The 72089-nt window shown below is 35.3% G+C and overlaps 4 protein-coding genes across 12 annotated transcripts; 2 read left to right on the forward strand and 2 right to left on the reverse strand.

Annotated features, from left to right (window-relative positions):
• The first annotated feature begins 687 nt into the window (after positions 1-687).
• Positions 688-28009, forward strand: LOC106073636 (delta-like protein C). 4 transcript variants are annotated; one of them, XM_056025477.1, is made up of 16 exons: positions 688-832; positions 1390-1546; positions 5638-5771; positions 6626-6761; positions 8461-8612; positions 9198-9334; positions 9638-9757; positions 11718-11910; positions 12398-12528; positions 13328-13459; positions 15775-15821; positions 16503-16600; positions 16702-16828; positions 18337-18443; positions 25621-25757; positions 26365-28009. In XM_056025477.1, the coding sequence occupies exons 2-16, from the start codon at positions 1484-1486 to the stop codon at positions 26619-26621; spliced, it is 1971 nt and encodes a 656-aa protein (XP_055881452.1). In that variant the 5' UTR covers positions 688-832; positions 1390-1483; the 3' UTR covers positions 26622-28009. The 4 variants fall into 4 exon arrangements, with proteins under 4 accessions (XP_055881452.1, XP_055881455.1, XP_055881454.1 ...); XM_056025479.1 differs by lacking the exon at positions 688-832 and adding an exon at positions 915-934; XM_056025478.1 differs by lacking the exon at positions 688-832 and adding an exon at positions 1037-1178.
• A 4427-nt stretch (positions 28010-32436) lies between these two features.
• Positions 32437-37910, reverse strand: LOC129925905 (uncharacterized). The gene is made up of 2 exons (XM_056027421.1): positions 37830-37910; positions 32437-34040 (listed from the first exon to the last, which is right to left on the reverse strand). The coding sequence occupies exon 2, from the start codon at positions 34025-34027 to the stop codon at positions 32921-32923; it is 1107 nt and encodes a 368-aa protein (XP_055883396.1). The 5' UTR covers positions 34028-34040; positions 37830-37910; the 3' UTR covers positions 32437-32920.
• Positions 37911-43991: 6081 nt separating this feature from the next.
• Positions 43992-48838, reverse strand: LOC129926002 (uncharacterized). Its single transcript, XM_056027653.1, has 2 exons — positions 48750-48838; positions 43992-45757 (listed from the first exon to the last, which is right to left on the reverse strand). The coding sequence occupies exons 1-2, from the start codon at positions 48775-48777 to the stop codon at positions 44586-44588; spliced, it is 1200 nt and encodes a 399-aa protein (XP_055883628.1). The 5' UTR covers positions 48778-48838; the 3' UTR covers positions 43992-44585.
• Positions 48839-52921: 4083 nt separating this feature from the next.
• LOC106053175 (uncharacterized) lies at positions 52922-66219 on the forward strand. 6 transcript variants are annotated; one of them, XR_008777673.1, is made up of 6 exons: positions 52922-53062; positions 54638-54802; positions 56810-56981; positions 57887-58257; positions 61444-61571; positions 62539-66219. XR_008777673.1 is itself a non-coding variant. In XM_056027386.1 (5 exons), exons 2-5 carry the CDS (start codon positions 54739-54741, stop codon positions 62907-62909), a joined length of 735 nt encoding a protein of 244 aa, XP_055883361.1. In that variant the 5' UTR covers positions 52922-53076; positions 54641-54738; the 3' UTR covers positions 62910-66219. The 6 variants fall into 6 exon arrangements, 5 of the variants coding, with proteins under 5 accessions (XP_055883361.1, XP_055883358.1, XP_055883359.1 ...); XM_056027386.1 differs by lacking the exon at positions 57887-58257 and having other exon boundaries at positions 52922-53076; positions 54641-54802; XM_056027383.1 differs by lacking the exon at positions 57887-58257.
• Positions 66220-72089: the final 5870 nt, after the last annotated feature.

Raw genomic sequence — 72089 nt, forward strand, 5'->3', positions numbered from 1 at the left:
AGGCTACCTTTTCTGTATATATTGGGGCTTCTTGCCTCTTTTCTGTTATTCCGGACTCATACCGTTTTGGTATAACTCTTTCCACTATTATTTCTATTAATATCTGGCTATAAACGTTTAGTGTACTATGGCTAGAGCTACAATTAGCTCAGACTGTTTAAATTATGTAGGCCCTATTGTGTTTTTTAAAATGGGTAGCAAACAATTTGAATATAATGAAGAAGAGGCGGATAGTTGTGCTAACATTGTAACACATGGCACCATCCATAACTGTCGGCGAAGAAACAGGTGACCTTTATATTGTCTGACCTATTGATCGCAAGGTCTGAAAGGACTTTACTTTTACTTCTATAGTGTGGTAAAGACCAATAAATGCACTTTCGGACGATTTGGTCATTATTTTTCAATTAGCATCATTGCAGCGTTGTCGAGAGATGAGATTAAAAACAATTTTTGCTTTGATTATAAGAATAGTTGTCAACTCAACATTTACTGATGACGTCATTCACGTGACAAGCACGAAGTTAAGACTACTCCAAGTACTCTTGACTACACCTTTTTTTTTTTTTTTTTTTACAATTCCTCATTTCAGCTCGTAAATTCTTCATGGGATCATGAGTCATCAAAAAACCTCGACCCGGATGTGAGAATGGCTCTAGCGATTGGCCACACAGGGAAAACTCTGACTGTAATAAGTTTTTCAAGATGTCTTTTCAAGATTTGGTCTGGAGATCTCCATCTTGGACACGTCAGTGGAAATTCCCAGTCATATTCACTTAAAGAGTCAAACAATACTCCTTCTGGAACATTTCGCGCATCGTCTTTTGTACAAGTCAGTCTAGACTTCTGTCTTTTTATGTTTGTTAGTCAGGATGTATATTACCAAACTAAAATCTTTTATACTCTGAGCATGTTTAAACAAGGGCGTAACCAGGTTGTTTTTCGAAAAGGAAGGGGGGTGTTGATAAATGTTCCTATTTTTATTTATCAGTACCAGGTGACCAAGCCTCGCTTGGTTGAATAATGTCTTAAGGAAGGATATATACACGAAGTCAGTAGTGCTTTAGGACGCCTCCAGGAATGAGATGACGGAATAAATCGCTCTGCCTGTCTCCAATTCGGCAGCACACCGGCTCATTTGGGCATTTGTCCATATCTCCAGTCCACCCCTGCCTATAGTTAATAGTTTTTTTATTTTTTTAAATTTTTGTATGTAGTGGTTCAAAATCATATCATAATATGTGACAATATTATTGGACATGTCTGCCATAAATAACGAAATTTTATTTCTGTCTTCCATCTAGTCAAGCAAGGACTCTGTCTTTTACTGCTTTTGTAAACTTTAAGTTCTTTAATATTAAGTCTAAGTATGCCTTTTGCATTTCACAGGCCAACACATTAACATATAAAAGGACTTGAGATTCAGTTCAATACATTGACCTGCATAGAAAGAAATAGATACGAGAATACCAAGTCTGTGAAGATGAATGTTCTGGGGCGACAAAAGATAATATTCGCCTGCTTTTTATTCGTTGGCTGCCTTCAAGTAAGTCTCTCTTGTTTTATATCTTTTTTAGATATTGTATCAGGTTATAGGGGTAATTATATAAATGCTCAATGGCGACCGAAAGCTGGAAGACAAGAATGCAGCATATCGGAGATTTTCATACTTATCTTATCTTATATAATACAGACGTTACTTCAAAAAAGAAGATGATTACGTCCTACGCGTCATCCGGTATACAAAACAACAAGTAGTGTTGATTGGCTATGATTTTCAAAAGCTATATGAATTAGTTTTTCACTCTATGACGTAAAACTTATTTTAAAAGAAATGAAATAGGCCTAGTGTTAAAATGATAACTAAATTATTTTTAACAAAGTTGGTTATAGTGAAGTTTGGCGTCCTTGACATTGTTTAGTAAATCATGAAAATCTCCATTAAAGACCTAAATAAAAGGAAGAGGCAGACGACAAAGAAGAACAGACACGTGCTTTATCTGCATGATGTCGACAGGGCCGGGTTTAGGGGAGAGCAGGTGTGGCTACAGCCCAAGGGATCGGCGCCTTCGGAGGTCACGAAGGGACTCCACAAGAAAGAAATATAGGAATTTCGACGGGTCAGAAACTTTCAAGTATTTTTTTTTTCTCTTTTTTAACGTTAGCAATGTCGTGATTAAGAAGTGTCCGCTTGTAGTGGCGGCATGCTCAGAATATGTAAATAGAGCTCCGGTTTTACGGCAGTGCATCTACCAAAGGCCTTACCCTACACAATCTAAAAACTATACATTTAAAAAAACTAAAATATGGATATTACTTTTTCTTTTTAAAGGAATGAGAGATTAAGTTTCCAAGTACTTTGTTACCTGCTTCTTAAATATAGCATGCTTTTAGATATAAGTATTTTTTTTTATTCATAAGTGGATCTTTATTAAAGATTTCGAAAAAGTGTAGGGACCAAAGATCTTGCCATGGCGACTCTACAAACTAAAATCCGGCTCTGGATGTGGCTAAATGTGCAGGTCATCTATGAAGCGAAACAAAAAATATTTTTTTTTAAATTACGTAAAAAATATGCCTAACGAAAAAGAATTCACAACTGGGAGAAAGAAAGAGATGAAGATGAGAGAGAGAGAGAGAAGAGAGAGAGAGGAGAGAGAGAAAGAAAGAGATAATAGACAACTAACAAGAAGAGAATGAAATAAAAAAAAAAAGGATGTGTAAAGGAAAGAATAAGAAGAAAAAGGAGAAATAAAGAAAACTAAAACAAAAGAGAGAGGGGAAAAAAAGAGTTGGAAAAATAAAGAAAAAGAACGTGGAAACTTGAGAAAAAGAATGAAAGAGAAAGAGAGGGACACAGATACCGAAATGGTGAAAAAGTTCGAGTGAGAGAAAGAAAGGAATATTAAAACAACGAGAGTGAGAAAGAAAGGTTAAAAAAAAAAAAAAAAAGAGGAGTCAGAGCTATGAATATGATGCGAAATACCTCAAAAAGTAACGTAACTTAGCAGTAGTAATGTTTGTTGGTTATCCACCCCCCGTCCCCTAATAATAATCAGTCGTGTAACAGAGAGTTATTTCCCATTAATTTCTGTAAACATTGTCAAAGGTAGGATTTTCAGACTTAGAGAAAAGACAGGGATGTAATGTACTGTATCTCAAACTAGTGAATGGAAATACCTACAATTGTCCTTCACTTTGCAACAAAGGTTTGTCAGTTGGAAAGGGGGGGGGGGAATAGCTCAGGTGAAGTAGTACTTTTTAAAAGACTACTGATATTTCTTCGATACATTTCTTTGTTGTAGATGGTGAAAGGATTTATAAAAAAAAAAAAAAAAAAAAATTAAGATACAAAAATTATCATTGGCTTGTTTTTGTAGGTCTACTTATCCCTAAATTTTGTTTGATGTAATGCACAAATTGTAAGACAAATTTCCACATGGATAATAAAGATTATTATCATTTTAATATTCTTCTCCAATTCCCCTTCCGGATTCGAATTATATTTGAGGCTAACAGTGAAACCTGTTATTTAGAGGTTCAATGAGGGATATGAAAGATATAAGACATGCCATACTTTATATATATATATATATAATTTAGCACCAACGCTCCTGTTTGGGACTGTTACCGAAGAAATAGATATTCTTCTTGACACCAGCAGCCTTATGTATATCTGAAACGGCATTCAGGCCATTGAAAAATAGGTTAAATCTGTTAGAAACGCAATGGACAAATAGATATTCTTCTTGACACCAGCAGCCTTATGTATATCTGAAACGGCATTCAGGCCATTGAAAAATAGGTTAAATCTGTTAGAAACGCAATGGACAAAAGCTGCTTTTCCAAATTTTTCACGAATCCTTGCCTCAGGGCCGGCCATAGGCAACTGCAACCTATGCAGCCGCAATGGGCCCCGCACTTTCATAGGCCCCGCGCTAATTTGAGGTGTAAATTATTAAATTAAACCATTATAACTTTTAACATGGTTCTAGCGGCGGCCTTCCTATTTTCGAGGAGTTCCTGTAAATCTCTTGAAATTGCAAAATATACCAAAAAAAAAACAACAACAACAACAAAACAAAAAGGCATTAGAAATCTCTTGAAATTATTAAAACCTCCTGGAAACTCATAAAAATCTCCAAAAAATAGACAAAACTTGTCATTTTGGGATGGTCAATGCCAATACTATGCATGATTAAAACATAAACGGCAGTGCCAGTTTTCATTTAATAAAATGTAATGCAAAAAAATAATTTATTTTCTAACACAAAATCTTTTACTTTTAATTTTTACTTATTATCCTCATCCCTACCCAGACTGGGCCCCGCGTAATTCATTGGGCATAGGGCCCCGCAATTGTTAGGGCCGGCCCTGCCTTGCATAAACACAGTTCTGAATGCTAGCCATAACGGGGCATCCATCGTAGCCTTGGCCACGTAGTTTGTCCATGACTAGACTGTACAGACTGTAGGCCTACATATTGTATTCGCTGACAATGCTAAGATAAAAAAGAAAATTTAACTATAGTGTTTGCAGCTGAACATTTTCATCACTATATTTTTGGACGGACCGTGACTGTAGGCCTACTATCAGATCACAAACCTTTGCAAACTATTGTGACGAAGCCTTTACACAAGATTTCACCAAGACTTCAGTTGATGATGTTAAGACTGTTGAGATATCAAATAACAGTAACTTACTCTCCAGTTTCAAAAATGCAAATCGCTGATACGTTATTGCGTGCGTACATCAGTGGCCAAGAATAATCAAATTCAAATGATGACATGGTTATGAGAATTCATAGCGTAACAGCCCAGTTTCCGGCTAGTGACCAGAAGATTGTTGAAATTAGAAGGAAAACTAAATCTGATGCTATATTGAAGTTATTACTCAATTGCGGTTAGAGAAGGGTGGCCAAAGTTAAAAACTCAAGTTCATGAAACGGTAAAAGTGTACTGGCCATTAAAAAGAGAGTATTCGTGAAGAGCATGTAATATAGTTCTATGAAAACAGAACTATATTCCTATCAGTATGAGAAATGAAATTCTCGGCAAGTTGCACATAGGTCATATTGGTCTTGAAAAAACCAGATCGAAGGCAAGACAAAATGTGTTTAGGCCAAGATTGTTCAAATATATTTTTCGACAATAATGAAATGCTGAACTTGTGAAACGTTCTAAAGACATATTGTGATAAGAATTTTGACAAGAACTTTAAAAGGAAGGATGTGATAAGAACTTTGACAAGAACTTTAAAAGGAAGGATGTGATAAGAACTTTGACAAGAACTTTAAAAGGAAGGATGTGATAAGAACTTTGACAAGAACTTTAAAAGGAAGGATGTGCTAATATGTTCATTATTTGTTGTGAATGTTTTTTGTGAGAGAGTACTTAAAAGGATGTGACGTAATAAAATGATAGGTCAAGTCTTCCTTGTATACTTATGACTTATATCAACACAAAATCTCTGTTAATTAATTTAATCTAGATCTTGTATTGTTTAATAAATATAGATCCAGACAACAACGAAATAATCCAATAATATTGATCTATGCTACTAGATTCTAGATCAAGTAAGCCTCGATACACATTCTAATAATTCTAACCACTTTTGTAATTCCATTTTTTTTTAAAGGATCTATCTCAGGATGTTTTAGGATCAGGTCAGATTGAGGTTAAGTTTATAAGTTACTTTGACACATGTCGGGAAATCTGGAACACAAGATGCGACCCCAGGTTTACTTTCTGCTACGGACGACCACAATATACGTAAGTCGATACCATATAGTCACTTAATTGTCTTTAATTAAGCCTTGATGTTTTAGATCCCGGGCTCGAATCCTGGTGAAGACTGGGATTTTTAATTTTGGAATCTTTGGGCGCCTCTGATTCCACCCAGCTTTAATGGGTACCTGACCTTAGTTGGGGAAAAGTAAAGGCGGGTGGTCGTTGTGCTGGCTACATGACACCATCGTCAACCGAAACAGATGACCTTTACAGCATCTGCCCTAAAGACCACAGGTCTGAAAGGGGAACTTTACTTTTTACTATCTAAATTAACTGATTAACATGCATGATTGAGATTGAGACATGCACATAGCTTAAGCTGCAAATCTCGAGAATGGAAATAGCTATAATACATATTTATTTCTATATTATCTCATTGGCTATTGTTGAAAATAATTTACTTCCTAGTTCAAATCTTTTTCAGGATGATGGGGGTGGGAGATGGCAGAGTATGAACCCACTACCACCAAGAAGTCCAAATACTGCATAATTTAACCACACAGGCTTCTGGTTAGAGTTGTTAATTGCACCCAGCCAAATTTATTTAATTTTCAATTTTAAGTAAAGCTTCCTTTTCCTTAAAACTAAATTGGGGGTTAATTGCTAGAATCTACATAGATCTAGATTATATATGTAAAGCAAAAAAAAAATGAATTTACAAGCAAGCTCCCACCATTGAGTCCTTTTTCTTGATGCCTGGCTGAGAAGCTTAATTTTCTACATCTAAATGAAGAACAACAATATGTAGGCCTAGATCTTTAGATCTAGTTTATGATATACTGATATAGTTTATCATATGTAGAAATAGCTATTTATACTGACATGTTCTTTTTCAGTCCATTTGCTAAAGGAGCTTGTCAATATCTTTTGAAAGGAGAAACTGGTTATTGGAAAGATACACATTATATAGAGTTCAACTCAGACATGAAAGGTGTTCCTAATCCATTGATTGCATCAGTTAACAAATTTGAGGTATTTGATCTATAACTGTATGACCTCTATGTAACTAACCCTCAAAATCAGTGAATCATTAGATCTGGATTTAATGAAACCCTTTGTCAGGCTTGGTCTATAGATTCTAGTTTTATTAGATTCTTAAATATCTCAGTCATGACAACTATCAAAATTAGAACTGCAAACCTTTGCTTCATATAAATGAAAGATTATATATGGTGCCAGACAATCTTAAGTCACATAAGAAAAATGCAAAGATACTGTGCCTAATACTGAAATGTACAAATAATTAATTCTAATTCCTCTAACGTAGCTCATCTTTTGATATCATCAAGTCTGACACATGAATAAGTAATACTAATTATAGTAAAATCACTAAACCTAGGACAGAAGACTAAAAAGTAAAGTAGCTATAGTATATAAAACACTAATTAGTGTTTCCAAAACCTTTTTTCTTCAACAGAACACTTTCTACATTCTAAGAATTGAGCGTGATTTTCGGTTGGATTATTTCCTATATGTTTAAATTAAAAATAATAATAGTTAAATCATATTCTAAATTTAGCATTATTATTTATTTTTAAATCTAAAGTCTTAGGTTTAATCACTGTGCTGGTATTGAGTCTTTGAAGAGCTTATTTACTTAATTAGTTTTAGGCATGATAATGATAAAATTGTTATATTCAATTAATTTTGAATTTCTGGATTTTAAGGACTCCCCTGAGTCCTCCCAACTCTAATGGGTACCTGACTTTAGTTGGGGAAAGTAAAGGTGATTGGTCGTTGTGCTGGCCACATGATACCCTGCTTGTTAACTGTGGTCCACAGAAACAGATGACCTTAACATTATCTGCCCTATAGATGGCAAGGTCTGAAAGAGGAACTTTACTTTTTTTTTTACTTAAAAAAAAAGAGGACATTTTTTTTTCTTTTTAACTTTTAATACATGCATTTTTAGCTTATTATGACACCTGTTTTTATTAGGGTTCATGTTAATAGCCTTTAATTTTAGGATATATAGGGAAACTATTTTCCATTAAAATAAAATATTTAGAAGTGAAATTACTGAATTAAATCAATGGGTTATTGAAAAAAAAATTCTTGGTTCATTTTTATCTATTAGATATTGTGCACAGATTTGTTGGTCATAGAGTTAATAAATAAAATTAAATTATAGCTTATATAAAGCGCTACTTTCATGCATATAGCATGCTCAGAGCGCTTTGGTCCAATGTCATTTGTGGACCAGTGGGGGTTGTATCTAGAAGGTTCTCCTAGCTGCCTTCGGACGCTAAGTAAACACAGCTCTGATCGTGTTGGGTGTCGAACTTCGAGCCCCCTTCATAGTTAGCCAAGCCAAGTTCAAGCTTACTTAGCCTCTCGACCATGCTTCCCAAACATATATTAATTAAAACACATTGTACTTGTTTAATTGGCCTAATTGTATGTTTTTGTTTCTAAGCAGACTTGCACTGAATGCTAATAATATAATGTATAAACTACATGTGCAGCCCACCTAGAAAATTTTAAATGACATTAAGGATTTAATTGTTTATTCAGTCTAAATTTTAATAAGGTAGAAATGTAAGTCTTGCTAGATATAATTATCTTAGAAGGTTAAATCCTAAATATCTTTGGCATGTTACACCCAGGATTAGGCGTCTATTGTTTCTTAAAACCTATTCAAATAATGAATCTGCACATCATTTGTCCCCAGGATTCCAGTGTCACCCTTGCGGTAAAGGTCAGAGATGAAGACGTCTTTGTAAATGATCATCTGATTACCTTAACTGCTAGCTTGAGTCCAGTGTACAGGTCAAAGGAAGAGTCACAGTGGAGCAGTTCCACCATGATTCGGGATGATTTCAGGTAGGACACAGCACAGGATTTCTACATTCAATTTGCTGATTCTAGAACATTACTTAGTAGTCAGAGATGCTTAGCCCTAATATGACTAAAAACCAAATTATCTTAAATTTATAATGTGTGTTTTTAAAGTTTGTTTTTGATAAAAGAGAACATATATACGCAGTTATAAACCCTCAATTACAAAGTGATCACATTTTTTGATACACATAGTCTTACAAATAATTATCGGTCAATGAAGTATTCATTGGAAATTCTAAAATGGCTGTCAAGATTTTTATTATTCTACACTGGCTCAACACATCATCAGTTCCAGTTTGTGCTGTTCTTCATCGCTTAACAAAAAATCATTTCACAGTTTGAATCCCAACCACTCCAACCCATTGGCTGTCTCGACCTTTAATTCCCATTATCCCTTTCTCTTGCACTATTTCACTCTCTCTTTCTCCTCCACTCTGCTTATCTTTTTATGTCTTTTCACTGTTAGACTAGGAACTGGACTGGTCTTGCAAATTAGAGCATATAATACAGTTTCCAAGCTAATTAACAATGTAAAATATATCCCATCATCCATTGTGCCAAACCCAGGATGACCTACCAGTTCCGCATGTTCTGTGATGCCTACTACTACACAACAGCCTGTACCATCTATTGTAAGCAGCAGGACTCCAGTTCTGGCCATTACACGTGTGACCCTACAACAGGGGCCAAGTTGTGCATGAAAGGTATGCCATCAAGGCAATTCATTAAAATGTTTCGATTATTAGTTTAATTGATGATTGGCCCAGAAACTTTGCTTTAACCATTTTTTAATTTTTAATTATTAATAAGGTTATAAGAATAACTAGAGCAATGTGGGCTATTAGACCTACATTTCCTTTTATCATTCTTATTTTAAGATCTTTATAATACATGTTTATTTTAAGACCTGGGTCATCTAGGCTGTTAATCATTTTGAGTTTAGAGACTTTCCATTCTTAGGCTTATATCTAGTTCTAGAATTCTTTTATTTTGATTTGTATCTTTAGGCTGGAAGGGCCCTAACTGCACTGATGATATCAACGAATGTGAACAAGGGTTTTGTGTACGAGGAGAGTGCAGGAACTTGCCTGGTGATGTCCAGTGTATTTGTCCAGCAAACTACACAGGTGAGACTATCTGTTCAAAAAGATGTGCATGTGAGACTTGCTCTATGTCCAGTGTGTCTATCCAAAAAGCTGTACATGTGAGACTTCCTATATATCCTGTTTGTCTGTCTAGAAAGCTGTACATGTGAGCCTTGCTGTATACATTTTATATGAGTACACTTGTATGTGTGCTCAGTAAAAGTATCTGGCAAAACTACACAATTAAGACTCACTAAAAAGTTTACAATCTTTTAAAAAGAATTTTACCCATAACATTCAATGTTTCATGCAATTTATATATTTATTTTCTAATTTACCAATCAACAAGTAATTTTTTAGGGCTAATTTTACTTTCTGTTGTAATAGCAATCTATTCTATGTCTACTAAAATATAAAATAGACTACTGGTAATGAAACAAATTGCTATCTATAACATATAGTCTCTAAACATTTGAATCAAATTGACATTGTTATACTGTTACATCAAAAAAGTACTTTAATTGTATTCTTGTCAGTAATATTTTCATTTTAGAATGACACTTATTTTTAACTTCTGGCTGTTTGTAAAATTATTTAATTGTTTGAGTTTGAAAAAATTGAAAGAAAATTTTAATTTGGTGTTTAATATGTTCTGTCTAGCTGTTTGTTGGACAAATGATAGACTGTCCTATACTCTCCAGCTATCTTCAGATATGTCATCTCGTGTCAGGGTTATTGATTCTATGATGATGTCTTCCCACAATACCTTAGCCTTCTTTTCTTCCTTTTTCTTCGCTCTGAACTTTGCAGGAAGGCCTCTGCAAATCTTGAGGGTTCTATGATTCACAATAGTGAAGATATCTTTACGACACCCAAATAACCAAATATGCATGCTGTTGTCTTTGTCAGCCTAATAACATCCTAAAAATACATATCCATGACTTAGACAATTCTTTCCACTTCCAGATGAGCAGGCATAAAATAATTTGGCCATTACTAGATCTAGGCCTATCTACATTATGGTATATGTTATATATTTTATTTATAAAGTATAGGCCAAACATTCCAAAAGAAAAAAAAAAGATTTATGTGTTAACCTAGTCATTCAAAGATTTAAACACTAACTATTCATTCATGCTAAGTAAAGATTTAAACACTAACAAATCTTAATCTTATATAATACAGACGTTACTTCAAAAAAGAAGAAGATTATGTCCTACGCGTCATGCATTTAGTCATACATATTAACCAATGACTTAAATTCTGCCAAGTCACTGGTTTTCCTGGCTAGCTCAGGCAACCCATTCCATGCTCTAATAGCACTAGGGAAGAAGGAGTATTTGTACAAATTTGTCCTAGCATATGGGACGAGGAATGTACCTTTATCTTTGTGTCTTTAAGAGTATTTTATTAAATTTTGTTTTTGTATTTCCTCACTCCTGAATCCAGGAAACACCTTAAATGACACTTGGGATGCTAGACTTGTATGAAATTTACCTAGCATGTAGAATATAAAATGTGCCTTCATCTTTGTATGTTTTATTTGATTTCAAATGGGAAGGGGGCTCATTGTGAGTAACAGTTTGTTAAATCAGGTTTCTTCACAGCTAATCTTGTGTGAACAATATTTGACATAAGTTAATTAACCTTATTTATAAATATTTATTATTGCAAGGTTCCCTTTCAGGCCTTGTAGTCTACAGGGCAGATGATGTAAATGGTCATCTGCTTCTGTGACCTATGGTTAACAAGGGCGTTCATGTGACCAGCACAACGACTAACCACCTTTACTTTTTCCCAACTAATGTCAGGTACCCATTACAGCTGGGTGGACTCTCCACACACTCTAAGATCCCAAAATTAAAAATCCCAGTCTTCACCAGGATTTGAACCCAGAATCCCTGTTTCAGAAGTCTAGTGCTTTTACCACTCAGCCACTGCTCCTCCCATTATTACTGTACCTTTTTAATTTTTTTTTTGTTCATGAAAATTGGATGACTAGGTAAAGACTGTTCTGAATTGATCAACCCCTGCAAGTCTTCACCTTGCCTCAATGGGGGCACCTGTTTTGCCCACAGCTCACAGTTCACCTACTTATGCACCTGCAAGGACGGCTGGCAGGGTAAGAACTGTGAGTCAAGAGTTGACCCATGCAGCAAGTCTCCTTGCTCTAATGGTGGCACCTGCACAGCCCAGTAAGTCAAAACACCTATTGTCTTGTTTTGTTTTTAAAGAAGTAACTAAGAACTGTACATAAATTATAAAATAAAATATGGCTTTTATATAGCGCTACATTTATGCTTATAGCATGCTCAGAGCGCTTCAGTCCAATTTCAGTTGTGGACCAGTGGGGGGAGGGGTATCTAGGAAAAGGTTTTTCCGTGCTGCCTTAGGTGCTCAGTAAACACAACTCTGCCTGAGTTGGGTGTCGAACCAAGCCAAGTTCAAGTGCACTTAGCCTTTCGACCACGCTTCCCATTATAATCTTAATTATAATCTTTTAAAATGTTTATTTGTTTATTGTTTTATTTTAAAAACTAGTACATAGCTAAAAAATATTTTTTTTAAATACAATATTTCTATTGTAGTTTATTTTTTTTTGTAGGTCTGCGTTTCTTTAAAAGTTAATTTTCATTATAGCTTGACATTAAAGCATCACTTAATACCTTGTATTTTGTATAGGCCAGGGGCAACATCATATGAATGTCTGTGTAGAGAGCCATACTATGGAGCCAATTGTCTTCAGGTTCTTACAACAACAACATCAACTACAACAACAACTACAACAACAACAACAACTACAAAAGCACCAAGTAATTATTTAACATGTTTCTACTAGTGGTTTAAAGTTCTTAACATTTTGTATAAACATTTATTTTATTATACACATTGAATTTTTACTCTTGCTACATTTTTTAATGACAGTTTTTTTTTTTTAATTAAAATTAAATTTCATGAAAAAAAATAAATCTTTATTATAAGTATTATTGTGAAGTTTTGTTAGGATTCAGTTTAGGATTCTTATCTATTGCTTTAAGCTCTTTAAGCTGTTCATGACACTAGAAATTAATTTTGTGATAGGGTCACTTGACTTTGTGATACTTGACTTTGTGATACTTGACTTTGTGATACTTGACTTTTGATACTTACATGTTAGTGTTGCTATCTACTTCAGTGTTTCTGATTTTTTTGTATTTTACTAATCTACATATTTGTACTTTGAATTATTATTATATGGCCCTATGCTAATGTCTTTGTAATTAAGACAGGTGTTGTGTAACATGTTTCCTAATCTAAGTAGTGATAAAATGAAAGTTTGTGGTTCAAAGACCTAGCAGCCAAAAGGCCAAACATTTGTTTGAAATATTGTTAGTCCATTAGACTTTATATTTCTTTCTTTATTTCCCCCCCCCCCCCCTCTTTTCTCTATTGCGTCCAGTTTACCAACAGTCTATCTCTTTTTATTCTATATGATCTTGTTGGCATGAAAAGGTGCTTTTTAAAAAAGATTGATGTTTTGAGTTGGTAATTAAGAAACTGTTGTCTTAAAAACTCTTGCAATATTTGTGAATAAGGTCCCAATATAAAGTTTCAATGTCGATGCTACTTCAGCTACAACCACCACTAGCTTGCCAAGTACCACCACTAAGGTCACGAGCACTGAACCTACAACACCAGCTACAACTAGTACAACTACAACTTCAGCTACAACTTACAACAAGGTTGAAACCACACAAGCTGAAAGTAATTTACAAGATCTTCACCTGTTTTGTTTTGCTATAATCTTATCTATCATGTAAATCAACTGTTGTGGCTTTTGCATTCAGAATTATTTTGTTCTTGCTTTCTTTTTTCTTGTACTAACACACTCTCCGCTTTAATGCTAACTTTGCTTGTAAGTTCCTGATATAACTTCAGAAATGATATTTGCATCGAAACCTAAGCTTTCTGCAGGAAATAATGTATGAAGATTGGACTATGTAGTCACTTAGTTTTATACTCATCTTGGATGGTATTCAGGTCCTTTTGTAGTACATTTCTTAAAAGTCTTGACGTTTTCTGTTGCCTAAAATTGAAAGATGCTCCTTGACAAGAGAAGATAATCATGTTCTATTTGTTCCAGAGTGTTAATCTAGTTGTGCATGTTAATTAGAGATTTAAACTCGCAAAGACATTGTTTTAACTAGCTAATTCAGGCAACCCATTTCATGGTCTAATGGCTACAGGAAAAAAAACATGAATTTGTCCAGCATATGGAATAAGAAATTAACCAAAATCTTTGTGTCTTTCTGAGTATTTTATAACGTTGTGTTTTTTTGTTTGAATATTAAATAAGAGGGCAGCATTTCACTTGTCTGCGTAGTCCTAGCAATGACCTACATATCTTGCCAAAATGAATGCAGACAAAAACATTGTCTGCTATTGGCCAATTTAAGGCAAAAGAGAAATAGCTAAAATAGTGTCACTTAAAAAAACTATAATGATTTCTCCAGTTAAATTAAAAGATTATTATTCAATGCATACAATGCATGCTTATTGTCATTGATCTATCGAAGATGGAGATCTGTTTTTCTTGTATATGCTAATAAAAGAACTACTAACTTGGGCTTCATGAATAACAGATTATTTTTGGCCTAGCAGGGACAGAAGAAGAACTAGCAGACTTCAGCACCATATGGTATGTAAATAAATGCCAAAAAAAAACAAACAAATTATGACCAATAGCCAACAGGGCTTTAAAATGGGCATCAGTATTGGAGGTAAAAACAAGTGTCAGTAGTTTCATATACCTTGGAGCTATCGTCTCATATGAGAGAACACAACCTGAACTAGTGTAGTCCACAGCAGAACTTGCAAAACTCAAAATAATATGGAATGAAAAAGGCCCTTGACAACCAAATCAGACTCATGTGCTCCCTGGACATGGCCACATTCTTATATGCTTGCGAGTCACACAACACAGAATGCACATTTAGTGACTACTAATACACACAATATGCATGAGGGGGAAACACAACGGGGTTTCATCATCTTAAACTGAAATGTAATTAGGAATGACATTAAACATCAACTAACGATTGGTGGAGGTTAATGAAACTCTAATTTTTATCTTCCAATTTTATTTGTTGTACGAATAAGTAATTTAATTCTTTTAGTGCAGCGTTACTCTCAGGGAGTAGCTTGGCTAGTGCTGGAAAGAGCGGCGTTATCCTCAGCGAATAATTTGGTATTTAATATTTATTTCACTATCTTTTTATGTTAAACTTTTTATTTCTCTCTTTTTTTTTTATTTTCTGGATATGAGAGTGATTGTTCTTTGTTTTGGTAGTAAATTGGATGTAAGACAATAATGTTTTGTTTTTTTTTAAAGTAAAAAAAAAAGACAACATTGTGTTAGCAGTTCCTCTTTTTTAGTTTATGTGCAGGACCTGAAAAAAATTTAAATAATGCATTTGTTATTCTTTTATGAAATTTGAAGTCATATAATGTTTTTAGTTTTGTGATTATCTTAAATATTTATGGATTAAATGATAATTAAAAGGTTAAATCTTCAAGTATATCAATTTTGAATGCATTTTTTAATATATTTAATTTTTCGATGCTCAATTTAAATTGAATAAAAAAAATGTTTTCTTGAATAATTTATTTTATCTATTACATTTTTGTAGCCAATTTATTTTCCTATATAAAAAAGACAAATATGTAATATAATAAAAAAAAAAGTTACATTAGTTTTAGTAACCCTACCCCACTTGTACATTTTTGTTAGTCCCATAAAACTCCTTTTTTTGAATCGAAATAATTCACACTGAATTTAAGAATATCAAGGAAAAAACAACAACATACTTTACAACATATCTTAAATGATTGAATATAATGTATGATTGTAGTGTTGAAAATTTCATAGGGATAAAGTTGTAACATTTCAAAGGATCTTAAATTGCAATTTCAATGAGACATTATGCAATATTTGAAAATGGTTATTTGATGATATACAAATTTTTATTACTGTTTATTGTAACCTTTTTTTTATCTACAAATTTTTTATTTATCTTCAGGTTCATCCAAAAGTATGGGGGCTGATACTCACACATTAGAGTCCCAGGTACATAGAGAGTTATATATAAAGGCATAAAGAAAAAAAGATGAAATATAGCAAAATAGAAGAATCTTGCACAACATAAAGTAAAAAAAGAAAAGTACCCCTTTCAGACCTTGCGATCTATGGGGCATATGTTAAGGTCATCTGTTTCTTTAGCCAATGGTTAACGAGCAAGGTGTCATGTGGCCAGCACAACAACCAACCACCTTTACTTTCCCTAACTAAAGTCAGGTACCCATTAGAGCTGGGTGGACTCAGGGGCTCCCTAAAAATTCAGAATTTCAGAATCCTAGTCTTCACCGAGATTCAAACCCAGGACCCCAGGTTAAGAAGCCAAGCACTTAACCACTCAGCCACTGCGCCTCAGACAACATAAAGGCTTTTAAATAAAAACATACATTTAGTAGTCTTCCTGTCGAATGTAGTTGCTAAAAGCTATTGCCTCTGCTTTCCCATCATTTAACTCCGGCTCTTGTGTTATCTAGTGTAAAAAAAATAAAATTGTCAGAATAATTAAATGTGTATATTACAAGAGTTTTCCCCCTTCTATCTTTATGTCTTTACAATAGTAAAAACATGAGTAACATGCTTGAAAGTTTCTCACAAACAAATTAAACATATTTTTCAGAGCTATATGATGATTTTGATTAACTTTTAAGATACGTATGTTTTGCAATTCTCTAGGAAGAAGGATTTCAGGCATGGTACATAGGTATTATAGTAGCAGTGATAGTGCTAGCAAGTTTGGTTATAGTGGCACTCATAATCTTCAGAAGAAGAAGGTACCTAAATAGTTTTCTTTCACTCAAAACTGTTTTATGTACTTCTCTGTTACTATCCAAATTTTTCTTAAATGTTTTTCTTTTTGTTCTTCTTACTCTAGGCGCAATGCAAAATCACAAAAAGAAGATTTAGCTTGCATCAGCCCAACTGGCTCCAATCTGGTATTTGAGAACAAAATGTACAACAACGCTAACAGAAATAATCTGGCCAAAGAGAAATGTGCTGATGTATGTTAGATTTTTTTGATAGCGATAGTTAGTTCTCAGCCAATTAGTCACACGTCATCATAGTATTTTGTCACTATGATAATGCTAAAAGTATTGGTAGTTGGATCAGTACTGACCAATGACAATAAACTTGTTAACTTGGGTATTACATATTTCTGGATTTTAACATGTAGAATGTGGTTAGAAAATATATAGATATGTGAACTTGTTGTTCTAAAATTATTTTGTTCAATATGTGAACTAGAAAAACAAAACTTTGTAGATTATTGCAATGTGACATGAAATTGTAAAAATTTTTTTTAAATTTGTTATTAAGAAAGGAAGGTCTGGTGGCTGAGTGGTAAAACACTTGGCTTCTGAACAGAGGATCTTGGGTTCAAATCTCAGTGAAGACTCAAAGGTGTAATACTTGTGTTTTGGGCTAGTATTTTTCTTTTTGCCTTTACTTATGCCAAACTTCTGGCCATGCAGCAGACAGTCTGTCAACCAGGTTCTGAAGCTGAGTAGCAGATACAGCAACTAAATCTGCATCTTATGATATATAGTGGCCTGTCTATCTCTCTCAGAATTTCTCCTGCAGTAGTCCTATAGATGGTATTATGTCTACAGTGATCTACCATTCCTGAAACCAGATTGCAATTCTGGATAGACTATTCTGGTTAGGCTCTGGAAGCTATCACTTGCATCCTTGAAAGTACTGTTTTAGCTTAGATATTACCAACAATGGTGAGGAGGGAGATAACTCTATAATTACTATGATCTTAGTTTTTTCATATTGTCTATGTGTCCTGCATGACATTACCCAGAGGAGATCATAGAATTCTGAGAGCAGGAGTGTTTGGTTGACTTCTGTTACTTCCTCTGAAATGCCATCACTCCATTTTTCATACAATTTGTTGCTTTTTTTAAGATTAGCAGGGCTTAGGAGATTATCTAAGTTGTCCAACGATGGAAGATCTGGCAGAGAGGCCAGGACAACATTGTCTACTGTATTCTGTGTTGTGTAAATGTTGAGGTAGTATTCTGTTCACCATTCTAGCTGCTTGGTTGTATACTAGATATTTTTCCTCTGATTTGGATGAAACAAGAGAAGTTTTGAAGGTCCTTTACTAATGCCAAAAGACACAATTGTGTATTTTTTGGGCTGATTAGTGTCGAAGTAAACTCCTTGTGTTTTGTTTGTGGCTCAAATGTTTTTCACTTATGAAATGGAGAAGATATTTCTATATCTAACATGTGTGATTTACGATTGAGCTTTTTCATACAGCATTTAAAAATGTAAAAATGTCAGTGTAAAACTTAAGCTGTCATATACATTGGCTGACTTCAGTCTTACATAGAGCATTTCCTGTAGTTATTAAGCCCTGTTTTGGAGAGCCATTTTTTCTTGCATCGTTCGCACGTAACCAAAACTCTAAAAAATATTCTCCCCTGTTTTTTGCTTTTCTTCATATACAAGTAAAAATAAAAAATAAAATTTTAGTGTACTTTTTTCCCCCCGTCATCAGAGAACTTCCCCCTCTCAAGTGATTGTCCAATGTAAAGACACACCTAGTCGAGTGCCTTGTGCTAGTCCAACATATGTGGACATGGATGATGGAGGCTATTGTAAAATGTAAGTATTGCCAGGTTGTTATGTTAGACATTTACAGGATTTTTTTCAACCAGATTTATTGCCACAAACTGCAATGTAGACTTCTGTACTAAATGATTTCAATGTTTACTAAATTTATGCATAGCCTATATTAAATAGTGGTGGCTGAGTGGTATAGGGCTTGGCTTCTGAACTGGAGTACCAGGTTCAAATCATGGTGAAGACTGGGATTTTTATTTTTCTGATCTTCAGGGCACCTCAGAGTCCAACCAGCTCTAATGGGTACTTGACATTAGTAAGTAATAGCGGTTTGTCGTTGCTCGGCCACATGACACCCTTATTAACTGTGGGTCATAGAAACAGATGACCTTTACATCATCTGCCCCATAGATCACTAGTTCTGAAAGGGGAACTATACTAATATTTACTTTAAATAGTGTGATGTGCATCTGAGTGGAAAAAAAAAACAACACTTGACTAGCTATTAAGGGAGCTCGAGTTTGAAACTCGCCTCTAGCAGAGTTTGTGTTTAATGAGCTCCTAAGGACAGCATGGAAGCCTTCTTCCAGATCTCCCCTTCCCCACATGTCCACAAAAGAGATTGGACCATAGCGCACTGAGCTGGCTTAGAAAGAAAGTTGTGCTTTACAAAAGCCTTAAAAAAAAACTTAGTCAGTTTCACCTATTGAGGCACTGCAATACTATTTTCTCCTGTCAGACTTCATGTATCTTATAGAAAGCTATTCAAGAGCTACTTCTGAAAAAAAATTGTCCATGTTTTGATATGAGGGAAAAAAGTGTTACTTCTCTTTCTGCCAGGAGCAGGGGGTTCATGTTCTGAACCTGATGGGAAAAAAGTGTTACTTCTCTTACTGCCAGGAGGTGTAAATCCCTGAGACTGAAATAAAAGTCTTGCTTATTTTCCAGCCTGTCCCAAGTCTTCTCTTACTGTCATTCAGCTAAATGTTTAGATAATTACCTCCTCTGATCAGCAAAGAATCACTATGTTAACCCAGTGTTTGTACTTTGAGCTGAGTCTCTTGTTTTGGCTAATGCAAGTCTAAACTTTTAACAAACAGTATATGTTTGTTAGCTAGGATCAGAAGTTTAGAAAAATCAGACCCAGTAGCTGTATCATCAGGCATAGAGAAGTCACATGATTAGGACATTCATGATATGTTAAAGAATTTTCCAGTAGATTATGTAAAAAAAAAATGGATACCTTAATTTAAAACATGAATATATTATTTATCACATGATAGAATTGTCATAACAATATAGCAACCATTAAACATGTTTTATTGTGTGTCACTAAAATGGCTCTAGTTAAACTGTATTAAATTAAACTATATTTCATAAAATTATGCAACAAATTGCACTTGTTTTAGACATCTTTTTTTTCTAAGAGCTTATCTTATCCTATAAATTACTGTCGCTACCTGGTTTTTCGTGTAGGTGTAGCGGCGTGGGTACGTCCGTGTGATGTAGGTACCTCTTCTGGTACGGCTATGACACACCTCTTAGCGATGTACTTTATTAGACGCACTAGATTTGCAAGTGCGCAACATTACTAATATGCTAAAGTCTCCAATGACACATACGGAATTACTGGTGAACACAGTGGTAGCAGACGTGGAATTTATTATGTATATAGATAAATTACAGAAAATACTGGCGACTTCAGCCGTCACAAAATATACACCAATGAATACTGGCTGTTCATGCCATGTGGAATAAGTAGTCACATCAATGAAATGTTCAAAATATAAATCCAAAGAAAACTCTCAAGTTAACATTAAATCAGATTCATTAAGGTACATATTACAGACAGAGAAAATCGTACATCCACTCTCTGCTGGAGTTCTTCACTAACTAACTTTGACCCTTATTTCAGAGTCCTTTAACTTATTCACATAACCTCGTGCTTGCCTGCACGGAATGTTACAATAGGTGACTGAGTGTCACTTCATGTCACAGAGGTTCTAAAACTGGACTGTGACATACGCCCCACACTCCAAAAAGATTTTTGACCAAAAATCTTTGACAAATATATTTTACATAAATACCACTGTACAAATATATATGAGCTTAGTCCATTATTCTATCAAGTGCTGTAAGTTCACTCCAATTGCTCATATCATCTTATATAATCTTAGTAATTATGTATAACATCATATAGATTACTGAGTCCAAAAAAAAATCATTTATATACTTAATTCACTGAGAGCAAAATCACTGAAATATCACACTAATTGTAATGAAAAGTACCTCCATCAAGTGTTAACAAACTTTATGCATACATTTGTACTGAAAAAAAAATTTGTACAAACAATCACATGCTACTCAATATAAAAAAGAAAAAATATACAAGTTATTCCACATCCAATGTTTTACTATAATTGTAGGTGCACAACATTATCAATGTGTATCATTTGACACACTGAGTAAATTTACTCAAAATGATTACAGAAAAAAAATTTCATATTTATTTACAACTGTGATGTGCTGTGTCAAAATATTATCCTAAGTTTTGTCATCATCAAGAAAAATAAAAAAAAAATTTTTCAGACACATGTCAATCCAGTTCAAGGTTGACCTTGCATAAGACTACTATAAATAGTCTGAGTGTAGTATTGAAGTACAATAGTAGACAAATTTCCATGTTTATAAACATTCATTGTAGTATTCAGGTGTGTAAAAAATTTTAGACAATATTTACATCTGTGAGTTGTTATGAAAAAAAAAAAATTCAGTTCAACAGTTCAAGTAGTTCACTGTTGTTTACATCTCATTGTTTACATTGCTGTGCACAATCAGTAATGAAATACAATATATACACACAAAATAAACACATCTGGTATTTGTCATATTACAAGTTGACAATAAAATACAATGAGTAGAAAATAGATGATCTGTTATTGATCATAAGCATAAATGTCATCATGATCCAAAAGAAAAATGTAACAATAAAGTGTCATGACTTATTTGAATCATGGCAAGAAAAAATGTCAGGTTGACCTAATTGAGAATGGTTGTTTCTAGTTACATTGTGAAGTTAAACATTTTCATATTTCACATTAATATATCTTCCTCTAAATAGCTTATTATTGAATGCTTTAATAATTCTATAACAATCTTCTATTGTGTTTAAGTGTACAAATGCAATTTTATTTGATCTATCTTGAGTTCTTATATCTACCCATTTAACATGTGCTACATTGCTGAATTCTCCCATAATAGTTTGCCATCTAGTGTATCTTGATAAATTCTCTACTCTAATAATGTTATCATTAGTTAAGTGGTTTGTAGTAGGACTTGTATCTAGTTCACAAATTTCACCCTTTTTTGCTGCCCATTCTATAATTTCTTCTTTACTTAAATCATTTACACCATTAACATTACCAATTATTAAATCTTGCGCTGGTGAATCTAAAATAATAACATCTACTTCTCCAGTTATCCATGGGGTATCTAGGTGTATTCTGGCTGTATCACAAATATCAAATTTCTTTTGATTAGCATATGTAAGTTTGATCTTTTCCGGCAGTTTTTGATCTGGTTTTACTAGTTTTGAATGTATTAATATGGCACTGCTTCCTGTATCTCTGAGGGCTTCTACTTTAATTCCATTTACGTATGAGGGGTATAGGTTTAATTTTGGCTTATTGTAATGCATGTAGGCTGTTAATTCTTCTCTATTGTCATGACTATTATTATTTCTGTGTAGATGGTTATTAGACTGATTGTTGTATGTGTCCCTTCTAGATTGCCTGTTGTTTCTATTATAGCTATTGTGTTGGTAACTGTTTGCAAAACTTCTTCTTTCATTGGGACTTGCACTCTGGTGTAGTCTATGTGGTCTATTATTGTAATTATTGTTGTTTTGTTTGTAGCTGTTTGGGTTGTGGTAACTAGTGTAACTTCTGTATCTGTAATTGTTATTGTAGTTTATAGGAGCTTTGCATTGGTTTTTTACATGACCTTTTCTCCCACAATTGAAACAAGTCTTGGTGTTGGACCATTTGAATTTGTCATTGTTGTTGTTGTTGAATGTTGTTGCTGTGGCTACTAGTTGGTGTAGGTCTCTTTTGTCAATCGTGTGTCCAGGGTGACTGTCTTTAAATAGATTTAGATTCGTTATCAGTTCAGTCTCTGTCTTGATCTTTTTTTCTTTAAGGAAAGTAAAAACTAAGTCTGTCACGTTGTTGAGGACATTGTCAATTAGTAGCATGTCTAGGATTTGTGTCGGGTCTTTGATGTCACATTTTGCTAGCTCTAACCATTTTATCATGTTGGTCCTCATGTCGAATATTATTCTGTTGAAGTCCCCATCTTTTTTCAATTTAGTGTCCCTGAATAGCTTACGATAGAAATCTGAGTTTTTTTCCAAAGTGTTCTAGTAATCTAGTCTTTACTGCTGCATAGTCTTTCTTTTGGTCTACAGTTAAAGTGGAAATGATGTTGAGGGGTTCTCCGGACAAATTTGCTAGTAGGTGTTTGGCCATGTCCTCATTGTTAAGACTATAGGTTGAGGCTATATGCTCAAATTGGACTAAATAGTTTTCAAGTGTTTCATCTTTAGAATTGTATTTGTGGAATTTGGAGATGAATGGCTTTGTTGTAGACTGTTGTGTATTAATGTTGGAATTTGTTTTGGCAGCTTCTAGTTCTAGTTCTTTTTGTCTAGTTTCTAGTTCTTTTAATGTTTTCTGATGAGCTCTTTCAGCAGCTCTTTCTTCCCTATCTTTATCCTTTTCAGCCCTAATTTGTTTCTTTTCTTCCCTTTCTTCCCTTTCTTTCCTTTCAGCCTTTTCTAATTCTTTTTTGATAAATTCTTTTTTCTCATCCCCTTCTAGTTCCATGATTTTCACTAGCTCTAATATTTTGTCATAGGACGACATGTTTAATGCTTTGTGTAGTTAAGTGAGAAAGGAATGTACTGTGTTATACTTGTCAATACAGTGTGTGTCAATTATTTAACATGTGTATATTACACAATAATATAAAAAATTCAATCAATGGTTACAATGTAATGAAAGAATGTAGTGATAATTGTCCAATGTATAGATCTAGATCAAAATTTACTCAGTTGCTCAATTATAAACTATTCAAATTCAATATTCACAAATATCAATATATGTTATACATGTGTGCTGTTGTGCCAGAGTAAAATAGTAAAAAATGTAAATTAGTAAGAGAAAGAAAAATATATGTACAGTATAAGTAAAAAGACAAACACAGAAACAATATAGAGAACAACACAGTCTGCTTTTAAAGAAATTAATAAAAAGTAGAAATGTGACAGGAGAAATACAGATATATGGATACAGGACTTTTAAACAAACAACAATATAGATACAGATTAAGTACACTGACAGAAATACAAACAAGACTCAACAGCTAAATAAATAATTTCCCACTATATTCTATGACCTCCGTACCAACAAGGAGAGCCTCAAACGCATTGGGCCTTATAGAGGTTAGAGAACAAATAGGATAGACCCTAATAGATCCTATTGTTATGATAGTTCATACAATAGTCCCTCTCCAGCCACCCTTAAAAGAACACTTAGAAAAATGAAATCAAAATATGGCTCCAAAATGCCAAGAGTTATCAATTACTAACTCTACTAACAATCAAGTTTAATTACTGCTACATCAAGGCAAAATCCATGTACTTTATAATCATATGCATGTATTTAATTTGTTAATAGTGACTTACAGACTCTTTTCTTGTCGACTAGTGTAGTTTAATCCTCTTATAGCTTGGGTAGTTCGCTAATAATCCATGTATAGGTAATCCAATTTAAGAATGATAATCCATGTATAGGTAATCCAATTTAAGAATAATAATCCATGTATACTATAAGTAATCCAATTTAAGAATACACGTTACTATGAGCATTAAAGTGGTAGAAGAAAAATAATCCAGTTCAATGCCATAAGATGGCTCAAATGCTCAAATTTATAGTTGATACAAGTTCTGTCTAGTACTTCAAAGTAATCCACGATGATGAATAGTGGCGAGCACTAGTGATGAAGCGGTGTATCTGTCATTAGTGTCATCAAGCGATGTCTTGAATGGTATGGCTCTTTCTTTCAGACGACATCTGTAGCTCTAGATCTAGAAGGAATCGAGTCGTCTTCTGTTTCACACCGGACAGGTGTCAGAGGTAGATCTAGGAATAGGGTTGGCGTTGAATGGATCTCAGGATGCAGGTGTTACTTGAATGGATCTTGTGGGCAGGCTGGATTTGGTACTTGTTTAGTTAGACGCCATCTTGAGAAAAAAAAGTACCGGTCTAACGTGTAGCCTTGCGCTGTTTACTATAGAGGCGATTGAGATCCTTTTAAGACTCCTTTACTGGTCACCAAAGGCCAAATGTCACCTATGTTGTAGGTCCATACTGGCTACCATACTGGCCACCAAATGTCGCTACCTGGTTTTTCGTGTAGGTGTAGCGGCATGGGTACGTCCGTGTGATGTAGGTACCTCTTCTGGTACGGCTATGACACACCTCTTAGCGATGTACTTTATTAGACGCACTAGATTTGCAAGTGCGCAACATTACTAATATGCTAAAGTCTCCAATGACACATACGGAATTACTGGTGAACACAGTGGTAGCAGACGTGGAATTTATTATGTATATAGATAAATTACAGAAAATACTGGCGACTTCAGCCGTCACAAAATATACACCAATGAATACTGGCTGTTCATGCCATGTGGAATAAGTAGTCACATCAATGAAATGTTCAAAATATAAATCCAAAGAAAACTCTCAAGTTAACATTAAATCAGATTCATTAAGGTACATATTACAGACAGAGAAAATCGTACATCCACTCTCTGCTGGAGTTCTTCACTAACTAACTTTGACCCTTATTTCAGAGTCCTTTAACTTATTCACATAACCTCGTGCTTGCCTGCACGGAATGTTACAATAGGTGACTGAGTGTCACTTCATGTCACAGAGGTTCTAAAACTGGACTGTGACAATTACCCTAGACACTACAGAGAGATATATCTTTTGTGGTGCTTAATACATCTGTGTGTATGAAAGGGATTAAAGAAGCACTGAATATATGTTAGTTTTATAAATATTGATATTTCTGCACTTTGATTCTCATTGCCAATATTGTTTAATAAAACTAATATCTTCTGTGAGTTATCAATGGCCGTTTTTGTTTTTAGTGAGGACAAGCTGACAAGATCATCTCAAAACTGTCAACCCAAAAGGACAGTCAAATTACCAGATAAAGCTGAACTTAATAATTATGCTAACTTTAACACATTGAGACATCAGGCCAGTCAGAACCAACAGGAAACTGGTTAGTTCATATCATTCCAGGCAAAAACAAAGCTTTATATGTAATTATTATTCTGTACTGGATTTAGACTTTCTACAGCCTTAAGCTATAAGAGATATGGGGACCCTTGTAATGGATATAAAGCACTTTTCCTTTCATATTTAAATCTTTTATCATTAAAAAGAAATAATTTTATTCTGCTATATATTTTTAGGCTTTGTTTTTATTTTATATAGTGGTTATATAAAACTAACTTATGAAAATGATAACATTTACTAAACTGAAGGCTTTGAAGTTTTGCCCTCTATCAGTAAAAACACTGTTTAAATAATTTATACATTTCTTTACACATATTACACATTATTATGTTAATGAACTTTAAAAAAAAAAAACCACACAGTTATAAAGGTTATCAACACAGGGCATTTCACACCGCCATTAAAGCTTGATACATTTTCTTTATAATGCTAAAAATTTTACTATTTTGTTATATATAATCCCTAAATTTTACCTTTTTTTTATAAAAATAATATTACATATTTTATCATCATTTGGAGTGGTGATGTTTATATTTTTAAATCTACCACTGAATCAATAAATTGTGAATGCTTGTTTTTTTGTACTTTAGGACTTTCCACACAGTATGATCTTCCAGCCAGCTTTCTTCCACCACCTCAAATTCAAAGGTCATTGCCACCTCTTCCAGGCTTTACCCCATCCATTATTAGCTCTTCTGAAGCCGGTTACGATGTCCCCAAAAACCGAGAAGCTGCCAAAGATCATGGATCTACTGATGAGGAAGATGTGTCTCAGTTAAGAAAAAAAGTTGAGGAGAAATACCAGGTTCCTGTTGTCATTAAACATTCAGGAGAATCTTCATCTTAAAGTTCATCACATAACTAAAAGTTAAAATGTAAAAAATGATCATCTTTACACAAGCATTTTCTTAATATCGATGATTGTTTCATGTCTTCTTTTATTTACCCTGCGATGTTGTAAATGTACATTTTTAATCACAGTCACTGATTCCAGCCTTTAGAGTAGACATGAAGTTTTTCTAATTATTGTTTTATTATATCGGTAAATGCAAAACATGGAATTGTGAATTCATTAGTAGATTGTATTGCTCACTTTTGAGATTGTAATTTTCTCTATACATATGTACTTGTTTTGTATAAGCATTATAGTCATCTTGTGTATTAATTATATGAACATCATGTAGTTATCTAGCATGTACTGTGACCAAAAATGAATGCTGCTATGATAGTCTTTATTTGGATGACTTTCTTCATAGTCTAAACTGAGTAACTTTGGATCAATATACTGTAGTGGCTCCTCATCTTCAGTCACATTAAAGGTCCATAGATCTACTGATCTTGCCATTTTCTTCATATATGTAAAAATTAGAAAATGAAAAGACAAAAGTTGGAAAAATATTTTGTAAATAGTTTATTGACATTGTTTAATATCTATACAGAAAAACTTAATTTATGAAGTCCTAACTTTTGACATTGTTTAATATATATACAGAAGAACTTAATTTATTAAGTCCTAACTTAGTTGAAATCAGTACTCTAATGTGTACAATGAAAGGCAACAGTAATCTCAATACTTATTTATTGTAAAAAAATTAATAAATAGGAAAATAGCAATGTCATTAAAGGACGTCTAGTCTGAGTCTTTTGTTTTTGATCTAGCTTCACCCTTAAATTAACTTGTTTTAGGATAAGCTTGTAATATTTTGTCCTTTCCATTTCTTATTTAAAAAAAAAACTTAGACAAGAAATGATTAATTTAAGTTTATCTTATTCCATTGTCTACATATTTTCTTTAAACAATAAGATTGTCATATTATATCAATTTTATAAAAACTATAAATGGTTTTTGATTTTTGTTTTATTTTCTTATTCCCAAAGTGGAAAAAAAATTAATAAAAGTTGTACACTTTGGTTATAATTGTCAAGATTGTTTGATTTGTAGTATTATGTTTATGAGATGTAGTCTTTGTACCCATGTTGACTGTTGGTTACCCCTGATTAAACTGTGCATTTTTTTTTTCCTAGTTTACCCCTCTTCTTTGTACTGAATGTGCATATTTTTTTTTTCGCTCACCAGAAAAATGTTGTACAATTTAAATCAAAATATTCAATGGTTCAAACCATATAAAATGAGGTTAGCTATTTGGATATGAGACTTTATGCATTAAATGAACAATGTACAACATTAAATCATTTTTTTTATTTCGCTTTTTTAATAAATAATTTTCTTCCTTCCATTTCTCTTTAATCTGTATATATATGTGTGTGTGTGTGTGAATGCATATGTGGGTAAGGCTGCTTTCTATGGATGTATCGTTGTTCCTTCATTTTGGTGCTTCTTCAAAGGTTTTTAGTTTTGTTAGAAATTGTAGCTTTCGTCTGTATGACTTAACTCTTTCTCTCCGTTATTATTTAACACGTTCTGATGGAATCAACGTTGGTATCGTCAGTTAGGAGACAAAGAGTTAAGTAACCATGAGGAATACAGGTTACCTGAGATGAGACAACAAACACTATTTCAGGGGTACCCAACCTGTGGTTCGCGACCCCCTTGGGGGTCGATAGACGATTAGCCAGGGGACGCCTAAGACCATCGAAAATATGGATTGTTATTGTCTACTCTTCTATTGCTGTATGTTTGGGGGGGGGGGGGGGGGTTGCGGCAGAGTTGGGGAATGTAAAAAGGGGTCGCAGAGCATAAAAGGTTGAAAACCGCTGCTCTATTTCTTATGAATGACTTCAGTCCTAGTTAACTCTTTGTCTCCTAATCAACAATACCATCGTTAATTTAACGTCATTAAATTAAATTGATGTTTCATTTTATAAACTTGACATTGTGTTATATAAAAAGAGCATGCATTTTTCTTTAACTCTAGATGGAATAAAACATTTTCTGATAACAAACAAAAAAGCTATTGAAGCTTAATCATAACAGGGGAGTGAAACAGTAATGAGCAAAATGAAGAAATTCCTTTAAAACGTGGAAAAATAATAGCGGAGAGAAAGAGTTTATCAGCTCTTCTTAGTGTATTGTCATATGACAAGACATTGTATTTGATTTTTACCAAAAGTGGATAAGGGTAGTATTTCTCCTGACCACATAGACCAAGTTACGACCTGCATTTTTTGTCAAAATTGATGCAGACAAAGCCTTTGTCCTCCTGGGGTCTATTTACGTTGTTTTTTTTCGTCTTCTATGCCTGACTTCTATCAAGTTTTTTTCTTTGGGTCTAAAATGTGTGTCTTTCCAGCTGTGTCTTGTAGAGTTCATCTGCTGTTTTCCTCTATGCCAATGAGGGCAAAATGGCGCCTGAGCTGATATTTATTGCGTTTTTCTGGGGCACCTCTATTACGCTGTTCTTCTTTAAGCTTGCGAAAAACAAAATCGCCGTTGGCATGCGGTCATCCCCTATGTGGGAAAGGTGTCTGACCCAAGTCAGCTGTGGAATAGTGGGTCTAAGTAGTGCTTCTAAATTATTTGAATAACTTACCCAAATAGAGAGCCATAAATGATGAGCTACTTTCCCTAATTCAAACATTATTCTAATACCAACATTACTTCTACAAATAGGCCTACCATCAATAACCAGAACCAGTATTTTTATGCACAAGCTTTGACATCACATATACCCCCCCTCCCCCCCCCCCCAAAAAAAAAATTCTAAGGGAAAGAACTTCCCAAAACCATTTTCTCAATACGGTATGATTTATTTCCCTGTTTGATATCAAAATAATTGATAAGTTACCTGGCAAATTTTTGATTGATTCATGCTTTGTTATTTACAGTGAATAATTGCGTAAAGTTTCAACTTGATCCGAGAAAGGGAAGTGGGACGGATCACATACAAACATTTCTCCAGACAGAGTGATATTCTATGAACTGTGTAAAAACCGCATAGCAGTTAATAAGATAAAAAATGACCTAATTTAGCGTTTAAAGTGTGATACCTATATACGTGCACGAATTTTGTTGTCATGGGAACGTGATCTTGTTGAAAAAAAAATGTCTACCCCAGTAAAACGGAGGTGGGAGATAAGAGGATACAGTCAGATTTGGGGGTCGGCATACGGAGATTCCACAAGAGCTGGGGGGGGGTGGCCACAATAGAGATTTCAAAAATTGAACATTTAGACTGGACAGAAACTTTACCTTTTTTTTCTTTTTTTTTTTTTTTTTTTTTTGCGAAATTTGCAATTTGTTTATTTTGACCGACAAGACTTTAAATCTTACGGTTGTGAAGTGTTTAGTTTTACATGCTTCGGGTGTTCCTCCAGAGGTGAAGATAATCAACTTCCTAGTCCAGACCTCCCGCAGGGCGAGCGTGATCTCAACTCGAGACTGTCGTGATGACGTCTCGAAGCGTATACCAAATTACCTGGCAACCAACCATCCAATTTTCCTCTTCTTTGATATTCCGAACAATTAGCTTATGACTCAATGAATTCAGCAGTGTGGTGAGTCTCTTTGTTCTAGTAAATACTTTGTCTTCTGCGCTAAAAACATTTATCTAGTATATACATGCTTGCATCTACTAGAATACATGCTGAATAATGCTTATAAGCTAGTTATTAGTTTTTTAAAATAGGCCCTATCTTTATTTAACTGTGCGCTACACAAAGTTTTCTAGTATATACATGCTTGCATCTTCTTATCTTATATAATACTACGCCAGGTCGTCGCGAAGTGGGCGACTGCTGTCAATCAAAACAAGAACGGAGCGGTACAAAAACTCGTTCGTACCTCACTCGGTCAGACTCTATCACCGCCACTCATTGATCAGGGAACATGAAATGCACCAAGATACCTGTGTGTAGTCGCTGAATGAACTCTTTATGTTGTCTGTTGTATTTATGTGTATGTTTCTGTTGTGTTGTCTTTATATGAGAAACGAGTCATTGTAATCACAACAAATTTCCGTAAGGATCAATAAAGCAGTCTTAGTCTTAGTCTTAGTCTTACTTCAAAAAAGAAGATGATTACGTCCTACGCGTCATGCATTTGGTCATGCATGTTAACCAATGACTTAAATTCTGCCTAGTCACTGGTTTTCCTGTCTAGCTCAGGTAACCCATTCCATGCTCTAATAGTAGAGCAGGAGCATTTGTACAAATTTGTCCTAGCATATGGCACGAGAAATTTGCCTTTATCTTTGTGTCTTTCTGAGTATTTTATTAGATTTTGTTTTTGTATTTGAAGATTGAGGTTCAGTGTTTTATGTATAATTGCTGCTTTACTTTTAAGTCTTCTCTCCCGAACGCTTTCTAAATTTAGTGATTTTACTAAAGGTGTTACTCTAGTGAGAACTCTAGTCAAATGTGAATAATCGTTTATGAATCTACTAGATTTCGTGCTAAATAATGGTTATAAGCTGATTATTAATTTATTTTTACAATACCTCTATTCAACTCGTACTTTTGTGGAAATGTCTCGGTGGGTGGGCTCATTTAACATTGACACGGATCTCGAAAACGCGCTAACGATTTTCCCAGAGATTTGATAGTTGATGTATCTATCGTTGGGAAAAGAATTGCTAGCTTGTTGACCACACTGGGAACTCTAGTTTAACCGTTATAACTTTTCAAAGTACAAAGGGAAATAAATTCAAATTTGGCTAGAAAACTAGAAAATATTTAGCTTGAACGGACCATATAAGTCTTCGGATATTTCCGGATGTTGGGCAGAGTAAAAAAATGTTTTTTTGTTGTTTTTTTTAGCGGCCCCCCAAAGGGTAAAAGACGCTATTAGTTTTGTGCGAAATGTCTGTCCGTCTGTCCGTCCGTCCCGTTTAGATCTCGTAAACTAGAAAAGATATTGAAAATCCGACATCACAATATTTTAGACCATTCAAAGTTCTGATGCAACGGCTACTTTTTTTTTCTGAAAGCGAAAAAATCTAATTTTTAAAATCAGTTATGCAAGCAGTTTTTTAAAGAGAAAAAGCTAATTAGTATGCATTATAAGTTAGACCTAAATGAAAACGAATAGTAATCTTGTAAACGTCATTTTCGTGAAAATTTTATTTTTAATGCGGACATTTTTTTCTTTTTTTTTCAAGCATTCGAACAAGAGATTTGACCCTTTTCAAAACAATTACATCAATTATAAGACTTCAGTTAGGCCAGGCGAGGCGCGGTGGCTGAGCGGTAAAGCGCTTGGCCTCCGAACCCGGGGCACCGGGTTCGAATCCTGGTGAAGACTGGGATTTTCAACTTCGGAATCCTTAGGCGCCTCTGAGTCTACCCAGCTCCAATGGGTACCTGATAGTAGTTGGGGAAAAGTAAAGGCGGTTGGTCGTTGTGCTGGCTGCATGACACCCTCGTTAACCGTAGGCCACAAAAACAGATGAACTATACATCATTTGCCCTATAGAGCACAAGGTCTGAAAGGGGAACCAGTTAGGCCAGGTTCACATCTAACTTTGCATTCACTTGCACCTATCCTTTGATCTGCTGTACCGTTGGGGCATTACACAAGATCTGTCAACCTTCTTTCTCCATTGTTATCTCTCATTTGTCTTTGATATAATTTCATTTGGATGTTCTTTCTGAAAATATTGAAGCCTGCCTGGGTGGACCACTTCGGGGGCCGATTTTGAGTTTGTGTTTCCACACAAACTGTCTTTGTAATCTTGTAAATCTAACATTTATTACGTATTATGAGAACAAATAATCTCTATATATTTGTATAAAGGAGGTTGTGTCTTTAAAAAAAATAAAAAACATATATATAAACATATTTCTTCAGTTCTAAGATACAGACGATTATAAGTAACTAATTGCTCATTATTTTAAGAGCTATTTAAATTAGGGTTGTGCTTACGTACGTGCACACAGTGAGTCCTCCTAGGACTTCAGATTCATGTCGTTAAGTAAACAAACATAAAATCAATAATAAGTTTACTTTATATAAAGAAAGAAGACAAAAATAATATTAAATGTAGCTTACTCTAATAAGTCGTTACCCTAGCATTATTCATTTGGTTAAAGAAGGTAAATACCTCCACAAAAGCCCTGCCCTGGTCCTACACAGGCTTAAAGCTGGCACTGAATACAATTGGTTTGGTCAAACTTAAAATGGAAACAATAGGCGTGCCGTTCTTGACATCGAGATGAAAGAGTTTTTTAATATTGCTAAATCTGGACGTTTTAAGCAGACGCCAAGTTTTTTTTACCAATTATTTGAAGTAAAACTCTCCAAAGTTTTTTGTTTAAGAAGAAATAGACTAGGAAGTTGCTGGTGCAGTTCAGGATATTGAAGAATTCTGCGATTTCCAACAGCAAGTAGGTCAATAGAGGGGTCTTGTCGTCAATAGTTACAAGTAAGCCGATGAGTGAATTAATGACGTGGGTGACGGCAAATATAAGGCAGGTGGTCAGAAGGGTGCGAGTGGTTCTGGGCGACCATTGGTGCTCCTTCCTCAAGCTAGTAAGCTTACGCCGCTGAGAGATTGAGACGGAGACCTTGATGCCGATGAGGATGCAGCCTAGACAGACGAAGCAGATGGGCACCCATGACGTCATCGCTTCAAGAAAGTACGCTGTGAATATGTAGAGAATGCGGAAATTTTTAATCAAAAATTCTGTAACGGTAGTAATGGCGACAACATTTCCGTTTGATAGCTGGATATAAAGCAGACGACTGTAGAAGCTCTGAACGATAATGTGAGGCAGCCACATGACGTAAGCGGCACAACAGGACGCAGTAATCGACTTCGGTGTAACCACTCTAGTAAACGTCACTGGAAAGTACACAGCAAGTATTCGCTCCATGGTTATAATCATCGGTATCGTGGCGTTAATAGTTCGACCCCACAACCCCACGAAAGTGAAAAACTCGTGTGAGACATAGAGATACTGATTCATCGTAGTGTCGTACTCAAAGGTGCAGTACCCAGTCTTGGTCTTGACAGGTCCGAAGTATCGAATTCTGTTGGGAAAGTCCAGGCTTAAAAACAGGTTCATGGAGTCTGCGAAAACAAGCGCGAAAAGTAGAATGTAGGACGGCTTTCTAAAACCTCCTTTGGCCAACACGACTAGACAGAGTCCATTGACAAAGAGACCCAATATAGACAACACGGGATTAACGAAACAGCTGAATACCTTGAAGGTGAACAAGTAGTCTTGGGGTCCAAGAAAACAAAACAAATTCGGATCAGTCCTTACAGGGACCTGAGGCTTTGTAGCAATTATAACCATAGGTGATGTCACATCATTAAACAAAACATAAGTTCCATTTCTGTTCAAGTACTGCATCTTCGGATGACTACTAAAAGCAGAAGATACATTAAAAAATATATTTCAAATAAAATAAAATGTTGAAAAAAATGTATTTTTTTATTGTCTTCCATACCGTATATTTTTACAAAGCTGTCTGTCAGTTTGTCTGTCTGTAGTATATCAACCACATCCATTCTCAGAAAAGTTAAAACTTTTAAACATTATTTATTGTACTTAACAAAGCATAAATAAAAAAAAATAAATATTAACCAATTATTGGTAATTAATTATTTTTTATATCGAAAAAGGTGAAATAACTTCTACATTATTGAGAAATACTATTATAAGTGCAAAGTTCTTTCCCTTAGATAAGCTTTGTTTTTTTTTTTAAAGGTATTTTTATTCTTCTTGTTTTGCTTGTTTCAGACATTTTGTCATGAGGCTAAGATGTTTTACTTGCTTTTTGGGGATTTTCATACCAAAAGTTAATCATAGTGATCTGCCCCTTGTTTACGTTTTCACTTTTATAATCCGGGCCACGTTCATAAAAGTAACACAATGAAGCGACAGACAAAAGGACATGGAGAAATGTGGTGGGCATATAATGGGAAGAAAAGCATACAACCATGACTGAAAGAAGATAGGGATACATTTAGAAATAAATGAACTTACTTAACAAACAAGACGCCACATTGAAAAATTACTTGTTGCCAACTAAATATAGAATTACTTTGTGCTAAACGCGAAAGAGTTGAGATCACAGACATATATATATATATTAGATCTATATCTAGACTGGAAATTGGAAACACATTCTTATCCCCAATTGATCAACTCACAGACCTATATATATATATAGCAATCATAAATAAAACACTGAACCATAATCTTCGAATACAAAAACAAAATTTAATAAAATACTCAGAAAGACACAAAGATAAAGGCATATCTCTCGTTCCATATACTAGGACAAATTTGTACAGATACTCCTTCTTCCCTAGTGCTATTAGAGCATGGAATGGGTTGCCTGAGCTAGCCAGGAAAACCAGTGACTTGGCAGAATTTAAGTCATTGGTTAATATGCATGACTAAATGCATGACACCTAGGACGTAATCATCTTCTTTTTTGAAGTAACGTCTGTATTATATAAGATAATATAAGATATAGATTGTTATGTATTTATCACAGAACTATACATTCACGCAAATTCAAATTCACGCAAATTCAAAAAATAAAGCCATTGCCTGTTAGATTCCATTAAGATGGTATTCTGAAAATCCTAGATCGAAATAATTCAGTCTATTGATTTTAGTCATCTTATGTACATTTAAATAGATTGATTACCTAGATCTTTTTAGATTATGTTTCTAAAAATTGCAAAATAACAATGAGACGAGACTTCTTATAACTACTTTACGAAAACAACGCCATGTTACAACTTTTTAACTGTCACATTTTTTTTAGTGCTAAAAGATCTCCATGTCCAGTCTGGATCTAATATTTATAAGCCTGTGGCTGAGATACTTTCCAGGCTGTAAAGTGGGAAAAAATATTTTATATGGATTATTACTAATATATTCCGCTTATCAATACTTCTTCATTTTATACCGGATACACTAAATAGGTTTGCTAGTTATGGACTCGCCTCCTGGACTGAAAATCTTCAATAAATGTGTGTAACTAAAATTTAAATTTAGAACCGTGGAACAAACTCAAAAACAAATGACGTAATTTTATAGGCCTACTATTAATGCTACACCAGTTAAGGGTGAGTGCACAATGGTTTTATTTTTGTGTGTGCTGTGTTCTCTCACGTGAGCTCAGTCGAAAGGATTGTTTTTAGATGAATATTTTTGCAATCAGAAGCGTTCTAAAACAAGCACTAGAAAGAAAAGAATACCTTTTAAAAAACTATCTCCCTTTTTTCGATATCAATCAAAACAATTAATTACCCATAGTGATGGGAACTAAACTCACTTTTAAAAGTTAAACTAAAACTAGTTTTCAATTGAAATAAATTAGTTAAAGTAAAAGTTTACCATGAATTTCAAAATAGAGTTAAAATAATCTAAAGAAAATTAAATTAAACTTTTCATAACTTTTATTTAGGAAGGGGGGCGGGGTATCGTTGTTGAACTAGACCTATATAGATATAATCATCAGACTGTATGTTCGATCTCGTTCTTTTAACTCTGTAGAAATATTTATCCATAATAAAATCAGTATTAAGAAATATGTTTCTTACATAAACGTTAATGCACAATAAAATAATAAAATAAAATCTCTAAATAAATATGTGTGCTTGTATTTTTGCCTTGAATTAAAACCTTTAGAAAAGAATGATACTCTTTTTTTAAAAAAAAATTTATTAACTTATTATATAACGAAAAATCTTACTTTTACTGGTAAAGTTTAAAATCTCATTGAATAACATAGATTTAGAATTTCAAATTTAGATCTAGCAACCAAAGAAATAGAAACGAAATCATTGGAGTTTTAAGAAACATTTGGCCTGTATAACTATTTTACAGTGTAAAGTACATGCTTGACTAACCATGCAGATGTGCTATTTTCTTTTCTGACCACTAAAAATATAACTAACACTATTGCATAACCATTAAACGCGCAAGTGAAAAAAAACAACTCAGTACACTATATAGGCCTACACGTGTACGTCTATCTGGCCAGGTTGTTAAAATCAGTCGGTCACACTGTCTATTTACTTTCTGGGCAGGGAGGGTGTGTAACTATTTTAGTGTAAAAATATATCTACGAACATGCTTGACTAGCCACGCCAGTGTGTTATTTTCTTGTCTGACCACTCCATATTAAGCAAACACTATTGCATAATGCGTAATGAAAAAAAAAATACAGGGTAGTCTTGTAGTATCATCGACTAAACACGTACAGTACACTAGGTCTAGCTGACCAAGTAGTTAAAACCAGTTGGACACAGTCTATTTACTTTATGGTCAGAGAGGGTGTGGATGAAGATTTTTTTTTCCAGAGTTGGTTTTCCTAGTGCTTTTAGATCTATATAGGCCTAGCTGTCGATTTAGACTTAGTAGATCTCAATAATAAGTCTTGAGACTATAAAAAGGGTGTACTTGATGTTCCTGCAGTAAAAAAAAAATTGTTTGCCGCAAATGAATTGATTAAAACCACTAAATATTGACCTAACTCACTAATCAGATTCCCACTAGAAACAGAAATTAAACACCTCGTGGCTCACAAAAAAAAAATTGGAACAACCTCATTCATAATATTGCATAGAAGCTTTTTGCCAACAAATGTTTAACATTTTATAATGCTGCTACTAAGCTGCAAATATTTACTCCCGTAACTTCTACCAGCATCTTACTTTACCCTCTTCAAATGCAGACTGACTAAATAGTTGTTAACTGCATCATTTTTTTAATAATCAAAGTTATTGATATCACATGACCAGAAAACAGGGATGTGTGTTTCAACCCTGACCACATGTTGAAAAGTTGTACAAATTTTAATTAAACTTTTTAGTTAGTAACTAAAAAAAAATTATTAAACTACGATTTTAACTAAACTTTTTTTTCTAGTTAAACAATGGCCTTACTAATTTTTTTTTAGTTAACTTTTGCCCATCACTACATACCCATAATTAATCAACTAATTAATTTTTTTTGACTGATTCATGTCTTGTCATGTTCAATAAATAATTATGCAAAGTTTTAGCTTGATCCGAGAATGGGAAACGGGAGAAAAACATGTTCAAACTTTTTACCAGACAGACAGACCGACAGCCTCTATAGGTTTATATAAGCTTTGTAAGATGAACGAGGAAAATAAATGACAATATACCAAAAAAAAACTGTAAGACTCTAAGAATATAAAGATCTACAAGTGTCTTTGTTTTCAACTTTAGATGCTTATTGTATTTCGTCACACAATTGTCTGTCCATTTTACCCTGTTTTAAAAATACTTTTGACACCGTAATGTCACAATTACTGTTATTTACATGTCGCAACAACACGATATAAGAAAATTAGTACAGAGTCAACGCATAATGTCAACGCATAATCACACACACAATAAAATAGCCAATTAGAATAAAAGCCCAGAATTTACGCGTTCTGCTTAAAGCAATATCTAACAAGATAATGACCAAAGACAAGTTGTTAAAAAAAAAAAAGATAAATGAAATCTCTATGTTGTGTGTTGGGAACTATTGAAAGACTTTTGACTCAACTTTTCTATTTTAATTATGCCGTTCACAATTCACAACAAATTCAAAAACCCACTTAGAGCCTACGTGCATTTTACGAAAATGACTTTAGTACAGAAGTCAGCGCACGAATCATCTGTTTATGTTGAGTTCTTTAAACGTAAATAAACAAATCTTTTTGTTTTTAGATGATAAATGCGTAACTATGCGAAACAATTTCAATTTAGATTTAAGCAAATATGTCAATGTATATTTTTTTAACCAGAAAAAAACAAAACACTTTGTCTTTGTCGCGGTGTTATTTGAATCTCAGGCAAATTGCTGCATGCAGACTTTATGGTAGGTCTATTTATCTTCTTAGTAGGTTGCGAAGATTGCTTAAATTTATCACACTCCACACATGTCTCTGTCGCTGGGCTTTTTAAAAGAATAAATACGCTTGGGAAATATTCAAGAAAGAGAGAGAGAGAGAGAGATAAATAGACAGAGAGAGAGAGAGAGAAAGAGAAAAAGAGAGAATGAGTGAGATAGAGAGAGAGATGGATAGATAGAGAGATTGATAGAGAGATAGAGGAAAGAAAGAGAGAGAGAGAGATAAATAGACAGAAAGAGAGAGAGAGAGAGAGAGAGAAAGAGAAAAAGAGAGAATGAGTGAGATAGAGAGAGAGAGATGGATAGATAGAGAAATTGATAGAGAAATAGAGGAAAGAAAGAGAGAGAGAGAAAATGAGATTTATAGAGAGAAAAAGATAGAAAGAGATATATAAAGAGAGAGAGAGAGAGAGAGAGGAAGAAAGAGGAAGAAAGAGAAATAGAGAGAAAAGGAGAGCGAGAGAAGGATCGCGCAAGAGAGACAGAATGGGAGAGAGAAAAGAAGAAAGAAAGTTTGTGAAGTATTAAACAGAGAGACAAAGGGATTATGAAAGAGAGAAAGAAAAAAAGAGAGAAAGACTGAAAAGGAAAGGACGTCAGAGAGAGAGAGAGAGAGAGAAAGAATGAGAGACATGACGCGTAGGACGTAATCATCTTCTTTTTTGAAGTAACGTCTGTATTATATAAGATAAGATAAGAAGAGAGAAAGAAAAAGATGTTTTAGGAATTATTAAAGAGAGAGAGAGAGAATGTATAAAGTGGTAGTTGATTATTCCACTTCTTTGTTTTAGATTGTTATTGATTGGGCAATGGTAAACACACAACATCTAGCCACATTTCTGATATAGCCATGAGTAAAGGTGTCGCACGGTTTGGTTCAAGGCCGGATTTAAGGCAGGGCAGGCGAGGCTACAGCGTCGGGGAATCAACAAGAAAAAGGCCTCCACAACAGAATTACGATATAGAAATAGATCCGAATTTCCACGGGTAAGAAACTAATTTTTTTTTCCGCATTTTTGTGGCTGGCTAATGTCGTGATGAAGAAGTGTACGCTTGTAGTATGCTCGAATAAAGTAAATACAGCTCCGGATCTACAACAGTGCGTCTACTAAAGGCTTTACCCTCCACAAACTAAAAAATATACACTTTTTAAAACTAAAATATGCATATTAAAAATATACAAGATCTCTATTTCCTTTTTTTATAAAGATTATATCAACTAACTCTGTCTGTCTGTCTAGTAAACAGTTCTATCTATCTATCTATCTATCTATCTATCTATCTATCTATCTATCTATCTATCTATCTATCTATCTATCTATCTGTCTGACTGTCTGTCTGTCTGTCTGTCTGTCTGTCTGTCTGTCTAGTAGACAGTGTGTACACGTTATTTCTACCAAAACCATTCTCTGATCATGTTGAAACTTCGCACAATTATTCATTTGCTTAGACAAGTCATAAACCAATAAATTAAAAAGCAACCAATAACTTACTAGTAATTAATTATTTTATTTCATGCCAATAAGGAAAACTAAGCATTCAGTATTCACGCTTATGGCTAAATGTGTTGGGTTTAGCCCCTTAAATATTGTTTACTATAATTCTCCCTCATTCTCTAATCAAGTTGATTCTTAAAAAAAATATTTATTGTATCAAACAAAACATGAATCAACCAAAAAAAAAATCCGAATCAGTCAATTAATTATGGGTAATTACTTTTTTTGTGTGATATAGAATGAGGGAAAAACAATGGGACATTAATGATAGACATAGTTTTAAGGGTGGAGTTCTTCCCATTTAGATTAGCTTTGTTTGTTTGATTTTTAAACAAAAATTTCTTGTTTATTTTCGTTCGTAAGTGGATTTTTATTGAAGGTCTTGAAAAATTGTAGAGGCCTCCACAATTATACTGCCCCGGGGCCTCAACATACTGAAATCCGGCCCTGGAGGAGTGTATTAGTCGGTTTCTCTGTCGGCCTTGTTTCTTATCAATCTTATGTCCATTTCACTGTCTTTCCTATGCTCGATAGCCACACCGGCAATAGTCTAACAAACACAATTGCTCAGAACTCCTGGCCAATGCGTTAGAGTCCGCTAGACGCTCATCGGTTTCCATCGATGTTATCCGAATATCATCCTGACCTCTTGTGGGTGTGCTGTTTCTAGGAATGCATACACACTCGATGCCAACGATTACATGGTTACGGATGTGCTGGAAATTGAAACATGTAATTTTGACAACTATATACCTTTTCACGCGAGGGCATGAACTAGGAAGTACTTACCTCTGCTACGAAGACCATCAATGTTCATTCTAGTTGGTAGGATGTCATCGCGTACTGGCAGCAAAAGTTTTTTAAATAGTGTCAGAAATTAAAATGGCTCTCGGACGGATCTAGGTTGGGCGTCAATGACTTTGTAAATATTCATTAGCATCATCCATTAGACTTTTGCATGGTCTCTTTGAAATACGCGTGGTGGCTGAGAGATAAAGTACTTGGTTTACGAACCGATAGGTCTCGGGTTCCAATCTTGTGAAGTGCACGGATTTAGAATTTTTGGGATTTTAAATACACCCCGGAGTCAAACCAACCCAAAGACACTCCAAGATACTCCATGTCAGAAGAAGTAAAACATATAAAAATCCATTTTTAACAAAACAAAACAAAACAAAAAAAAGCCTATCAAAGGGAAAAGACTTCCCACTTACAACTATATCTCTTAATAATGTAGAAGTTATTTCTCTTATTAGATATCAAACAAAAATAATTGATTGAAGACTTGGTTAATTTTTTAAAATGGATTCATGTTTTGTTAGGTACAATAAATTCTTGTTTAAAGTTTCAACTTGATCCAGGAATGGGTGTGGAAGAACCAACCTGTAGAATGTTTGCACCAGCCATTGTGTGTTGAAATATGCTTTGTTTTTTAAAGTAGCTATACCACATACAACGCTAAAAAAAAAGCTTTCTAATCAAAATAAACATAAAATAACACACAAACGGCTTAAGGAGAAAATTTTTCCATTGGATAGACTCACACTAAGCTAAACAATGTTAAAGGCGCTAAAGTTCACTGCAAAATAAATATTAAAAAAAATGCTTAAAAAAGTAATTTGAGATAATTATAATAACCAAGAAAAAATAAATAAAGCTTAGAAAACAAAACAAAAAAAATCTTATGTTACGCAAAGTTGTTATCAGTAAGTTTGGATAAGTCATGTAATTAAATTTGTAATAGATCTAGATTAACAATAATGAATCTGTGCTATTAGAAATATTTTTACGAATTTCTTTTATGTTTAGCGCAATTTCATGCTTTTAGCTTATTCAATTCGCTGTGATCCTATCACTTCTCTGGACCAGTTCAGAATGAAGAGGGCATTGTCAATGTTGCCGAGACCACTTTTAAAATGAAAATACTTTCTTTTTTAAAGCTGAACGGCCTGTATTCGAACTAGAGGGCTCAAGCCTCATCAAGCCAACACACTAACCACTGTGCCGAGGAAGTGCTTATGAAACTGGAAGGTTTTTAAGTTATGGATTGTTATGTAAAACCTTAAAGCTTTCTCTCTACAAACTATATAGGGGACTAAATCAACTTATACCACCACATTAGTCAAGTACTATTTCTTTCTATTGTTCGATACAAATTTTTTTTTATTATTTAACAAAAGTTAATTAAGTAATTGGTTTTTATTTTTTAAAGTGATTCTTGTTTTGTCAGGTAAAAGAAAAAAATTGTGCGAAATTTCAGCTTCACCCGTGATCAGGTGTGGGCGAAATAACGTGTACAAACTTTTTACCAGACAGACAGAGTGAGTTACTATAAGCCTTGTAATAAACAAGGTGTTTTCTAAAATTCGAATTTTCTTGTTATGTTACTCTACGTGGATGGCGGGGGGGGGGGGGGGGGAGGGGGGAGGGTAGAGAAGATTGAGTCTTGTTACGATTTGTTACAAGGGTGGAAGGGATTTTTATGATTTTACGTAATATTCCAACGTTCCCTACTAAGTTACCCAAAAAATCTGTTTTGAAATAAAAAAATAAAAAAAGTCCTAGAAAGAAAGAATAATACCTTCTCTATATTCAAGTTATTATGTGAAGTAAAGAACTTTTAGAACATTTAATTCTGCCGAGCTAAAGAGTGCGCACAAATTATCACAATCGTTTAAAAAAAAATATTAATTTTTTCAACACTTCCTTTATTTTGTACGCCGGATACACCAAATGCGCCATGTTCATAGGTTTTCCACCATGTAAAAAAAAATGTCAATTTATCATCGAATGTTAAAAAAGGAATAATTCGTAAACTATTTGTGTTATCTCTGTCTCTGCATTGTTTGAGAATCACTGTGACATGAAGTGACTAGTGCTCACTAAGTTCATGTTATTTTTGCAAGTGAAGACTCTCGATCTGAATCTGATCATGCGGTCGTACAAGAAGTTGTTACTTAATCCTCAGAGTCTTTATGGAATGCACTCGTTTAATGTTAGCGAAAAGGCCTTGGCTATGTTTTCTCACGCTCACATCTGCAATGTTTTCAGTTTCAATATCACTGCCTGGTATGGCAATCTGAGCATTAAAAATAAAAATAAACTTTATAGAATCCTAAATGCTGCTGGTAAAATCATTGGCAAAAAACAAATCTCATTTGGGCAGTTGTTTGAGACAAACATCTATAAAAAAGCTAACAAGATCCTCGAAATAAAGAATCACCCTTTGTGTCAGGATTTTGTGATTTTACCATCGCAAAAGAGATACAAGACACCGATAGCAAAGACAAACAGACACAAACACTCTTTTGTTCCCCTGGCAATCAAATCATTAAATAAGAACAATCTGGTACAAACTTTGTCACATGTAAATTATGAGTGAGTCTGGTGTGAATGTACACTTTGGTTTCTTATAGTTATAATGTTTTTTGTTTGGTAATGCACACATTGTAAGACAAATTTCCTTACGGATAATAAAGATTATTATTATTATTATTATTATTTTAGATATGCAATGTGTGATTAATGATTTATTCCTGAACTTATACTCAATTGTTCATTGCGCCTTTATGGCTGGATCGCCTATGTGTTATTTTATATATTAATAAATATACTGTCTGCTGATAAGTGTGTTGCTTGGTGCATATTCATGTTTGTTGTTCTTGTTAAGACTTAAGACAAGCGCACAACAACCCAAAGTAACAACCAACAAAAACAGTAACACAGACTAAAACCGCAAAATACCTAGGTGTTATAATAAATGAAAAAGTGTCTTGGAATCCCCATAGTGATGAGGCTATCAAAAAATCAAACAAAGCATTAGGGTTTATTAAAAGAAATTTAATTTCTATAAATCAAATAAAAACATAAAACTAAAATGTTATTTAACCTTGGTTAGGCCAATGGTAGAATATGCATCCTCTGTTTGGGACCCTTCAACTCAAGAAAACATTAAGAAACTGGAATAGACACAAAATAGAGCAGTGAGATTTATAATAAAACTAATATTAAAATTTGGCTAGAGTAACACCTTTAGTAAAATCACTAAATTTAGAAAGCCTTCAGGAAAGAATACTCAAAATTAAAGTAGCAATTATACATAAAACTCTTAACCATAATCTTCAAATACAAAAACAAATTGTAATAAAATACTCAGAAAGACACAAAGATAAAGGCACACTCCTCGTTCCATATGCTAGGACAAATTTGTACAAACACTCCTTCTTCCCTAGTGCTATTAGAGCATGGAATCGGTTGCCTGAGCTAGCCAGGAAAACCAGTGACTTGGCAGAATTTAAGTCATTGGTTAATATGCATGACTGAATGCATGACTCGTTGGACGTAATCATCTTCTTCTTTGAACTAACGTCTGTATTATATAAGATAAGATAAAATAGGCAGTAATAGAGAAAAAAATATTAATTAGCATGGAAACGTTGTGTCTCATATAAAATTGAAATCACCAAACGATGTTTCTTGTGACTGTAGAGAAATTTATATCGGAGTTTTAAACATCCTTTTATTTATTTGCTGATATCTTGTAAAGAAAAAAATGTTTTATCTATGTTACTTTTTTTTATCGGGCAAACTATTTGAAGAAATATCTTCCAAAGCTTTTTATTAAAGAGAAAATAGATCAAAAAGTTGCTTGTGCAGTTCAGGATATTGATGAATTGTGAGATTTCCTCTAGCAAGTAGGACAATAGAGGGGTCTTCGTATCCACGACGACAAGTGCGCTGATAAGAGCAGTAATGGCGTGGGTGACTGCAAATATAAGGCAAGTGGTCAGAAGGGTGCGAGTGGTTCTAGGCGACCATTGGCGCTTTTTATTTACATTGGTCATCTTTCGCCGCTGAGAGATGGAGACAGAGATCTTGATGCCGATGAGGATGCAGCCTAGACTTATAAAACAGGTGGGAACCCAAGACAACAACACCTCCATGGCGTAGACTGTGAACGTGTATAAGATACTATAGTTATTTATCAAGAACTCGGTTTGGGTGGTAATCGCCGCAACTTTTCCGTTGGGGAGACGGATGTATTCAAGGCGCCTGTAGAAAGTCTGGACAATGACGTGGGGCAGCCATATTATGTATGCTGCACAACAGGACGCAGTTATGGATCTTGTGGTGACCACTTTCTTGAATGTCACGGGAAAGTACACAGCAAGAATGCGTTCGATGGTAATAATCATCGGGATCGAAGCATTGATAGTCCGGCCCCACAAACCTACAAATGAAAAGAAATGCTGAGAGACGTAGAGGAATTCATTCATAATAGTGTCATATTCAAAGGTGCAGAGCCCAGATTTATACTTAAGCGGTCCGAAGTATCTAATTCTAGTGGGAAAATCCAGATTTATGAACATATTCATGGAGTCTGCCAAAACAAGCGCGAAAAGCAGAATGTTTGACGTCTTTTTAAGTCCACTCTTGGCCAGTATGACAAGACATAGTGCATTGATAAACAGACCCAGGACAGAAAGCACAGGATTGACGAAGCAGCTAAATGCCTGGAAAAGATAGAAGTAATCCTGGGACCCAATAAAACAATACACATTTAAGATGTATACTTTAGCGTTTGGTGTGTTCATGACCAATGTTGTAGTTTGATAGTTTAATGTCACATTATTAGTCACAGGATAAGTAGGACTCATTTTCAAGGACTGTAACTCTTGATGTCTATCTTCAAAATCTGTGGATTAAAAAAACAAACCAGTAAAGAATCCCCCTTTAGACCTTGCGATATATAATACTGTTTTCAGTCCTGAGCTATTGAATGTGGCTCTCTCCAGAGTACCTTCTTTTCATTCACTCACAGTCGTTTGCCCAAACCCACCCAATTTGGTCAACTGTTACTTTCAAGAAGTGTTCACCCGTCGGCTCGTTACTATAACAATAACAACATAGGCGCAAACACGATTAGTATTCCAACAAATGAAGTGTACACGACCATGAATTAGGCTTACGTGTACTTGCAACACTCTAGCTGAAAGTGGAATAAAGAGATTTAAATCTTTCTGTTTTAGCCTTGATGGAGAGGAGACGACCCCTTCGTCCAGATTTGATGTAAGTGTGGTTAAATGGTTGCAATTTGTCCATAAGAATTGTGTGTGTTTTGGAAAGGCCTCTTTCATGGAAAAAATAGAATTTTTTTTTCAGGATATAGTACCCGTGTTCAAGTGATATACGATGCTTTTACATAAGTCTATTTAGTCTATGTCCTAGTAAGCTTCCCACGCTTAGGGTTAGGGCAGATTATGTAAAGTTCATCTGTTACTTTGACCCACTGTTAACGAAGGTGTCGTGTGGTCAGTTTACCAAACAACCGAACTGCCTCTACTTTTCCCCAACTAATGTCATGTAACCATTAGAGCTCGGTGGACTCAGAGGCTCCCTTAAGGTCGCGCAATAAAATCACAGTCTTCAGGAGGATTCGAACCCAAGACCCACCCGTTCTGTAGCCAAGCAGTTTACTACTCAGCCACCGCTGAGTTTAGTGCTAGTGAAGTATAACCTAACCAGCAAGTGATGGAAATGTTAATTCTACTGTAGATGATTGCTGTGTTAAAATGTTAAATTTTTTGTTTTGTCGATTGAAAAATTTTCTTAGCTTTCTAAGAGTCGAAGATATATTTTGGTGGAAAGGTTCTGACAATGTTCACTTCACTTTGTTTGTTGTTAATTGTAATTGGGTATTTATCTTTTTGCTCTTGGTCTATGTTTTCGATTTTGGTTTGAGTTACTACTAAATGGTCTTTATATTTCCTAAAATTTATAATCAATTCTTTAGTGTCCAGATCATTTACAATAATAATAATAATTATAATAATAATAATTATAATAATAACAATAGGCCTATTCTGACCGACAAAACGGTAGATTTCAATCGCCCTGATCTTCTGTTCGTTGATAAGGAAAAAAAAACGCTATCATTATCGATATCGCCGCACCACTATCTCATAATTTAAGAAAAACTGAAATAGAAAAACAAAGAAAATATGGGAAACTAGGCTTGGAGATTAAGCGTCTATGGAAATTTTCCAAAATAACAATATACCCCATTGTTATATCAACCGAAAAGATAATAACAACTGACCTCACAGACACCTTCAAGGCCCTTAACATTCCTAGGAACATCCTCGTTGCCTGTCATAGGGCGGTACTGCTACAGACCTGACGCATCACCAGAAAATTCCTCAGAGGAATCTGTTAAAGGGACTACGATGAATTTTGTTTCTCTTTAACGAAACTCGACCCTGGCTGCGCCAGAGAATGAATACTCGTTCGTTTCTGACATAATAATAATAATAATAACAATAATCTTTATTGTAAGTAAGGAAATTTGTCTTACAATGTGTGCATTACACCAAACAAAAAATTATAACTATAAAAAATTAGAAAGTGGGTAGTTGTTTTTTTTTCCTTCGTAGTTTATATATGCTGGGGAGGGTGACAGTGACTTTATTCGACTACATTTCATTTAACTTTACTTTATTCGACTACGCTTTATTTAATTACACTTTATTTTCTAATAGGTACCTAGTTGGGGAAAAGTAATGGCTATAGGTCGTTGTGATGGCCACATGACACCCTAGCGAACCACAGAAACAGATGACCCTTACATCATCTGCCCTATAGAACAAGAAGTCTGAAAAGGGCTAATAAAACCCTTATCGTGGACCCCTGGGTGTCTATGTAGGCTTCTTTGAGAATCACTGGTCCAAGTACAAACTTTCTGGTAGTAAATCGTAGCCCGCAGCCGTGACTCCGCGGTGCCGTCTCGCTGTAATCTAGCTACACATTCTTCGATTGAACAACACTAACAAGGGTCGCCTCGACCTTATTGGTCAATGCTCTCTTCAGGGGCTCGAACTCTGCATTCTCTTAAATACGTATCTATCAAAATAAGTGAATTGTTCACACGAAAACAAAACAACAGTCAAAGAAAGTCGATCAATGTAAAGCAGTTTACTTGTATAAATAAAACTAAAAAAGTATTTAAAAAAAAAAATAAAGAAAGAATAAAAGGAAAAAAAAAAACTACTAAAGAGGAACAGATTAGCTATGAGTTTATATATGCATTTCTGTTAATTCTACTTCCAATATTTGTATTACAGGCTTTTTATGCGTTTTTGCAATATATATTCTTGCAATCACCCAATAGCTACATGACCTTTAATAGTGTATATCTATGTCTGTCTATCTAGCCATATATCTATCTATATATATGAATTATAGTTATTTTCTGGGTTTCTAAAGAAGTTTTATAAAGTGTTTTTTATTTCGACAGCTATCATAGTTTTAGAAAATACATACACAAAATTAAAAATACATTATTCCTCTAGATCCAGATGTCTAGATCTAGTGTTTAGACTCTGACCATTGTTAAATAATGACTAACATGAAATAAAAAAGAAACCCTTGATCTTTGCGGCCCTTCATTCGCACCTCGCAATGTTGAACTTTATTCACAGACAGGAACGTGTTCCCTGACTGATCCAGGAACACCAATGACTTAGCAGAGTTTAAGTCTGCAATGAACATACGCGTGTAGATTAAAACAAAGACGCAATTATTACTTATGAAGGAGCCTCTGTAATTTATAAGATAAGATAAGATAAGATATGGTAAGATAAGATAACTGTGTCCAGGAACACACTTTTAGACCTACATAATATGCATACTTTTAATAGTTACCATGAGCATAGACATAAAAAGGGATCCCCACCAACTGTGTAATCTTTAAAAATGGTCTCAACTTATAGAGGTTTTTTCTAAAAGGAAGATAATTACGTCCCACGAATTTCCATGTTTTGATTATGTGTTGGCCTATTTATTAATAAAGACATCTTTATCATGACCTAATTATTTTTTTTTATGTAAAACAATCCAAACCTAACTAAATCCGAATTTACGCTAGATAACTGGTAAGCTGAATGTAATTGTCTCCATCTGGGACGCAGGGCAATATATGTTGGTCTCTAGTAAATTAGCATTAAGTAATTTGCTGATAGATAACTTTTATTTTTATCAGAGGCACAGAATGTAGGACAGTTTGAATCTACATTTCAATGATTTTTTGGGAGACGGAACTATCTCAACGATTCTGGCCTTAAGGCATTGGAGCTCCGTGAAATAAAAAAAAATATAAACAAAGTTATTTCCTTTCTTTTTCAATGCATGACATGAATGATTCATCTTTTTAACTCAGACAAACACAATTATGTCATTATTGAGAGAGCTGAACTGTACGACAGAGGGAAAAAAAAGAGAGAGAGAGAGAGAGGGTGGGAGGGAGAGAGAGAGAGAGAGAGAGAATGTACTGTATGCGTTAAAGCCTATGTGTATATACAAGGGTCAATTACATTATTTATATAGGCCTTCTCATTTAATACTATTACTTTTATTAAGGTTTGTTGTTATTGGTGGCTTGAGATTTCATTTTGATAACGTCAGAGACACACAACAGAGTGGGCGTATGAATACAATGTTACTTAGTAGATTGGGAACTATTTATTAAGACGATACTACGTTAACGAAATAGTTGTTCAAATGACCAAAAACTGACTACGCGAACGTAGAAAGGTAACATTAGGAAGTTTGCAAAAACAAAAAAAAAACTTATTAAAGAATTTAGTGCTACACTGATAAGATGACCTTTGCTCCGCAGATGACACTAGCTCCAGCTGAAATAACCTGCCCAGTGTACATCAGAACATTCGGGGCTCACATGAGGAGGCACGAAACCCCAGTCCCCTTGGATGACAAAGTGGTCATTATCGAACCACGAACCACGATGGACGAACTATTATTATTATAATTATGATATTTGCCCTCTTAAGAAACAAAAAGTTTTTATTATGTAAGCACTTAAACATGATTTTATGTTTAATAACTGCGCGTTATACATCTATATAAAAGCAGCAGTTGACACCTGGTTGTTTTTGAGTGAAAATGGGGACTTTAACATATAGAAATCATGGCCAAAAATACCAGTCGACCAGATACATAGACCAAAAAGAAATTTGTATCGGTAGTGATTACCTACCTTGTTCTTTGTCACCCAGTATTTGTGTTTTAAAATTCTACTGCCATTTCACAAGGTTCTCAGGGCTCGCAAAGACCTTCCTTCAGAGAACAGTACCAGGAAAAAGAAGAAGAGGCAGACAGAGAAAGCCCGTCATTGAACACATTTTTTTTTATCGAAGCAAAAGAAAGGGAGGAATGGAGAAAAACGGTCAACGGATCTTGTGTGGTGCCCGTAACGGTCTAACAGACTAAGGATTAGGTGAAGGGGAGGTTGGTATTTACGTTCACAGCTAAACTGCTACTGTCTTATACTACCTTATATTAAGTCGCCTATTTTGACTCTGTTGGTCTGGATGGGGGCACGTAACTGATGACCTCCTAGGGCCGGATTTAAGTATTTAGAGGCCGCAGGGCAAGACTTTTATGGGGGTCATTAAAATCTTTTGAAAGCTTTTATAAAGATCCACTTAATGATTCTTATATCTAATATCAGGCTATATTTTAGAAGAAAGAAATATGGTGTTTGTACATTAAATCTCTCTTTCCTTTTTAAAAATATTTAGTACACATATTTTAGTTTTTTTTTAAAAAGTGTATGTTTTTGAGTTTGTGGAGGGTAAAGCCCTTAGTAGACGCACTAAATCCGGAGCTGTACCGGTATTTACAAGTTCCGAGCAAGCTACAACTACAAACAGACACTTCTAAATCACGTGACATTGTTGCCATTTAAAGTGTTAGCGTTAAAAATGAGAAAAGAATACTTAAAAGTATCTGACCCGTTGTCATTCCGATATATTTTTTTCTCTTTTGTGTAGGCCCCTGTCGTGTGGAGTCCCCGGGGCCCCGCCTTCCCTTCTCAAGTCAGGTCCTGACCTCTGAGATACGATAAGAAATTTGTTGTAAAAGATTAAATATGACAGTGCTTCTAAATCTTAACTTTTGAATTGGCTCGTCTCTATCTTTACTTAGATCATGGTCACTTTGGTGACAATCAATGCATGTGAAAAGCTTTTCAGGAGGTTCTTGTCTTATTTAGAAAAAATTATGTCTGGAGAATACATGTTCAAACAATCATTAGCCAAAATCCTAGAATTTTGTGTGGGTGTAAATATAGAGTCATAGACCTACGAGATCTATAATTCCATTTGAACAGAATGACATCTTTAAGATTTTCAGTCTAATTAAAATGAATGTTTTTAGCAAAAGGCTCGTCAGGCCTTAATCAAAGCTCAATTGTTGACTGCCTTCGGTGGAAGAAAGTCTTTGACTGCCGTCAGTGGAAGAAAGTCTTTGACTGCCGTCAGTGGAAGAAAGTCTTTAATAGCCGTCAGTGGAAGAAAGTCTTTGACTGCCATCAGTGGAAGAAAGTCTTTGACTGCCTTCAGTGGAAGAAAGTCTTTGACTGCCGTCAGTGGAAGAAAGTCTTTGACTGCCTTCAGTGGAAGAAAGTCTTTGACTGCCGTCAGTGGAAGAAAGTCTTTAATAGCCGTCAGTGGAAGAAAGTCTTTGACTGCCTTCAGTGGAAGAAAGTCTTTAATAGCCTTCAGTGGAAGAAAGTCTTTGACTGCCGTCAGTGGAAGAAAGTCTTTAATAGCCTTCAGTGGAAGAAAGTCTATGACTGCCGTCAGTGGAAGAAAGTCTTTGACTGCCGTCAGTGGAAGAAAGTCTTTGACTGCCGTAAGTGGAAGAAAGTCTTTGACTGCCGTCAGTGGAAGAAAGTCTTTGACTGCCGTCAGTGGAAGTAAGTCTTTGACTGCCGTCAGTGGAAGTAAGTCTTTGACTGCCGTCAGTGGAAGTAAGTCTTTGACTGCCGTCAGTGGAAGTAAGTCTTTAATAGCCGTCAGTGGAAGAAAGTCTTTGACTGCCGTCAGTGGAAGTAAGTCTTAAATAGCCTTCAGTGGAAGTAAGTCTTTAATAACCTTCAGTGGAAGTAAGTCTTTGACTGCCTTCAGTCGAAGTAAGTCTTTAATAGCCGTCAGTGGAAGAAAGTCTTTGACTGCCGTCAGTGGAAGTAAGTCTTTAATAGCCGTCAGTGGAAGAAAGTCTTTGACTGCCGTCAGTGGAAGTAAGTCTTTTATAGCCTTCAGTGGAAGTAAGTCTTTAATAGCCTTCAGTGGAAGTAAGTCTTTAATAGCCTTCAGTGGAAGTAAGTCTTTGACTGCCTTCAGTGGAAGTAAGTCTTTAATAGCCGTCAGTGGAAGAAAGTCTTTGACTGCCGTCAGTGGAAGTAAGTCTTTAATAGCCGTCAGTGGAAGAAAGTCTTTGACTGCCGTTAGTGGAAGTAAGTCTTTAATAGCCGTCAGTGGAAGAAAGTCTTTGACTGCCGTCAGTGGAAGTAAGTCTTTAATAGCCTTCAGTGGAAGAAAGTCTTTGACTGCCGTCAGTGGAAGAAAGTCTTTGACTGCCTTCAGTGGAAGTAAGTCTTTAATAGCCGTCAGTGGAAGAAAGTCTAAGTCCTTTTCGTTCTGCAACCACTGATTGTTATTAAAATAATCCATTTTTTTTGTGTGTGGAGCTGGTGGTACTCAATCGTTACAAAAATTCTAGAAGGGGTACACACACGTCAAAGGTTGGGAATCACTGGTCTAGATTTACTAAATATTTACATGATCATCAAAATAATTGATGCCATTTCAGTTAATATAAGCGAGTGTGTTTTTTTTAAGTTTTTTGTTTATATCTAGTTGAATATCCCGAACATCATTTCATAAACAATCAAGTGAATGAGATTTTGTCACGGCCATGTGCTGTGAGCTCACCCTTACTTGCTTATTACTTTGTTAAATAGGTCAGCGTGATAGTGTGTATGGCGGGGGGGGGGGGGGAGGGTAAAGGCCTGGAGGAAGAACGGAGAGGCAGGCAGGATTTCGGAGCAAGAATTTCGTTGTTGCAGATTTTTTGTGTTACTGTAAATAATGTGGCAGATTTTCAAGGAGACTTGATACGAGCTGCTAGTGACTTACAAGTGGTTAGCTTGATGTGGTGATTTATATGTGGATATCTTGATGTGATGATCTGTATATTTAGTGGTCTATATGTGGTTATCTTAATCTAGTGTTCTATATGTAGTTATGGGAACGCGGTGGCTGAGTGGTTAAGCGCATGGCTTCTAAACCTTGAGTCCTGGGTCTGAATCTCGGTGAAGATTGGGATTTTGAATTTCATGATTTTTTTAGGGTGGCCTTGAGTCCACCCAACTCAATAGGTACCTGGCCTTAGTTGGGGAAAGTAAAAGCGATTGGTCGTTGTGCTAGCCACATGACACCCTGCTCGTTAACCGTTGGCCAAAAAAAAATCCCCCAAAACTAATGACTTTAACATCATCTACCCCCATAGATCGTAAAGTCTGAAAAGAGAACATTTTGCTTTTTTTTTAAGGCTATTATCTTTTTGTAGTGTTCTATATTTAGTTATCTTTATGAGGTGTTCTATATGTAGTTATCTTTATGTAGTGTTCTATATGTAGTTATCCTTATGTAGTGTTCAATATGTAGTTATCTTTATGTAGTGTTCAATTTGTAGTTATCTTTATGTAGTGTTCTATATGTAGTTATCTTTATGTGGTGTTATATATGTAGTTATCTTTATGAGGTGTTCTATATGTGATTATCTTTATGTAGTGTTCTATATGTGATTATCTTTATGTAGTGTTCTATATGTAGTTATCTTTATGTAGTGTTCTATATGTGATTATCTTTATGTAGTGTTCTAGATTTAGTTATCTTTATGTAGTGTTCTATATGTAGTTATCTTTATGTGGTGTTCTATATGTGATTATCTTTATGTAGTGTTCTATATGTAGTTATCTTTATGAGGTGTTCTATATGTAGTTATCTTTATGTAGTGTTCTATATGTAGTTATCTTTATGAGGTGTTCTATATGTAGTTATCTTTATGAGGTGTTCTATATGTAGTTATCTTTATGTAGTGTTCAATATGTAGTTATCTTTATGTAGTGTTCTATATGTGATTATCTTTATGTAGTGTTGTATATGTGATTATCTTTATGAGGTGTTCTATATGTAGTTATCTTTATGAGGTGTTCTATATGTAGTTATCTTTATGAGGTGTTCTATATGTAGTTATCTTTATGTAGTGTTTTATATGTAGTTATCTTTATGTAGTGTTCTATATGTAGTTATCTTTATGAGGTGTTCTATATGTAGTTATCTTTATGAGGTATTCTATATGTATTTATCTTTATGTAGTGTTCAATATGTAGTTATCTTTATGTAGTGTTCTATATGTGATTATCTTTATGTAGTGTTCTATATGTAGTTATCTTTATGAGGTGTTCTATATGTAGTTATCTTTATGAGGTGTTCTATATGTGTTTATATTTATGTGATGTTCTATATGTAGTTATCTTAATGTGGTACTCTAAATGTGATTACTGTTATGTGGTGCTCTATATGTGGCTACTTTTATGTAGTGTTCTAAATGTGGCTACCTTTTATGGTGTTCTATATGTAGTGTTTTATATGTGGTGATCTTTATGATGTGATTGTACTGTGTAGCTTACGTATTATTTATTCATCAAAAGTAGATCTTCAATTTCCTTTATCACTTGAAGCAAATATTATGCAACACTCGCTGATCAAATCCTTTTAAAAGGACCGAATTCTGGATAATAAAAGAAACAGAATGTCTTCAAACAGCCTCTGTTATCTCTTTGGAATATTACTGCTAGAAACTCTCATCAAGTCAAGTAAGTAGATTTAGTCCGAAATGGTTACGTTTTATTTGGAGCTTGTTTTATGTTTCCAACAATCTTTAACAATTCAATCAGTGGCGTAGATAGGAATTTGAGGGCCCGGGGGTGGGGGCTCGACCTCTTTAGGGCCCCCTGCATTTTGACATTCGACATCATGGCATGAGATAATGGCGTACTATTTAATGTAAAAACTCATTTTGGGGACACATTCAAGTAGGGGCCCGGTCGGATTTTCAAATGTGGACCCTCCCCAGCCTCACCCTAGATAAGCCACTGAATTCAATCTCTGATATTTAAACACCTCAGATTTATATCATGATAATTGAAGATAATTAAAACTTAGCCCAAAACCTCACGTATGCTAACGGAGAATGGAGGAGGAAACGGTTCAAACTATTATTTAGTCTACATTTGATTTTTCTTTTATTCTTGGATGGAAAAGTTAAAAAGTTCAAAGTAAATTGAGATGTGTACCAGTATTTCTATTAGGAGTCAAGAAGTTATCATGAAGTATTTCTATAAAGGATTATTAGTGAATATTCGTGGATTTTATCATACATCAAATGTGTTGTTATTATCATTATTATATGTATTAAACATAGTATTTGTGTCTGCTACGTAAAGATTTATTCCCTCATTCATGAGAGATGTATGAACTTATGAACGTATTCATCCTGACAACGCCTACACTATAAGTTTAGAATATGAACCCAATATCTACAAGTCTTACATCTAAACCCAATGCAGTGACATTTATGGTGTCAGAAGTATTAAAACACACATGTGACATTTATGGTGTCAGAAGTATTAAGACACACGGGTGACATTTACGGTGTCAGAAATATTAAAACACACAGGTGACATTTACGGTGTCAGAAGTATTAAAACACACAGGTGACATTTATGGTGTCAGAAGTATTAAGACACACAGGTGACATTTATGGTGTCAGAAGTATTAAAACACACAGGTGACATTTATGGTGTCAGAAGTATTAAAACACACAGGTGACATTTATGGTGTCAGAAATATTAAAACACACAGGTGACATTTACGGTGTCAGAAGTATTAAAACTGTTAGACACCTTATTTATATAGGTTAGTTATTTAGCGACGCACCATAGAAGACGCATATTGAACGGGACTAGTGACGTTTGGGATATGTTGGGTTAGAGACCGGAAAATCAGTTATCAATAGAATACTCCAGGGTAACGACGTGTTTAGTGACAGAGACTTCTACTGTGGCCTTTTTATCAGAATAAATACATGTTGAATAGTTCATCAGAGTTGACTACATCTCTTCACTAGTTAAAAACTGATGTACCTGTTTTTGTATGTATTGTTGTTGAACTACACGGAATACACCCGAACATCTATACTCAAACGCTTGCAGAGTAATTTGGTTGAAATCCAACAGTCATCCATAGTTGACTTCAAGACAGCCTGAACAGGCAACATCACAAAACACACAGGTGACATTTACGGTGTCAGAAGTATTAAGACACACAGGTGACATTTATGGTGTCAGAAATATTAAAACACACAGGTGACATTTACGGTGTCAGAAGCATTAAGACACACAGGTGACATTTTACGGTGTCAGAAGTATTGAAAAACAACCCCAGTGACATTTATGGTGTCATCTCTTGTGGTTTCAACAGAGCCTTCCCTCCGTCTAATATGTCTCTGGAGATTTCAACATTTAAGATTTGAATATTAGAGATTTAAAATTTTGTCGATTTTAATAATCAAAATAATTGAACATTAAGTATTTATTAATTAAATATTAAAGTTTTAAACATTCAGAAATAGAAAACAATTACCCGCGATTTTGTTACCAGATTTTTAATATCAGAGACTAATATATGTGAGGCTTGAGTGTTAGAGATGTGTCTATTAGAGGTTTTAGTGTTAGAGATTGAAATATCAGATATTTTAGAGATTTGAAAAGCTTTGATATGTTTTTGTGGTTGGCTCTCACATGTTGTTTATTTGTTTACAGCTGGTGCTAAGAACTGTGGTGATAAAGACTGTGATGGTTCGTGTTGTGGAGTCGAATACCCTAAATCAGACCATTTTAAAAGTAACGATTTTTCTGACCCATTTACCAATGACAAAGACGATTCTTCTTCCCTCAACAAGCATGACGACTCTGTTTTAGAAGGCCCACTAAAGTGAGTATTTCAAATGTAAAAATATAGATTGACCCTTATAGACCTTGCGATCAATGGGGATAATGATGTTAAATTTATCTGTGTCTTTGACCCAAGGTAAACGAGGATGTAATGTTGCCAGCACAACGACCAACGAATTAAGTGACAAATGTCAGGTACATATCAGAGTTGAGTTGACTCAGGGGTGTGCTAGAAATCCAGAAATTCTAAATCCTAGTACTCATCGAGATTTAAACCCGACAAAGCTAGTTCTGAAGCCTAGCGCTTGATCACTGCACCACCACCATGAGTATTTCTAATGGGCATAAAATACGTTTAGTTCTCTATATTGTGGTCATCTTTTTCGTATTAATCAGATATGAAATCTACTTGTCCACTTTCTTGTATGTCCACTTTTTTGTATGTCCACTTTCATGTATGTCCACTTTCTTGTATGTCCACTTTCATGTATGTCCACTTTCTTGTATGTCCACTTTCATGTATGTCCACTTTCTTGTATGTCCACTTTCATGTATGTCCACTTTCTTGTATGTCCACTTTCTTGTATGTCCACTTTCTTGAATGTCCACATTCTTGTATGTCCATCTTGTATGTCCACTTTCTTGTATTTCCACTTTCTTGTATGTCCACTTTCTTGTATGTCCACTTTCTTGTATGTCCACTTTCTTGTACGTCCACTTTCTTGTATGTCCACTTTCTTGTATGTCCACTTTCATGTATGTCCACTTTCTTGTATGTCCACTTTCTTGTATGTCCACTTTCTTGTACGTCCACTTTCTTGTATGTCCACTTTCTTGTATGTCCACTTTCTTGAATGTCCACATTCTTGTATGTCCATCTTGTAAGTCCACTTTCTTGTATTTCCACTTTCTTGTACGCTTCTGAGTCTTGAACGCTAATTGCAGATTCAGAGAGAAAGTTCCAAGCCATGGAATTGAGATGCTACAGAAGGATCCTAGGTATCACATTTAAAGACCGCATCACAAATGAAGAGATTAGAAACGTGATGAATGATTAGCACAGCGATTGGACCTCACAATGACCTTCTAACTATTGTCAAAAAAAAAAAGAGCTAACTAAAACTTTATTGCAATGTCACATGGTCCCCAAGGCTCACAAAGACCTTCCTTCAGGGAACAGAACCAAGAAAAAAGAAGAACTGGCAGAGAAAGCAATGTGAAGACAATATAAAGGGATGGAGAAAAACGGTCAACAGATCTTGAGTGGTGCCCCAACTGTCAGACAGACCAAGGGATGAAGGCGAAGGAATATGGTGGTAAGGAGGAGAAAGACGCTACGTTAGTGAAAGACATACAGTTCGAATCTAGGATTTACTAAGTCACTCGTAGAACATGCAACACTCTAAGAAAGACGAAAAAAAGTGGGAACCACATTAAAATCATGGAAACACATACACACACGCACATACACACACACAAACACACACGCGCACGCACGCACACACGCACGCACACACACACACGCACATACACACACACAAACACACACGCGCACGCACGCACACACGCACGCACACACACAGATTGGGAAGACATTAGATGACTAACTGTGAGATGGACGGAATATTGGCCAGAATGAACATAACGCGTTTAAATGTTCTGCCGAATATAGACGTAGGCCTAACTACTTCATAGAAATGGTAAATTTACCCATGTCAGGCTCCGGCATATCTTTGTAGTCATTGGCATCGATTGAGTACGAATCTCTATAAATAGCTCATGGGGGGTGGGGGTCAGGGTGACCTACAGTGTACACGTCTGTCGAATTTCGGTGCGCGTCTACCGCATTGGTTCCCAGCCAATGTGTTTGTTAGCTTATCGGGAGGTATGGGTAGCGTGCATCGGAAAGGCCGTGAGATGGACGCAAGAAACTTGACCAGAGAGAGAGAGAGAGAGTGAACAATAAAAAGAGAGACAAAGAGGTATGGAGAAAGAGAGAGAGAGAGAGAGAAAGTGAACAATAAAAAGAGAGACAAAAAGAGAGATATAGGGAGAGAGAGAAAGAGACAAAGAGGTATGGAGAAAGAAAGAGAAAGAGAAAGAGAGAGAAAAAGACAAAAATAGAAAAAGAGATAAAAAGGAAGTGGACAAGATGACAAAAAAAAGGAGAGAGAAAGAGAGAGAGGGAAAGAGAGAGAGAGAAAGAGAAAAAAAGAGAGAAATAGAGAGAGAGATTGAGAGAGAAAGAGTGATAAAGAAACGAAGAAGGAGAATGAAAGAGAAGGAAATAAGGGGAGACAGAGTGAAGAGAGAGAGAGAGAGAAACATTACTACATAATGGAGAGAGAGAGAAAGAGAAAAAGAAATAGAGAAATAGTGAGAGAGCAAGAGAGAGAGAAAAAGAAATAAAGGAAAAGAAGGAGAATGTAAGAGAAGGAGAGAGAGAGGGAGAGAGGCAAAAGATGACTACATAATGCACTTTTTTTAACGTAAGCCAAATGCGAGTAATTAGAGACATTACCGAGTGAATGTAGCTTACCTGTCTGTAATCTACTTTTTTTTTTGCGGCCCCAGTAAAGGGAAAAGCCGCTATTAGGTTTGTGCAATATGTCCGTCTGTCACACTCAGATATCAAAAAATCTCAAAATCTAGAAGAGAAATGAAAAAAAAACATTATTTACCATTCGATGCAAAGGCTACTTTTTTTTTTTTTTTTAAAGCAAACCGTTTAGTTTATAAAATTAATTATGCTAGCGATTATTTCATGAAAAATGCACCAATTCTAAAACAATACATAAATCTAAGGGAGATGCAGCGAGTTTCGCGCAGTAGCGTGACGTCCGAGGCGAAGGGTGTCCCTAAACTAGTTCCCTCAGAAGTTTTAAATAATAAGATTTTATTTATTTTTTGTTTAGTGCCCCCATCAGGATAAAAGCCGTTTCTTTTCTGCGTTTTGTCTGTTGGTCGTTCTGTCCGTCACGTTTAGATAAAAAAAAGAAAAACACTATTGAAAATCTAAGTTAACCTTTAATGTTCCTTCCGAAATAGTTTTAAGTATATATAATAGTTTGTTCATGTTTCTGTGGAAAAACAAATCAATGCTAACAAATATTTGTTTGCTCTTCCAACTTACATTTATTTTCCGTGCTTATACGTTGCAAAAACAAATGAATCTTTGACACATTATTACTTTTGACAACCAAAACAAGATCCCATCTTAAATATTCCTTGCGTATAGGCGGATCCGACAGGGTGCCTCCTCAGAGTTTGTGTGATAACACAAACTCACAAACTCTCTTTCTAATCTTGTTAAATACAAAACAATCGTGTTTCTAGATAGCATAGAGGTTTCCAGGTTTAACAAAAAAATGCTTTCCAATCATCACTGCAAATCATTGACTAAACAAAACATGCCAACTATTTATGTTGCTGTATGCATATTTCAAGCCATAGGCTTCATTTAGGCAAATCGTAATCATGGGACCAAACAATAAGACTCTGATTCTAGAAGGAAGTAAAAACAGTCGGCTGTAATGAGTACCTGTCAAATACCTTGGTGAGGTAAAGACTACATGTTATATACCTTGTTGAGGTAAAGACTACATGTTATATACCTTGGTGAGGTAAAGACTACATGTTATATACCTTGTTGAGGTAAAGACTACATGTTATATACCTTGTTGAGGTAAAGACTACATGTTATATACCTTGTTGAGGTAAAGACTACATGTTATATACCTTGGTGAGGTAAGGACTACTTGTAATATACCTTGGTGAGGTAAAGACTACATGTCATATACCTTGGTGAGGTAAAGACTACATGTTATATACCTTGGTGAGGTAAAGACTACATGTTATATACCTTGTTGAGGTAAAGACTACATGTTATATACCTTGTTGAGGTAAAGACTACATGTTATATACCTTGGTGAGGTAAGGACTACTTGTAATATACCTTGGTGAGGTAAAGACTACTTGTTATATACCTTGGTGAGGTAAAGACTACTTGTTATATACCTTGGTGAGGTAAAGACTACCTGTTATATACCTTGGTGAGGTAAAGACTACTTGTTATATACCTTGGTGAGGTAAAGACTACCTGTTATATACCTTGGTGAGGTAAAGACTACATGTTATATACCTTGGTGAGGTAAAGACTACTTGTTATATACCTTGGTGAGGTAAAGACTACATGTTATATACCTTGGTGAGGTAAAGACTACTTGTTATATACCTTGGTCAGGTAAAGACTACCTGTCATATACCTTGGTGAGGTAAAGACTACCTGTAATATACCTTGGTGACGTAAAGACGGTTGGTCAGTGTCTTGTTTCTATCTTCTGAGCCTCGTTAACCTTGATTTTAGAAACTGACGACCTTGACATCATCAACCTTTTAGATCTCAATGTCTTAAAGGGGTGCCTTTTTTTTCCATAACAAACTTATCTTATTTTGTAGAAGTCATGATATTGATTATGATCCAACTTTATTCTAATCCCCAGAGTCTTTATTATTGCTAGTAGTATCATAGCTTTCTTGGTGATCGTGGTAATAATTACAATTTGCTGCAATTGGAAAAGAATACAAAGTCATAACTTGATGTGGTCTGGAAGACGTCACTTCGGAGGTGGTAGGTAGACACTCGTGTTGCACTAATGTACCAGGGCCTTAGGCATAAGCCAACTTTTTTAAAAATTGAAAAATAGGTACATATTTCAATTTTATTCCAACGAAGCTACATGTATAGAGAAACTCAAGTGCAATAATATGTTCAATAATGTGAAAAAGAAACAAAATATAAACACATCTCACAACAAAAACCCAAGTCTTTTTGTCCTCAGTCTTCAATTTCAAAGGACCATCATAAACCGTTCAACCCTATTAATAATCTGCCAAAATCTTGCATGGGATTACATCAGAATTCAAGAACCTATACAAACTTGGGCATAGATTCCTTAATTAAAATTGACTTTATCTACATTATCTTATCTCGCTGTAGTTTACCGTACCTTACCTGGTTGTAATTTACTGAAGAGAGAGGAGCCCCCACTTTGCGAGTACTGTGACTCTCGCCTCACCGTGGAACATATCCTCGTTGATTGCCCCAGATACCAGGATGTCAGGGCGAAATATTTTAGAGCCACTAATCTAAAAACACTATTTAATAATGTCGACCCTGGGAAGGTACTGGGCTTTATTCGGGAAGTGGGGCTATCTACGAAGATCTGATTTCTGAATTTGTGAACATGCACTATTTACATTAGATTTTTACCAAATATTTAAATTTTTACTACCTTTACTATTTTAACTGTGAATAGACCTTGATTTTAATTATATGACTGTATAGAATCTGGCCCTTGTTGTTTAGAGAGAGAGTAGTCCTTAAGGGACTGCAGGCACGACATGGCCTAAATTGTACCGATGTGCCTCAAATCAACAACAAATCAAATCACCTGGTTGTAATTCATCTTATCTTAGCTTGCTGTAGTTTACCTTATCTTAGCCTTCTGTAGTCTAGTTAATCTTATTTTTCCATTGCATACTATTCCTTCCTTATATATAAATTGTCTATATTTTGATGCCTTTTCTTTGTATAGGTCACACAACTATTATTAATCAATATGGCAGCACAGGATATCCGCTCCAGCCTCAAGAACCATGTCCGCCTCAACAACCAGCTCAACAACAGTACCCAGTTCCAACACAATATCCAGATCAACCCCAATATCCAGTTCAACCCCAATATCCAGTTCAACCTCAATATCAAGTTCCACCTCAATACCCAGTTTCATCTCAATATCCAGATCAGTCTCAATATCCAGTTTCAACTCAATATCCAGTTCCAACTCAATATCCAGTTTCAACTCAATATCCAGTTCCAACTCAATATCCAGCTTCAGCTCAATATCCAGATCAACCTCCGTATCCAGCACCTAAGCAATATCCTCCACCGCCGTACCCAAGCTAAAAGAAGTTCGCGGAGACTTCACACTATTGAAGCCTTCACAAGCTGTACGCAACACATATTAAGATTGAACACGACAATACGTCTACATTCTAATGGGCTGGGGGCTTAAACTCAAGACGAAACACTGACCCAAGTCACACACAACATGGAGCCGAAAAGAAAAAAAACTAGAGTCTAGACCATCCACGAATCACATGACGTCTCATCCTTTTAGAAGCCCTCAAGTCCGTGGGCACCAGTTGGGAAGAGGCTTTGAAAGTCACCTATACCGATCTCTGTGGAGAGCGTGCCAGACTATGCACAAACAGTGCCACGGCTACCGGACGGAATTCTAAACATAAAGCTTTGGCAAAGAATAACGGGTGCTTAAATTATGAATACGATTTTATATCATTATCAAAAGAACATTTACCTAGGCCAGGGGTCGGCAACCTTTTGAGTCGGAAGAGCCAAAATTTACAATTTACAAAGTTTTTAAAGAGGCACAATTTTTTTCTTCAAAACAATAAATAGTACTCGATGGCTTTGCGTAGATGTAGAAAGCTTGGATACATTTGGCTCATAACTTGTTTTTAGTTTCAAACACGACTTTAAATTTTCATTTGTTAGTTGGCTTCTTACTTTACTTTTAATTATATTCATGCAAGAGAACGCTTGCTCGCACGAATATGTCAATCTGATGATTGACAGCATTCCAAACGCAAACGCTCTATTTTCCCCTCTAGTTTGTCACGAAAGCGGTAGCAATCCTAGAAGTTCTTATTTTAGACCTTGGCAAGACATATATTTGACAAAAAAAGGGCAACTTGTGACTCATTTATAGCAAGTGATAAGACAGAAAAAAACTGAATATCTTTCAGCTGCAAATATGTTACATTTCAAGACATGGGGGAGGGCTGAGCTGAAAAGTGAGTACGATTGGCTGAGAGATAGAATCGGTGCCTAATCCTCGTTAATCGATTCAGAACGATTTAATTATTTAAAGTTAAAAATAAATCATATTTGCGTGAGGAAATAAAGAGCCGCAGCTTAACATCCAAAGAGCCGCATGTGGCTCGCGAGCCGCAGGTTGCCGACCCCTGACCTAGGCTTATGATAGAATATAACTGGGGTCGCCTCATGGAAGAAATGGCGAAAAGAGGTCGCTGAATTACATTACAAAAGGTTGAGAACCGCTGACTCAAGTTGTGCAGACACTTTTACATTGCATTAATTATACTCTGGCTACATAAAATATTGGTTTGGATCAAGACATGCTTTGGTGCTTTGTATTATGTATAAACCTTAAAGAGTAAAGGGTATCGTTAACAGCGATAATGAATAGTGACTACTATCTCAGGCATGACCTATGACCGCTCGGTATGCTGTACTATCAGTTGTAAGTCAAAAATGTATCGGTCAGAAAAAGTGTTGATTCTAAGTGGAAGCGATGCTTTAAGTTGTTGAAACACGCTTTTGGTCAAACTAGGGGGGAATGAAATGAAAAGGAAGAGTGGAAGACCTGAAAGCCGAAAAGGGGAGGGGGGGGGGGGAGGGGGACGAGGCGGGTCAGTATACTTTTAACAATGCTTATATCAACTCACCCTATCTGTCTGTCTGTCTGTCTAATAAAACGTTTTTAGACCTACATGGGATTTCTCCCACACCCAATTTCGGATCAAGCTGAAATTTTGCAAAATAATTTCTTATACCTGACGACACAATAATTAATAAAGAAAATTAAAATTAACACATAAGTTAATTAACTATTGGTAATTAATTTTTTTTTTTTGGGGGGGGGGGGTATTTTCAACTAGGGAAAGAAATTGTACTTGACTGACTATATAAGCTGAATTAATCCCCTGCCCCCGCCTTAAAGTTGGAAGCCAACTTATAAATGCGACTGCTTTCATAATTACTTCGCTAGTTCAGCGGTAGAGGGTCAGGTCGGGAGGCTTTAACACTGAGTTGGAAATTCAAGTCGTTCCCCCTTTTTAAAAATATCTTTTTTTTTTAAACATTTAAAATGCGATGACCCAGACAGTAATTTCCCAAACTGGTCCAGACAAGTGATATATTGCGCTAAACAAAAAGAATTGGTAAAACTATTTTTAATCGCACAGATGTTGTTGTTGGTCTCAATCTATGACAAATTTAATTACATCGCTGATCTAAATTAATTGATACAATAATACTTCGTAAAAGCTTTGTTGTTGTTTTTTTTCAGTATTTTTTTTATATGAACTATTCATACTTTGAGACAAAGTTCGTTGCTAACACCATGACGGTAACAGTTAGGGAATGTATTATATGTTAATAAGATAACGAAGAGAAAAGAGTGTTCTTTGGTTGTTTTTTTTTCTTGCTTAGGAGAATGATGAATACATGAGCTGGTCAATCATAATTTTATTGTTAATAAGTCACGTGGGTGTGAGCTGAAGTCTAAGACGAGAAGTGAGACAGTACAGTCATGCATAAGTTGTGAATTAGATTTCGCTTAAATATAATTTCATTTCATCACTATTTAGATCTCGTCTCAAGTTGAATCTGTGTATATTGTCATAAAAAGTAACGTTGTGTTTAATTTTTGGGTTTCAGCGGAAGGTGTGTGTGTGTGTGGAATAGTGCCTATGTTAAAAGTGTGAGAACTACTGGTTTAAATAATGATTATATGTATATATATATATATATATATATATAGTTCGTCCATCGTGGTTCGATGATGACCACTTTGTCATCCAGGGGGCTGAGGGCTTTGCACTGGGGCTTTATGCCTGCTCATATGGCTGGTGAGACCTATGTGAGCCCGGAATGTTCAGCTGCACACTGGGCAGGTTATTCCGGCTGGAGCTAGTGTCGTGGGCCTTGCTTTTCTTCTCTGGCGTTTTTCTTCTGCCAGCGTTGTTCTCTTTTCCTCAGCAACCTGTGCGCCAGTTTTCACAGCGCGACGCCATCATGCTCTGTCATGTGTCTCTGTCTCCCAGGTGCCTGGGTCTATGCTGAACGCCTTCAGAGAAGCTTTGAGGGTGTCACTGAAGCGCTTTCTTTGACCACAATAAGAATTATGCAAGAAAACAAACTTAAAGGGACGTAATTCTCTCGTGTGTTGTGCTTTAGGTGTATGTGACTAGATCTCGTTCTTACAAAGCTTATATCAACTAACCCTGTCTGTATTGGTGAATTATTTTACACTTGCCATTTTCGGATGAAGTTGAAACTTGGCATAATTAATCAGGAATTGATTTTTAAAAAAAAAAGCAACTAATTTATCGATTCGAGTATTGGACGATGCTCTCCCTTCACTCAAAATAAATTGTTTCATGTTTACAAATATTTTGCTTGTGTTTCTGATGTAGTTATTTATATACTGTTAATTATCATGAAGACTCTGGATATAACTTATAAGACATGAAATCAGCTGTTTAATCTAACGCCATCTTGGTTGACAACAACAGTTACAAGGGATGTTACTCCCAAACACCGAGTGGTGCTACCTATATAAAACACACATGAACATACACGGTAGTTGATCGTTTTAAGTCTGTCACTTATAAGAGAATAAAAAGTCCAGATACGGTTTTATAACCTGGCTAGGAAATGCTCCACAACGAGATGAAACATAGTCGTCATTCGACTGACGGTGGTCAACATCTCAGCTCTCATTCAGAATTGTCTATACTTTTACCTTTTTGTTCAGAAAAAAATTATTATATATTTATTTTAGTATAGTAGTAAAGCAGTTAGCTTCAGAGTTGAGTTTAAGTTTTGAGTTTTTGCCACATCGGCACAATTTAGGCCATGTCGTGCCCGTAATCCTTCAAGGATTACTCTCCCTTTGTATCATCAGAGCTAAATTCCATACAGTTCAATCATTAAAAGCAAGGTTAAAATAAGTTAAAACAGTTAAAACAGTTAAAATAACAAAGTTAGTAAAAAATTAATAATTAAACACTTGCACAGCTTGCGCCACCTTGAGATGGACACAGAAACCTTGATGCCAATGAGGATGCAGCCTAGACAGACGAAGCAGATAGGAACCCAAGACGCCAGCGCTTCAAGTGCGTACACTGCGAAAGTATAGAGGATTCTATAATTTTTCACCAGAAACACGGTTTTGACGTTAGCTGCGACAACGCTTTCGTTTGGAGATCCGGATGTATTCAAGGCGCCTATAGAAAGTTTGGACAATGACGTGGGGCAGCCAGATGACGTATGCTGCACAACAGGACGCAGTTATGGATCTAGTGGTGACCACTCTCGTGAAAGTCATTGGAAAGTACACAGCGAGAATACGTTTGATGGTAATAATCATCGGGATCGAAGAGTTAATAGTTCGGCCCCAAAATCCCACGAATGAAAAGAATTGCTGAGAGACATAGATGAATTCAGTCATAATAGGGTCATATTCATATGTACAGTAGCCTGGTTTTGTCTTAACAGGTCCGAAGTATCGAAGTTTGCTTGCAAAATCCAGATTTATAAACATATTCATGGAGTCTGCCAAAACAAGGGCGAAAAGTAGAATGTTTGACATCTTTTAAGTCCACTTTTGGCCAATGGCTATAATTAACGCGGACTTCCATTAATACTTTACATTTGTATCTCAGGTATCAAGATATTGTTTGATTTCAAAGGAGAATACGAAACGAAATTGAACAACAGAAGCCCATTGTCTGATAAACGCAATCTTATCGTAACATCATGACATCTGGCACTAAACGTGTTGTCATGTCAGGTTGTTTCTTTTTAAAAGTATAACAAAGGATTTTTTTTTTTTTTTGTTTTTTTAAAAACTTAAATAAGTAATGGGAGGTAACTGAGAAATAAACAGATAAAAATAATAAATGATTGATTATGTACCCTTCCTGATCCTATGACCGCTGCCCCTTATTTCTTCTTAAAATGATATTAACAATATTACGAAATTAAATTAGGAAATTTTAGACGTCGATTTATCTTCTAATTAAAAATGTTATTATTTATTTCGCAAAAATCTTTAGCATTAAGATTGATTCTTACGTCCCTTTGAAGCATACGATCCTAGAGTCGTCTTTCGCCAAAGCGGAGAAATTTCTTCAGAGTTTAATAATAATAATAATAATAATAATAATTTTATTTATAAAGCGCTGTTAACAAACAAAATGTAGGCTCAAGGCGCTGTAACAACATTACAAACATAAACACAATTTCTAGGATAGCAGTTAATCTAAAAAAGTTTTAAACAAGTAGGTCTTAATGTTCTTCTTAAAAGTGGTATAGCATGTTATCTGTCTGAGATCAATGGGGAGTGAGTTCCAAACCTTTGGTCCGTGAACTGAAAAAGCACGCAGACCGTAGCTTTTGAGGGAGAAACGTGGCACTACTAAAAGCGTTGAGTCCATTGAGCGCAGGGTTCTCTGGGGGACATATGGAGTAATCAGTTCGCTAAGGTACAAGGGCATCTCATTGTTATATATACACTGATGACAAAGTGTGGCGACCTTGTAATCGATTCTCGCTTTCACGGGAAGCCAATGGAGCGTGCGCAAGAGCGTAGTAGCAGAATCTTGTCTAGTTTTTTTAAGGACTATTCGAGCGGCGTTGTTCTGTATACGTTGCAGCTTGGCTATTTTGTCATCAGGTATACCTGCTAGCACGGCGTTGCAGTAGTCAAGGCGGGAGAGTATGAATGCCACAGCTAGCGTTTTTGTTGACTCCGTTGTTAAATATGGTCGGATCTGGCCTAATCTGCGCAGCTGCAGATAAAGACCTTTGCAGAGCTGATTTATGTGTGGGTCGAAAGATAGTGTTGAGTCGAAGAAAACTCCAAGATTCCGCACTATATGGACAAAAGGAACATGGCAGTTCGTGATAAAGAGAGAATCTGTGCTTTCAACTTTTGAGACATTGTTCCTAGTGCCAATCTTAATTATTTCTGTCTTGTCTTCGTTCATCTTGAGTTTATTTTCAACCATCCAATCGCTCACCCTTGCAACGGTACTACTGATTTTCTCTGCCAGATGCGACACCTCTGAGGGTACTGATGAATCGTATAACTGTGAGTCATCGGCAAAGAAATGGTATAAGATGCCGGTTGGCCGTATGACACCGCTGAGTGGATATGTGTACATAGTGAACAGTACTGGGCCTAGAACTGATCCTTGGGGTACTCCGTACTTCAAAAGTAAGCTTGTTGATTCCGTCCCGCTAACAACGACACTTTGAGTGCGTTCCGTCAGGTAGGATCCAAGCCACTTTAGGACGACTCCTGCTAAACCAAAAGTTGCAGAGAATCTGGCCATCATAATTTCATGGTCTAGCGTATCAAAGGCTGCGGACAAGTCCAGCATAGAAAGAATTGATATGTGGCCTTTGTCGGAATTGTGAAGTAAGTCGTTTAGTACCCTGACCACTGCTGTCTCTGTGCTACGGCACTTCCTATATGCAGATTGAAATTCTTCCAAGAGACAGTACTGTTCAAGATGAGAAAGAATTTGCACTAACACGATGCGCTCCAGAAGCTTTGACAGGAAGGGAAGATTTGAAACCGGGCGATAGTTTTTTAGACATTCCGGGTCAAGACTGGATTTCTTTAATAAGGGCCTGACAAGTGCATGCTTAAATTGCTGTGGTACAATGCCTGAAGTCAGTGAAGAGTTCACAATGTTGGTAATTGTAGGTACAAGCTCATCTAAACATTCAAGGAGCAAGGAGGTTGGAATGGGATCAAGGTCACATGACTTATTTGGCATCTTCAAAATAGTACTTTTGACATAATCTTCAGATACACGCTGAAACTCGCAAAAAGGAGTATTTTGAAAAATTGGAGAGTGGTCAAGCTGTGATGAGAGGGATGGCATGTCATTTCTAATCTGCTCAATCTTCCCAATGAAGAATCTATTGAAGGAATCAGGAAGTTCAGATACTGGAATAGATGACGGCAAACGTTCGTTATTTGCTCCCCCTAACATTTCAGCGGTGATCCTAAATAGCTCCTTTGAAGAATCAGAATTTTCGATTTTTTGTCGAATATGACTAGCTTTTGGGGGAGGCTATATATATATTCTTGTAACTCCAGTGGCGGACTGAAAGGGTTAATGTGTGTGCGGCCTACTCATACACACGACTCAGGCCAATCACACAGGTCAACGGGTCAACGGCTGTCGATAGACAAGGGACAGTACTGTTAATAACCGCAAGTATGACCTGTGTTGTGGTCATGTGATCAAGAGCCTTCACGGTCGAGAGACAGTGTGTTTAAAAGGACAGTTGAGTTCAGGACAGCAAGGCATAAGGTCTGTGGTACCTCGTGAGTCCTCGAAAATGTAGCTGTACGAGCTAGAGAGACTAGTAATGTTTAGTTAGGCAGTTCTGTTAAGTTCAAGAAAGCATTTGAATTTGATGTAGCCAATTGTGTTGAATCGGCTGTTGATGTAGTTGTAAAAAATAAATCGCCACTTTGTTACTTGAAGCTCTTGTTGTCAAGTTCTTGTATTAGATGTGCTGTTGTGTTGTTGAGTAGTGACTGCAGCTAGCCTGATTGAGAAGATCGTAGCAATATGTTTCTATTTTTGCCTTGAATTAAAACCTTTAGAAAAGAATGGTATTCTTTTTTTTTTAATCATATTAACTTTTTATATGACGGGGAAAATCTTACTTATGCCTGTTAAGTTTAAAAACTTATTAAATAACATAGATTTAGAATTTCAAATTTAGATCTAGTAACCAAAGAAATAGAAACGATATCACTGGAATTTTAAGAAACATTTGGCCTGTATAACTATTCATCACTATAAAATACATGCTTGTCTGACCACTAAAAATACAGCTAACACTATTGCATAACAGTTAAACTCCCAAGGGAAAAAACCCAGGGTAATATTGTCATTATGGACTGCACGCTCAGTTGGCCTACACTATATAGGCCTACACGTGTACGTCTATCTGGCCAGGTTGTTAAAATCAGTCGGACACACCGTCTATTTACTTCATGGGCTGGGAGCGTGTGTAACTATTTTAGTGTAAAGATATATCTACGAACATGCTTGACTAGCCACGCCAGTGTGTTATTTACTTGTCTGACCACTCCACATTAAGCAAACACTATTGCATAACGCTTAATGAAAAAAATGCAGGGTAGTCTTGTAGTATCATCGACTTCACACGTACAGTACACTAGGCCTACATGTGTATGTCTAGCTGACCAAGTTGTTAAAATCAGTTGGACACAGTCTATTTACTTTTTGGTCAGAGAGGGTGTGGATAATTTTTTTTTCTAGAGTTGCTTATCCTAATGCTTTTAGATCTATATAGGTCTAGCTGTCGATTTAGAGACTTAGATGTCAATAATAAGTCTTGAGACTATAAAAAGGGTGTACTTGATGTTCCTGCAGTTAAAAAATTATTGTTTGCTGCAGATCAATTGATTAAAACCACTAAATACTGACCTAACTCACTAATCAGATTCCCATTATAAACAGAAATTAAACACCTCCATGTGGCTTACAAATTAATTCGGAGCAACCCCATTCATAATTTTCCATTGAAGCTTTTTGAAAATTTTTTTTTAACATTTTATAATACTGCTACTTTCAAGTGCAAATATTTACTCCCATAACTTCTACCAGCATCTTACTTTACCCTCTTCAAATGCAGACTGACTAAATAGTTGTTAACTGCATCGTTTTTTTTTGATAATCAAAGTTATTGATATCCTAGCGACACCACTGCCTTTGATCATTACATCACGCAATATGCTCAAGATAATATTGACATCCCTACAACAAAAAGAAACAATATAACTAGATACAAACTCCACAATATATCTACTTATTGAAATATATTCTTTCATTTCTCAACAAGTATATAGGGAGTAGGAGGAACACTATATACATTATAATAACTTGTCCGAAATATCAAAAAGTATTCTAAATTAACATATTTATATATTAGATGAAATGAGGGCTTAAAGGCAAAGTCTTAACAGCACAATTACACACTGACTACGAAAACAATATTTAATTGGGGATGACATGTCCGGGGATGAAGTGTCGGTCACCATATATATATGCTTGAATATATTCATCATCATCATTGGCCTTCTTCAGTCGTAGAACGACTATGGTTCATCTCGCACTTACGTGAGATGAAAGCCTGGGCATTGCTTATGGTCGGAACATTGTCGCACACACAGCAGTTCCCCCCTCTCCGCGCAGCTGATGT

This window comes from Biomphalaria glabrata, chromosome 4 (assembly GCF_947242115.1).
Source record: "Biomphalaria glabrata chromosome 4, xgBioGlab47.1, whole genome shotgun sequence".
Classification (NCBI taxonomy): Eukaryota; Metazoa; Mollusca; class Gastropoda; family Planorbidae; genus Biomphalaria; species Biomphalaria glabrata.

What these genes read in the sequence shown, in the direction of transcription:
- LOC106073636 (XM_056025477.1), top strand. Translation starts at nt 1,484, where the DNA reads ATGAATGTTCTGGGGCGACAAAAGATAATATTCGCCTGCTTTTTATTC. An exon ending in AACAACTACAAAAGCACCAA is followed by an intron (nt 12,529 to 13,327) that starts GTAATTATTTAA and finishes ATGCTACTTCAG; the next exon opens with CTACAACCACCACTAGCTTG. An exon ending in ATAATCTTCAGAAGAAGAAG is followed by an intron (nt 16,601 to 16,701) that starts GTACCTAAATAG and finishes TTCTTACTCTAG; the next exon opens with GCGCAATGCAAAATCACAAA.
- LOC129925905 (XM_056027421.1), bottom strand. Translation starts at nt 34,027, where the DNA reads ATGCAGTACTTGAACAGAAATGGAACTTATGTTTTGTTTAATGATGTG.
- LOC129926002 (XM_056027653.1), bottom strand. Translation starts at nt 48,777, where the DNA reads ATGTCTATGCTCATGGTAACTATTAAAA. An exon ending in GCTCATGGTAACTATTAAAA is followed by an intron (nt 45,758 to 48,749) that starts GTATGCATATTA and finishes TTTAATCCACAG; the next exon opens with ATTTTGAAGATAGACATCAA.
- LOC106053175 (XM_056027386.1), top strand. Translation starts at nt 54,739, where the DNA reads ATGTCTTCAAACAGCCTCTGTTATCTCTTTGGAATATTACTGCTAGAA. An exon ending in AGAAACTCTCATCAAGTCAA is followed by an intron (nt 54,803 to 56,809) that starts GTAAGTAGATTT and finishes ATTTGTTTACAG; the next exon opens with CTGGTGCTAAGAACTGTGGT. An exon ending in GTTTTAGAAGGCCCACTAAA is followed by an intron (nt 56,982 to 61,443) that starts GTGAGTATTTCA and finishes TCTAATCCCCAG; the next exon opens with AGTCTTTATTATTGCTAGTA.